General features: G+C 40.2%; 1 protein-coding gene across 1 annotated transcript; it reads left to right on the top strand.

Moving 5' to 3' along the window:
* Nucleotides 1-53,798: 53,798 nt before the first annotated feature.
* Nucleotides 53,799-70,218, top strand: PSMA1 (proteasome 20S subunit alpha 1). Its single transcript, XM_039470436.2, has 10 exons — nucleotides 53,799-53,959; nucleotides 55,244-55,288; nucleotides 57,025-57,126; nucleotides 57,238-57,341; nucleotides 60,325-60,413; nucleotides 61,235-61,305; nucleotides 61,420-61,549; nucleotides 64,607-64,686; nucleotides 67,330-67,440; nucleotides 69,848-70,218. The coding sequence occupies exons 1-10, from the start codon at nucleotides 53,957-53,959 to the stop codon at nucleotides 69,902-69,904; spliced, it is 792 nt and encodes a 263-aa protein (XP_039326370.1). The 5' UTR covers nucleotides 53,799-53,956; the 3' UTR covers nucleotides 69,905-70,218.
* The last annotated feature ends 1,871 nt before the right edge of the window (nucleotides 70,219-72,089 follow it).

The following is a 72,089-nucleotide window of genomic DNA, read 5'->3' as shown; positions in this document are numbered from 1 at the left end:
TGTCTGAAGGTGAACACTGAGAGAGAAGAAAATCCATGGTCTTTGGTAAAAATCAGGGTTCAGATCTTGACTCCTTCATCTACCGGATGGAAGACCTTGGCAAATGGTTTAATCTGGCCATTCCACAGTGTTCTTATTTGTAAAATTAATATAGTACCTAACATATAGGGTATATTAGTTTATATTAATATTGGCTGTGAAAAGCAGAAACACAATGTAAGCAGCTTAACAATATAGTTTATTTTTCTCTCACATAGAAGTCCTGAAGGTAGGAAGTCCAGAGCTTCTCTACCATGGACTCAGGGGTCCAGGCGTACCTCACTGCACTCCATTCCTTGTATGTGGCCCTCGCCCTCCAGGACCAAGATGGTGACTAAAGCAGCAGCCATCAGTCACATCTGTGTTCCAGGAAGCAGGATAGAGGAAGGGATGAAGAAGAGACAAAGGCCATATACCATCTAGCTTTGGGTGAAAGTTGCCAGAGCTTTCGTACAGTACTTCTGCTTATATCTCATTGTCAAAGACTTAATCATAGTTTCCTACAAGAGAGGATGGGAAATTCCAGGCAGCCTTGTGCATTGCTAAAAAGTAGGAAACCTATTAATATAGAGGAGTGGTAAACTGGACTTTGGGGACAGTTTGAAACTCTGTTAGATAAGTTATTTTTTGAAAGGATTAAAGTGCCCATTCAATAAATTGCTGGCTATTTTAAAACATTCTTCCTTGAGGTATTACTAAGGAGCAACTTGGGAAAGCAGGGATAAGAGTGGTCCCTCAAATGAATAGAAGATGTGGCTTTCATTTTACTCTTTGTTAAGATGGTGACTCACCCCGACATTGTACCCTATGAGGTGTCGACTTTAAATTTTCAAAGTTATCTCTCTCATATATGTAAATAAGTGATAATTTAATGGGACTTTGTTTGCTTAGAGGATGTCACATTGACTCACTATGAGCCAATCAGTAACATGGCAAGGCAGACTCTTAGAAGGGAGCACACTAATATCCTAACTAGATATAGTTTCTGGAAGGGATAATTCTCAAAATATCTGTATACCTCCTCATATCCCATTCATCACTGTAAGGGTTTCCTTTTCTGTTGCAACTTCCTCTGTCTAGGCCTTGATCAGCACCATCTCCAACATGAGTCTGACCTCTCCTCTGCTATGGCTAACATTCTCTCTGTGGTGCAAACAAGTGCCTGGAGAATATTGTTTCTTTTCTGTCTTAATAATTCCAGTGTCATCCACTAACTGATATGCATTATGTGATCTCTTTGTCTCTAGAGAGCACCATTCCTACCAGAACCCCTAATGTACATCCAGTGAATAATCAAGGCATTGGAAAAATTGATAATTAACTGGGGACAACTAGGACAGACTTTTCAGAATCACAGGACTATGGTGGTTCAGATTCCAATCTAATGGCCTTTAAAAGGCCATTTTTAGCAGAACCTTACCCCATCTTTTTTTCTATAGAAATATTATATTGCATCCCAATATGTAAAACCGAATAACAGTCGTGAATGTGACAGGGGCCTAAAGCCAGTCCACTAAGCTTGCCTCTTGCCAAACACTTTTCCTACAATGTGAGGAGTCCCTAGAGGTACCACTATAGAACTCTAGGGCTAGTTTCACTGGTCTAAGTTTGAACATCCTTGTTCTAGCCCATTCTCTTCCTTTAAAATTGGTCAGGTGAAGGTGAAAGAAAAAAGCTTTGAAATCAAACAAGCTAGATGTCCAGTGCTGAGCTCTATGTCCTATTAGACATATGACCTTGGGTCTCAACTGAAAAAAACTACTCTCCTGCAATGTCATGAGAGTTGAAGGTAGTTTATGAATATAATATTTATTGGACAGATTCTCAGTATTAGTTCCTTCCTTCTTTTCCTTCCCTTAAAATAAGATGACATCTTTAACAAATGTCTAAACTCTTTTTCCCACTACACTGACCACTATATGTGTATATGAGTGAATTAGTCAGTTCTCGCACTTCTATAAGGAAATCCCTAAGACTGGATAATTTATTTTAAAAAGAGGCTTAACTGACTCATAGTTCCACAGGCTGTACAGAAATCATGGCTGGGGTGGCCTCAGGAAACTTACAATAATGACAGAAAGTGAAGGGGAAGTAGGAGCATCTTACGTGGCCAGAGTAGGAGGAACAGAGAGAGAGGGAGGAGGTGCTACACACTTTTAAACAACCAAATCTATGATAACTCACCCACTATCATGAGAACAGCACAAAAGGGGAAATCTGCCCTCATGATCCAATTATCTCCCACCAGGTCCCACCTCAATTGGGGATTGGGGATTACAATTCAACATGAGATTTTGGCAGAGGCACAGACCCAAATCATATCATTCTCCCCTGACCTCTTCCAAATTTCATGTCCTTCTGATATTTTAAAATAAAATTATGCCTCCCCAGTAGTCCTCCAAAGTCTTAACTTATACCAGTATTAACTCAAAAGTCCAAAGTCAAAAGTCTTATCTTTGACAAGGTTAGTCTCTTCCACCTATGAGCCTATAAAATCAAAAACAAGTTAGTTTCTTCCAAAATATAGTGGAAGTATAGTCATTGGGTAAATTCTCCCATTCCAAAAGGGAGAAATCAAACCAAAGAAAGGGGCCCTGTACAAGCCCAAAATCCAACAGGGCATTTATTAAATCTAAAAGCTCCAAAATAATCCCCTTTGACTCCATGTCTCACATCCAGAGCATGCTGATGTAAGGGGTGGGCTCCCAAGGCCTTGGGCAGCTCCATCCCTGTGGCTCTGCAGGACTCAGCCCCAATGGCTTCTCTCAAGGGCTGGCATTGAGTGCCTGCACCTTTTCTATGTACATGGTGCAAGATTTTGGTGTATTTACCATTCTGGGGTCTGGAGGATAGTTGGCCTCTTCTCACAGCTCCATAGGAAGTGACCCAGTGAGGACTCTGTGAGGGGATGCCAAACCCACATTTCCCCTCCACACTGCCCTAGCGTCAGTTCTTTATGAGGGCTCTGCCTCTGTGGCAGGCTTCTGCTTGGACATCCAAGCTTTTTCATATATATTAGTCTGCTCTCATGCTGCCATAAAGAAATATCTGAGACTGAATAATTTATAAAGGAAAGAGGTTTAATTGACTCACAGTTCTGCATACCTGGGAAACTTATAATCATGGCAGAAGGAGAAGCAAACATGTCTTCCTTCACATGATGGCAGGAGAGAGAAGTGCCAACCAAAGGGGGAAACATCGTCAGCTCTCGTGATCACTCATTATCATGAGAACACCATGGGGATAACTACCACCATGATTCAATTACCTGTCACTGGGTCCCTACCTTAACATGCGGGGATTATGGGAACTACAATTGAAGATGAGATTTGGGTGGAAACACAGCCAAACCATATCATTCCGCCCCTGGCCTCTCCCAAATATTATATCCTCACATTTCAACACACAATCATGCCTTTCCAACAGTCCCCCAACATCTTAAGTCATTCCAGCATTAACCCAAAAGTCCAAGTTCAAAGTCTTGTCTCATATGAGACAAGGCAAGTTCCTTCTGCCTATGAGCCTGTAAAATCAAAAGCAAGTTAATTACTTTCTAGATACAATGGGGGTACAGGCATTGGGTAAATACACCCATTCCAAATGGGAGAAATTGGTCAAAACAAAGGGGCTACAGGCCCCATGCAAGTTCAAAATCCAATAAGGCAATCATTAGACCTTAACTTTCCAGAATGATCTGTTTTGACTTCGCGTCTCACATCCAGATCACACTGATGCAAAACGTGGGCTCCTATGGCCTTAAGAAGCTCCACTTCTATGACTTTGCAGGGTACACCCACCCTTCCAGCTGCTTACATAGTCTGGCATTGAGTGTTTGTGGCTTTTCCAGGCACACAATGCAAGCTGTTGGTGGATCTACTATTCTGGGGTCTGGAGGACAGTGGCCCTCTTCTCACAGCTCTACTGGTCAGTGCCCCGGTAGTGAGTCTGTATGGGGGGGGCTCCAACCCCACATTTCCTTTTCACACCTCCCTAGCAGAGGTTCTCTATGAGGGCTCCACCCCTACAGCAAATTTCTGCCTGGACATTTACATATGTCTTCTGAAATCTAGGTAGAGGTTCACAAACCTCAATTCTTGACTTCTGTGCACCTGCAGGCCCAACACCACATGAAAGCCCTAAGGCTTGGGGCTTGCACCCTCTGAAGCAATAGCCTGAGCTGTATATTGGATACTTTTAACCACAGCTGGAGCTGAAACAGCTAAGACACAGGGCACCACGTTGTGAGGCTGCACAGAGCAGGGGGTCCCTGGGCTTTGCCCACAAAAACCATTTTTCCCTCATGGATCTCCAGGCCTGTGATGAGAAGAACTGCCACCAAGGTCTCTAAGATGCCCTGGAGACATATTCCCCATTATTATTCCCCATTATCTTGGCAATTAACATTTGGCTTCTTGCGTTACTTGTGCAAATTTCTGCACCCAGCTTGAATTTCTCCACCAGAAAATTGGTTTTTCTTTTCTACCACATTGTAAGGCTACAAATTTTTCAAACTGTTAAGCTCTGCTTCCTCTTGAATGCTTTGCTGCTTAGAAATTTCTTCTGCCAGATATCCTAAATCATCTAGCTCAAGTTCAAAGTTCCACAGATCTCTAGGCATGGGCAAAATTCCACTGGTCTGTTTGCTAAAGCAAAGCAAAAGTCACCTTTGGTCTAGTTCCCAACAAGTTTGTCATCTCCATATAAGATCACCTCAGCCTGGTCTTCACTGCCCATATCACTGTTGGCATTTTGGTCAAAGTCATTCAACTAAAGTTTCTAGGAAGTTCTAAACTTTCCCACATTTTCCTGTCTTCTTCTGAGCCCTCCAAATTGTTCCAACCTCTGCCTGCTACCCAGTTCCAAAGTCACTTATGCATTTTTGAATATCCTTATAGCAGCACCCCACTCTACCAGTACCAATTTACTATATTAGTCCATTCTCACATTGCTGCAAAGATAATACCCAAGAATGGATAATTTATAAGGGAAAGAGGTTTAATTGACTCACAGTTCTTCGTGGCTGGAGAGGCCTCAGGAAACTTACAATAATGGTGGAAGGGGAAGCAAACATGTCCTTCTTCACATGGTTGCAGGAGAGAGAAGTGCCAACCAAAGGAAGAAAAGCCCCTTTTAAAACCATCGGGCCTCATGAGAACTCACAATCACAAAAACAGCTTGGGGGTAACTGCCCCCATGATTCAATTACCTCTCACTGAGTCTCTCCCACAACACATGGGGACTATGGGAACTACAATTCAAGATGAGATTTGGGTGAGGACACAGCCAAACCATATCACCATATGTCTTCTGAAATCTAGGCAGGGGCTTCCAACCCTCAACTCTTGCACTCTGTGTACTTGCAGGCTTAATACCATGTGAAAGCCACCAAGGCTTATGGCTTGCATCTTCTGAAGCAGCAGCCCAAGTACCTGGGCCACTTTGAACCACATCTGGAGCTGGAGTGGCTGGGATGTAGGGAACAGTGTGCCCTTGGTCTGACCCACAAAATCATTTTTCCCTCCTAGGCCTCTGGGATTGTGATAAGAGAGGCTGTCGTGAAGGTTTCTGAAATGTCTTCAGGGTCTTTCCCCCATTATCTTGGCTATTTGTACTTCTCTCTCTTTGAGATATGCAAACTTCTGCAGTCCTGCTTTAATTCCTTGAATACGGGGTTTTCTTTTCTACCATGTGGCCAGGCTGTGAATTTTCCAAACTTTTACACTCTGCTTCTCTTTTAAATGTAAGTTCCAGTTTCAGATTATTTATTTGTTCATGCATAGGAACACAGGCTTTTAGAAGCAGCCAGGGCACTTCTTGAATGTCTTGCTGCTTAGAAATTTCTTCTGCTGCTGGGTGCAGTGGCTCGTGCCTGTAATCCCAAAACTTTGGGAGGCTGAGGCGGGTGAATCACAATGTCAGCAGTTCAAGACCAGCCTGGCTAACATGGTGAAACCTCGTCTCTACTAAAAATACCAAAAATTAGACTGGCATGGTGGCAGGTGCCTGCAATCCCAGCTACTCAGGAGGCTGAGGCAGAAGAATCGTTTAAACCCTGGAGGCAGAGGTTGCAGTTTGCTGAGGTCACACCACAGCACTCCAGCCTGGGTGACCATGTGAGACTCCATCTCAAAAAAAAAAAAAAAAAAACGTATTCTGTCAGATACTCTAAATCATCTCTCTCAAATTCAAAGTGCCACAGATGTCTAGAGCAGAGGCACACTACCATCAGGTACTTTGCTAATGCATAACAGAAGTGACCTTTGCTCCAGTTCCCAATAAGTTCCTCATCTTCATGAGACCTCATCACCCTGGCCGTCTCTGTCCATATTACTATCAGCATTATCAGCATTTTGGTGAAAACCATTCATCAGGTCTAGAAAGTTCCAAACTTTTCCTCATTTTCCTGTCTTCTTCTGAGCCCTCCAAAGTCTTCCAACCTCTGCCTATTACCCAGTTCCAAAGCTGCTTTCACATTTTTAGGTACCTTTATAGCAATGCCCCACTCCTAGGTACCAATTTTCTGTATTAGTCATTTCTCACACTGCTATTTAATAAATACCTGAGACTGGATAACTTATAAAGAAAAGAGGTTTAACTTATAAAGAAAAGAGGATTCACAGGCTTTACAGCAAGCATGGCTGGGGAGGCTCAAGAAACTTAGAATCATGGTAGAAGACAAAGTGGAAGCAGGCATATCTTACATGGCTAGAGCAGGAGGAAGAGAGAGAGTGGGGAGGTGCTACACACTTTTAAACAATCAAATGTCATGACAATTCACTCACTATCACAAGAACAGCACCAAAGGGGAAATCTGCCCTTATAATCCAATCACCTCCCACCAGGCCCCATCTCCAACATTGGGTATTAAAATTTGACATGAAATTTAGGCAGGACACACAGCCAAACTATCGGGGAGTGTGCCTTTATAAATGCATCTTTAAAAAGTACAGGTCACTTCTGAGTATTCAGGAACTGATAGCTAATGATTACTGTAGTTTGTATAAACTGTCCCCAGGCATTAATTGAGTTAACAAAAGTGCTATCAGATAAGGCTGTTATAGTATGGACAGATAGGCTTTTTATATTTAAAAATTTCATTAAAGAAAAATTGGATCTATTAACCTAGATGTCACAAAAAAAATCTGAATATTGTGAAAGAAATAAAGAATAATTTCTTCTACTCACCTGTTTGGGAAGATCAATTAAAATACTCTCATACTCAGTGTAATGCACTATGAATCGCTTTATATAAAGGTCAGGTGAAGGAGAGAGAATATCAGGCCAAACAGAGAGCAGCTGCCTCTGGTGTGGAATTCATGGACACCATTACAGAGAGGATCAGTCAGGCCTACTATCTAAAGCAGTTTACTAGTTTCAGTCCTAATTCCAAAATTAAAGAGCAAGACATAGTGGCTAATGGTTATGGAAAGTGGAATAATGACCCCCCAAGACATCCATGTTCTAATCTCTAGAACCTATGAGTATGTTATGTTACATGACAAGGAGGAATTATGGCAAGAAGGAATTATGGCAAGGATTGCAAATGGCATGAAGGTTACTAATCTGGGGACCTTAAAATAAGAAGATTATTGTGGATTATTTGGGCAAGCCCAGTGTAATCACGGGGTCTTTAATTATGTAAGAGGCAAGCAGACGAATCAGAGGTATCTTAATCTGTTAGTGCTACTATAACAAAGTACCTGAGACTGGGTAATTTATAAAGAACAGAAATTTATTTCTTACAGTTCTGGAGGCTGGGAAGTTTAAGATCAAGGTGTCAGCAGGTTTGACGTCTGGGGAGAGCTCCATTTACTGCTTTTAAGATGGCACCCTGTTGCTGCCATCTTGGAATGAAATGCACCTTGGAGGAGCCAAACACTGTGTCCCCACATGGCAGAAGGCAGAAGGGAAAAAAGGGCCTAAGCAGCCAGACTTAGTGGCTTATGCCTGTAATCTCAGCACTTTGAGAGTCTGAGGCAAGAGGATCGCTTGAGCCCAGGAGTTTGAGACCAGTCTGGGCAACATAGTGAGACCTCATTTCTACTGAAAAAATAAAAATATAGCTAGTCATGGTGGCATGCACCTCTAGTCCCAGCTACTCAAGAGGCTGAAGTGGAAGGATGGCTTGAGTCTGCGAGTTCAAGTTGCAGTGAACTGTGACCACACCACTGCAATTCTAACCTAGCCTGAGCAACAGAATGAGGCCCTGTCTTAAAAAAAAAAAAGAAAGAAAAAAATGCCTAGCCTTGTTTCCTTCATCCCTTTTAAAAGATTCAGAGCCCACATGACATAGTCACTTCCCAAAAGGCTTTACCTCTTCACACCACCACAATGGGGATTAAGTTTCAACATGAATTTTGAGGGGACATATTCAAACAATCACAGAAGGAATTGTAAAATTGGAAACAGAGGTTGAAGTGATTCATTGTAAGGTCTCAACTCACCATTTCTGGCTTTGAAGATGGAAGGGAACCATGACCCAAGGTGGCCCTTACAAGTTGGAGAAAGCAAAGAAAGAGATTGTCCCCTCCAGAGACTCTTAGAATTACAGCCTGGCCAATGCCTTGATTTTTATTATCATTATTTATTTATTTATTTTGAGACAGAGTCTCACTCTGTTGCCCAGGCTGGAGTGTGGTGGCATGATCTCAGCTCATTGCAACCTCTGCCTCCAGGGTTGAAGCGATTCTTATGCCTCAGCCTCCTGAGTAGCTGGGACTACAGGCGTGAGCCATCATGCCCAGCTAATCTTTGTATTTTTTAGTAGAGATGGGGTTTCGCCATGTTGGCCAGGCTGGTTTTGAACTCCTAGCCTCAAGCAATCTGCCTGCCTTGGCCTCCCAAAGTGCTGCAATTACAGGCGTGAGCAACTGCACCTGGCATCTAACACCTTAATTTATATATATATATAAAATTGTGTTTTAGGTTTTGGGGTACATGTGAAGAACATACAAGATTGTTGCATAGGTACATACATGGCAATGTGGTTTGCTGCTTTCCTCCCCATCACCTATATCTGGCATTTCTCCCCATGTTATCCCTCCCCAACTCCCCACCCACTGCTCTCCCTCCCCTAGTTCACCCCCACAGACCCCAGGGTGTGATGTTCCCCTCCCTGTATCCATGTGTTCTCATTGTTCAACACCCACCTGTGAGTAAGAACGTGTGGTAACACCTTGATTTTTAGTTGAAGGCCACTCATTTGGTCTTCTGACCTCCAAAACTGTAAGATGATAAACTTGTGTTGTTTGAGGCACCAACTTTTTGATAATTTGTTATAGCAGCAATAGAAAACAAATACAATGAGTGATGGAAAAACACTGGGTCACGACATAGGACAGTGTGGGTATGGGTGGAGAGCTGTGTATCAATGTATGCAGCTGTGAGAAACTATCCAAGAAGCTGGGAACACAGAGCTAAGTATGTCAAGGCTTAAAATACCTTAATAACCATCTATCTGGCTTATTGGTTTGTTTCTTGGTTAAGGTGGAGATGGCCACTCCTTACCCTCCAGGCCTGCAGAGGTGGGAAGCAGGCAATGAAAGCAAACTTTCCCAAAGTAAAGTTTTTTCCTAGTCAGTCACCACATGTTTTTAGGAACTAACGGTCTCCCAAGCCTCCACTGTAGTCCCTGATGGGGAAGACGGCAGACTTCCTAACATTACCAGGATTGCTTCTTGGATGTAGAGTCACAGGTTTCTGTGAGTACCTGTCTTCCTCTTACAAGTTATTGGAAACTCAATTTATTTTGCTTTCTTTCGCAGAGCTAAGAAGAAAAGGAAAGCCCTCACCACTTACAAGCAAATACCATGAGATGATAGTATTACCACTAATAATAATAAATACCATTTGAGTTTTATAAACACACTTCACAAAAATCTTTATAAACCTCATTTCTTTTAATCATCATGATCCCATAAAGAACATGCTACAGATAAAAGAACTAAAATCCACAGTGATTAAGGAGTCTACCCCAAATCATAGAGCTAGCAAGTGGTAACCTAGCCCAATCTTACCACAAAGTCCTCTTATGTACTTTCACCACTACCTTCCACTGCCTTAAGTACTATACTACTACTTCAGAACTAGCTGCAGACTGAGAGTCTCCAGCTTCCTGTAGTTCTCCTAACACAAGAGCAGAGATTTGAACTGAAAAATAACCTCTAATGATAAAATAACAAACATGGTTCAGAAATCTAACAACATTCTTTCAATTCTGACATCTATGCCACATTGGCCTACTAAGTGACACTCTCTGCTTAGGCTCTCAGCCAAATGTATCCATCTCTTCCTGGTCTAGCTTCCCATCCCCTCTTCCTTTTTTCCTCTCAAACCTCCATTACTATGATTGGTGGAGAAAAGAAAGGAAAGGGAGATAGGGTGAAGTAAGAGGAATTGGGCTTGGTAGATAGAAGAGTAAGAGTCCAGAGCTATGTGAGACTGTGGAGTACTGGTGCTAAGCAGGTCTAGAAACTGAAACCCAGGGACCTTTAGTTCAGAGCCAAGACTAGATCCCAGCTTAAGCAGTGTACCTCATGCCTTCTCTTCCCTTTGTGCCTCCACCCCATTTTTGCCTAGGATTCCTAGGTTCATCTTAGCAGAGGTAAAGATGTAAGCCGTAGGAGAAAATGAAAGGAGCAGGAAGAGTCAATAGAATGCTTGTCTGGTTCAGTTTCATTCAGAATCTCTTCACTGCCTCCTCTAAAGAACTCTACCCCTAGCTGTGCTGGCCTCCTGTGTGCCCTTAAGAATTCCTTTCTGGGCCGGGCGCAGTGGCTCAAGCCTGTAATCCCAGCACTTTGGGAGGCCGAGGCGGGTGGATCATGAGGTCAAGAGATCGAGACCATCCTAGTCAACATGGTGAAACCCCGTCTCTGCTAAAACTACAAAAAATTAGCTGGGCATGGTGGCACGTGCCTGTAATTCCAGCTACTCAGGAGGCTGAGGCAGGAGAATTGCTTGAACCCAGGAGGCGGAGGTTGCGGTGAGCCAAGATCACGCCATTGCACTCCAGCCTGGGTAACAAGAGCAAAACTCCGTCTCAAAAAAAAAAAAGAATTCCTTTCTGGTTTTGGCCTACATGAGAGCTCTTTCTCCCTGGAGAAGACAGGTGTTGGTCTAGGTGCCTAGGCATTTATTCAGCAAACATCTTTGAGCACCAATTCTACGCCAATCAGGGTTCTAGGCACAGGTGAGATTCAGAGATGGACAAGAAAGATGTCCCCACTACAGTGAATCTTATAGGAGCAAAGTCTTATGCAAAGGACTCCATAAAGCCTTTCCAAAGTAAAATCAGCCAAGACACTAAGAGCTACTACTGGCCAGGGCATTAAGAGCTCCCCAAGAGGATATAGGCTTTGAAACAGACAAATAAATTTGCTTAAACTCTAAAGTTCCTTAAGCCTGGCAACTCAGATCTTCCAGGTGTATGCTTGATTTTGTAAGGAGACTTATGCAAGGAAAATAAAGATTTCATCTTAGATGCCAACTCTGCCTGAGAGGTAGTTGCAGTTTAGAATCCTGGGTTGAGGACTATGAAGTTCCATCTGAGTTCAGCAGGAAAAGAAGCTATGATAGATTAGCAAAATTGGCCACATACATTTAAGGGATAAATGAGGGCAAATGTGGCACACATTACTATCCCAGCCCTAATGTAGACTATCTAACATTTTTCACAATTGTTTCATACCTGCTCATTTTCCAACTAGGCAACAAGCTCTAGGGAAGACAGCATTATCCAGTGGAAGGTGTAGTGGAAGCTGAACAAAGGAGCTTTTCTTTCTCTTCTGAAAGGTAGCATGGTGGGGTGGAATGAGCACAGGGTGCCCAGAATCAGAAAGGCATGGCTTTGGAGCTGGACACTCCCACTCTTCCACAGATTGCCTGATCCTAGACATGTTACAGTCCATTCTCATTCTCTTTTATGGGAGTTACATTCTATCAAATCTCCTCAAGCACTGACTTAGCATTTGCTATGAGCTGTTACATGGGAAATACAAGGTTAGGTTCCTGCAAGCCTCTGGTCACATTTTCATCAACCAGTCAATACATAACCTAGTTTTATGTGTGTTTCTGTTTAAAGACACCTTATTTAATACATATTGTTGATTCATTAACACTGAACTCACAGCCTACAGGGCTATATTTCCTACCTGAATGAAGCTTATATAACATACCAACATTCTCTGTAAGGCACGTCACAGCCTTCTTGCTCTCAGGAACACCAGACAGCACTGCAACACTATTATTGGGAATAATTGTAAACAGCAAAATCACCAAAAAACACAAAAATGCGAAAAACATGGTACTAAATAGACTGCAAAAAGGTTCTTGTTTACAGTATAAGAGATGAAACAAGAAGGCAAGGCATGGCTTTGTTCAACCACAGTTGGGAATATTCATGTTAGACAACTCAAATTTGTCACAGATCTGTGCATATCCATAAATGACCACAGAAGTTCTGTGAGTACTGATTTGGGCCTACAAATAAATTTTTAGCAAGTAGGCAAATCCATTCATGAATAATGAGAATGAACTGTACTAAGTTTCTGTGAGCCTTAGTAATGATACCTCCCTCACGCTACAAATTAAATTAAAGAAGGTATGTAAAATGCCTTGCAAGGTTACAGTTAGTTCTTTATACTAGATATTTACACTTTCACTTCCTGTACGTTTGCCATGCTCAAATCTGAGAGATAAGTAGTTATCGAAAAACTTCCAGCCAAATGTCTCATCTTTATCCTGGGAGTATAGACTAAAAACTACTCGTACTAGCTCAAATAGAAAAGAAGGTGTTTTGAAGAGATACAAGAGGCAATTTCTTTAGGCACCGAAGTGCAGGGTTCAGCATAGCTAGGCCACCCTGCAATGGGACTGAAACAGGAAGAAGTCCCAACTCTCATGTGGCTGCATTCTCTACCATCTGTGCCTCTCTGAGCATCTGCTAGCTACACTTTTCTGCTTCTCTCAGCAGACAGGTTTCCTGTGCTGTCTCTGGCTTTCTTGCACCCTGATAATTTTGACTCTTATGTGGTTCTGGCTTCCATGGCACTGATTCCAGCCTGACTCTACATGTCTGGTGCACACCTATCATTTTTGCCTGTCTAGCACCATTCTCCCAGTACTGGTAACAGAGGAACTGAGTGTCTTCAGGATTGGTCTGTGAGCTAGACCTGGCCATTGACTCTCTCCTGAGGATTTGCTCTGTCTTGGTTATCTTCTATCATTTCTGTTGTTATTCTGTGTATCTTTTTGCTGCCTCATGGCCTTTGTTTGCTCAGTGCTCCTATTTATTCATGGTTCCTGCTTACTCATGAAGTCTGAGTACCAGCTTCACTCTGCATCTTTCAGCTTGCATTCACTGATGAATTTTTCCTCGTGTCTCTCCAGTTCTGATTACTGAAAGAAAATATCTTATTGACATAGTTAATTGCCATGCGTTTGGGCAGAACTTTCATGCCAAGATACCCTATAGGCCCATGTCCAGCCTATTGATCAGCTGCACCTAGGTAAGGGGCCTGCCATAGCCTAACAAGCAGTAAGCAGAGTTGTAGGGGTTAGAGGTGTGCATATGGTATTGCACATGGCCACTTACATTGAAGGATTTACATCAAGCTGATTATCCAGACCCTTCTCTTTTTCTAACACCTCATGTCCAACTATGAAGAAATCCTATTAGCTCTACCCTCAAAATATATTTAGAATATAGTCACTTCTCACTGCTCCCACTGCTACGCCTCTGCTCCAAGCCACACTGCCTTTCACTTGCATTACGCTAGTAGCTTAGGAGGTCGTCTACTTCTAACCATAGTCTAGTCCCAATATAGCAGCCAGAGTGATTATTTTAAAGCCTGAGTCATGTCATGTCATTCCTTTGCTTCACATATACTACTGGCTCCCCATTTCACTCAGGGTCAGAGCCAAAGCCCTAGCTCCATTACCTCTGACTCCATCTTTACTATTTTCCCCTTGCTCACCCCACTCCAGCCACACTGGCCTTGCTTTTCCTCAGATATCCAGGCACGTTGCACCATGGGGCCTTTGTTCCAGGTGCCCCATCTGTCTGGAAAAAAAAAAAAACTTACAGATAATGACTTGAGTAACTTCCCTAATTCCTTTAGATCCTTATTCAAATTTCACCTTCTCCACAAGGCTTGCCTGATGATTTATTTTATTCTACAACTCTGATGGATAAATGCCATACTGTAAATGCTGTGGTAATAAATACTATAGTTTCCCACAGATTCTTTCCTTCTTGCCCCTGCTTTACTTTTTGTCCATGCACTTATCATTTTCTAACATATTATATACCTTTTGCTTACTAATTATTACTTATTTCTCCCTGCTAGAATATAAGCTCCACAAAGACAAAGATCTTTGTCTACTTTGTTCCCTGATATACCAAGGATTTAGAACAGTACCTGGCACAAGCGATCCATAAATATTTGTTGAATTGAATTCCTTGGTAGGTAGCTATAAACATAGCAGGTACACTAAGGCTTTCTCTATGCAATATAAAATGTCTCTCAGGGAAATGTATAACACTAAAACACATATTAGAAAAGAAGAAAATTCTCAGATTAATAATCTAAGCTCACATTCAAGAACCTAGATAAAGCGAACCAAAATAAACAAAAAGCAAAGGAAGGAAATATTATAACAATGGGCAAAAATCAATGAAAATGAAAAACGAAAAATAGAGAAAATTAAGAAAACTAAGAGCTATTTCTTTGAAAAGATCAGTAAAACTGATAAACCTCTAGCAAGACAGATAAAGAAAAAAGATAAAAGACACAGCTTTCTAATATCAGGAATGATATAGGAGATATCACTATAGACTCTGCAGACATCTAAAGGATAGGATAATAAAGGAATACTAAAAACAACTCTATAAACATGAATTTGGCAATTGGTTTAAATAGACCAATTCTTTGAAAAATGCAACCAGATGTCACCCAATATGAAATAGATAATTAGAAGAGCACTTGTAATCCCAGCACTTTGGAAGGCTAAGGCAGGAGGATTACTGGAGCCCAGGAGTTCACAGCCAGCCTGGAGAAAAAGTCTCCATCTCTACAAAAAATTTTAAAATTAGCCAAGTGTGGTGATGTACACCTGAAGTCCCAGCTAGTTAAGAGGCTGAGGTGGGAGGATGGCTTGAGCCTGGGAGGTTGAACTGCAGTGAGCTGTGATTGCACCACTACACGTCAGCCTGGGCAACAGAGTGGGATCCTGTCTCTAAAAAGGAGAAGAAGAAGAAGAAGGAGAGGAGGAGGAGGAGGAGGAGGAGGAGGAGGAGAAGGAGGAGAAGAAGGAGGAGGGAGAGGAGGAGGAGGAGGGGGGGAGGAGGAGGAGGAGGGGGAGGAGGAGGAGGGGGAGGAGGAGGAGGAGGAGGAGGGAGAGGAGGAGGAGGAGGGGGAGGAGAAGGAGGAGGAGGGGGAGGAGGAGGAGGAGGAGGAGGAGGACGAGGAGGAGGAGGAGGAGGAGGAAGAAGTAGAAGAGTACTATAACAATTAAAGAAATTCACCACTTGCTAGTAAGAATGGCTGAAACAAAAAATAGCACCAAATGCTGCTAAGGATGCAGAAAAGCCAGATCACTCATACTTTGCTAGTAGAAAGTAAAATGGGACAGCCACTCTGACAGTTGGCAATTTTTTAAAAAACTAAACATGTGACTACCCTACAACCCAGCAATTGCACCCCTGGGCATTTATCTCAGAAAAATGAAGACACATTCACACAAAAATCTGTACATGAATATTTATAGCAGCTTTATTTGTAATACCAAAAACTGGAAGCAATCCAGATATACTTCAATGAGTGAATAGTTTAAAAATTGAGTACATCTATATTGTGGAATATTACTCAACAATAAAAAAGAACACATTATGAATACATGCAAAACCTGGATGAATCACCAGAGAATTATGCTGAATGCAAAAAGCCAAAAATTTACATGTTGTATGATTTCTTTTTTGAAACATTTTTTATATCACAAAATTATAGAAATAAAGAACATATGTGGCTACCAGGGTAACAGAGTAAGTGGGGTGGGGGTCTAGGAGGAAGGTGGGTATGATTATAAAAGGGCGGGATGGGATATCCTATGATGTTGGAAATATTCTGCATCAGTATCAATATGCTGGTTGTGGTTCTGTATTACGAGTTTGTAGGATGTTACCCTTAGGGGAAATTGGATAAAAGATATGTCTTTTTGTATTACTTCTTACAACTATGTATAAATTTACAATTATCTAAAAATTAAAAGTCTAATTAAAAATCTTTCTTCCAACACTTTATTTAATTATGGCTGTTTCATGGGAGAAGAGAAACACTTTATTACATTTAATCATTGATTATAAAATTGCATCTAAATTTCAGAAATATGAAAATATGGGAAAGTACAACTTAGAAACTGGGAAATACATTAAATATGCATATTTATTTGTATAACTATTTGCATCAGATATAGGAAACCATCTAGAAGAAGAAAAGATACCAAAGCCTTCCTAACAGTGATCATCTCTAGATGGTAGAATTATGGGCATTTTTTTAGCTTTCTGGATTTTCTTATTTTTCTACAGTGAACACATATTACTGACATAGTTTTAAAGAAACGTGATATTTAAAAGACATTATTTAGACCAACCCTTAATCCATTGCTTGAAAACCTGCAACCAATCCTCAAATAATTAGTCAACTTCAGTCTTTAATACCATAGAAACCAATAGCTCCCAAAGCAGCCCAAGCAGCTCTAATTATTTGAAATGAGAGCTGTTGAAAGCAAAGGTCTGCACTGCCTGTGCCATTAGGGGGTTTAAGGACAGGGGTTTGATCCCAGCACAGGTCAATTAACTCTGCTTATTCATAGAGGAAAATGGTAAAGGTACACTGCCTGCATGGGTCACAAGGGCCAGGCACTACTCAAACATTGTCCATAAGAGACACAAACATGTGAAAGTAAATAGGCAGCTCAAATCCATTTCTGCTAAGCACCTCTTCTCACACTGGACAATTTCTCATTTCCTCAAGTGGTCAACAGGAAATACAAACAGATTGTAAAATAGTTGTTAGAATCAATAGCCAGGAATAAACGTGTAAAAAGCAATCCCAACTCCAAATGAGGTGCTAAATCTCCGTAAAATACTTTACTGTCAACCTAACAAGAACTAAAAAGAAAACTCTGAAACCATGACACAATAAAGGTAATCAGACTGGATGGATTGCCATCTTTGCTCGTAATTGTCATTATATAAATGACATAATAACGCTTTCCATATTAATTCATAGATTTAATGCAATGATAATTAATGGAGCATTAAGAGTTTTATAAACCAGAACTTGACATAATAATTGTAAAATATTCATGAATACAGCCTGGCCCAGTGGCTCACACCTGTAATCCCAGCACTTTGGGAGGCCAGTATGTGAGCGGATCACTTGAGTCCAGGAGTTTGAGACCAGTCTCTACTAAAACTACAAAAATTAGCCAGGCTACTCGGGAGGCTGGGATGGGAGAATTGCTTGAACCTGGAAGGCAGAAGCTTCAATGAGCCCTTATCATGCCCCTGTGCTCTAGCCTGGGTGGCAGAGTAAGACCCTGTCTCAAAAAAAAAAAAAAAAAAAAATTCACAAATATAAGCATATTTATTAGTGTTCAGGAAGGAAAAAAGATAATGTAGAACTCTCTCATGGGGTTAAAAATATTGTGATGTTATAAAGCAGCAATAACCAAAACTTTTGGATAGTTCCATTGAAATTGAAGGAGCTGTTCTGAGCCAGTATGGTAAAGGAAAATGTTAGGAAAGAGGTCTAGGCTAAAGACCATTGAGGCAATGGGTGTCTTGGAAAGGTTTTTTTGGTTTGCAAGACATATAAACCTCCGTCAAAGTAGCTCAAATACAAGGGGATAAAATAAATAAATAAATAAATAAATAAATAAATAAATAAATAAATAACAAGCTATCTCAACTCATCTAATGACAGAAACAAAGAATAGTTGGACCTCACTACTCAGAAACTGAACCATCACAACTCTGTCCATATCTCAAGAACTCTTCATGGTGCCGTTCTCTGAGATCTAGCACTTGCTGGGGGACACCTCCTCCCACCTCCCGCAGTTTCAGCCCCTGTACCAGTGGCAACTCTGGAGGATGTTTACAGCATCTGTTCACTTTTGTTCTCCCAGTCTTAAAGGTAGTAGCAGCTTCCTGAAATCTAAATCTCTGGTTTTCCTGGCTTCCTCTGTTTGCTTTTCCAGCTTTCCAACACCTGTGTAAGAAATTCCACGAATTAAATCCCTCCTGTTTAAGGTATCTGGCAGGCGTCCCCAAACTTTTTACACAGGGGGTCAGTTCACTGTCCCTCAGACCGTTGGAGGGCCGCCACATACTGTGCTCCTCTCACTGACCACCAATGAAAAAGGTGCCCCTTCCTGAAGTGCAGCGGGGGGGGGGGGGGGGGGGCGGATAAATGGCCTCAGGGGGCCGCATGCGGCCCGCGGGCCATAGTTTGGGGACGCCTGGTATCTGGAGTGGTTTCTATTTTCCTGATTAGACTCTGATTGATACATTGTTAGCTTCGACACTGCCCTTTTCAGTTTAGTTTAGTTTAGGACCAGAGTGCACAGATCATAAGCTGTTGCCCTTTTGAGCAGGTATCCATCTCTGTGCCCCCCAAAACAGGCCCAAAAACATGGCTACATTGAGCAGATGGTCTGTCATCCCAAACTTTCTGATGTGGCTGAGACTAGGACAGTCCAGGTGGAGCTGGGAATGGGTGGATAGGTAATATGAGAACGAGGAGGGTTGGCAATTGAGGAAGGGCTACAAAGAGATTTGAAAAGAATTACACAAACACACAGAGGAAAATCTGTTACCAGAAATCCAGAAGAAAATCAGCAACACTAGTTACTGTGGCAATCAGCGGACTGCAAAAGCCAAAGGCAGATGCAGTTGCAATTACAGGAAATAGATGGCACAAACAGGACTGATACAGACTGGGATAGGAGAAGTAGGCACGTCAGAAACATTAGCAGGCAACTATGCGGACATGTATAAACAGTGGACTGGACAGTCTCAGGTAATATTATAAAGCAGCAATGATCAAAATTCAGGCAGTTCAATGGATATTGAAGGAGCTGTTTTGAGTCAGCATGGTGAAGGAAAATGCCACGTAAAGGGAGCAAATGCCATCTATCTGAGTTTGCCCATTAGCGTGACATGTTCCCAACCTTCCTCTTCTTTTTACTTTGAATAACTGTGCTTTATTTAACAGTTAATATTTTTATTTTATTTACTTTCTTCTTTTTTAAGCAACAAAGTGATATGTTTATTGTAGTATATATTAAGATATTCAGATGCATGAAAAGAAAAACAGTGTGTTCATCTCTAATCCAGTCATCCAAGGCTAACTGCTGTTACAATTTTCCTTCCATATCTTTTATGCTTGCATATCATGTGTATATACCTATTATTATATGCCTATATCTTAAAACCAAAATTATTCCACTGTTCTGTTTCATACCATACAGGTTCTGTATACAGAAGCTGTCAGCTTGACAGAGTAATGAAATCACCTTCTGAAGGTGCAACTGAGGTGCTACTTTGTAGATGATACCCTGCAAAGATAGAGTGGCATCTTCCAGGATGCAGCATACACTCTAAATCTATTGTCATCATATGGGCCTGTGTTCTCAATCAGTACAACACTTAAGTCTGGGAACCAAAAGTAAGAAGTAGGAGTGGCCCTGGGCCCTGCTTACCATTACTCACAATGACCCACTTGTGTTATTTGTGCTTCTTGTCCCTGCAACTCAAGGATTTGTGGGTTTGGAGGTCCTGGTAATTGGCTGGGATATCCCTTGGTATCACGTTGCCCAATTTTGATGGTAAATGGAGACAAGGGCAGCAGCCATAGCCCAAGAAAGACATAGTAACCAGAAACCCACCAGGTCAGCCACATGGATGTCAGAGCTGAGGGTGAGTGAAACTAAAATGGGTTGTAGAACAGCACCATGAGTATCAGTTGCAACTTTCAGACCAGAGGCCAGTAACAAGAGTTCTAGTTTACCCCACTAAGTTTCTGCTTGTGAGTTTACCCAGGAAAATAGTCTAACCAGGATACTGCAGGAACTGTTCCTAGAACTTACGCAAAATTAGTAGATCCAGCGCAAAGGACTGGCTGTAATGAATGCTGTGGTTTGCCACTCAGATCCCCCGATTGGATTGAGACAATCATTCCGCCAACTACTAGGAATATTGGCAGCTGATGACTCTCAGGCAATTTCTCTCCTGATAATTGTCTTCAGCTAAAGAGAGTCACCTTGCACAAGTTCTTAGGCAGTCCACATCTAATGACTAGTCCATGCCCGGGTATTAAGGCCCAGCCCTCTTTGCTTCAAAGGAGGACAACTCCAGAGCTCCTTGTAGGATTGGCCAAGAGACCTTTGTTGTGACCCTATTGCAGTTTAACTTCTAGCCAATCCTACTTCCTTCACTCTCTCTGATATTGAATCCCTAGGCACTCTCCAATAAACTCTCTGCATGCAAATATCCATCTCAGAGTCTATCTCTAGGGCACTCAACATGCAACAGTTATATTCATTTTTTGTGTTTATATTTTAACAGGAAACACTAAGACTTCAACAACGCTGCAAGCATTTGACTGTATATAGATATTAAGAACCCCTGGGTCATCTATGTCTGGAAAGCTCATTCACCTCACCAGCAGCACAGACACTTTGTTTTCTTGCAACCCTCCTTGCATGTGCTAAATACCAAAAGTAACCAGCCTTTCAGTTCTGCTTCTGTCTAGCAGTTATTTTCTATCCCCTTCAGCTGTCTAGTTGTGTTAGGCCCTGAGCTCTTCCATCTCATGCTTCCAGAAAGCCACTAGTCCCACTAGTTGTCACCTATCTGCCTACCCATTGTCAGCTAAGTTCCGGATGCTGAGAGTTGTGGGAATCTCTCCAGTGTTGCCAGGAGGAAGGGAACTAAAATTCCTCTGGCTAGCAGCCACCATCTTGTTTCTCTATTTCTTTCCTTTTCCCCATTCTCTCATGATTAGAAAGTTCCTTCCTTACTCCACTGCATCTTCAACTTCCTCTTCCCATTGGGATTTCGACACATTTTCACAGCAAATCCCTGTATTTGTGACTTATACTTTCCAATTTCTGAATGACAAAGCTGTAAATGGAAACTAAGATATTTCCCTCCTTTCTTTTTTGCTTCCTTCTCTCCTTTCTTTAGCAAATTCTGGCTTACTAACTCTGAGTCATCTCTTAAGTAGAAGGTAGGCTATACTATGCTTATTTAAGGTTATTAAATGTGATATTAAGGACACATCTATTCCCTTTCAAAACTTCCCCAGGGCCCAAGATTGGCAGCAAATTGCTGGTCTGGCTGAGTCTTACAGCACATCCCACTGGAACAACAACCCAGAGCTCATGGCCTTGGATGAAGAGTTTATTAACAGCATTCTCTTTGTATAGGAATGCCTCCAAATTTTGTAAAGGCCCACTATATTTAGTGTAGTAAAGTGGAATGTTCCTAACCAGTAGATTTCTATCAACCAGCCAGTCTTCAAAGGCCAACTGGACAGGGAGGCTGGAAACCACAACCTAGCCCCCTCCCAGTGGCTCCTTTAAGACACCAGGCCCTCCTGTGCACTTCTAAATAAAAAAGCCACATAAAATTGGACCTTCTCCATCCTCACATTGTTGTTGACCTTAGTCCTAAAGGCTGGACAACCATCTCAACTTTTCCCCAACCTCCAGGTTTCTGATCTTGCAATTCATTCTCCTTTTTATAATCTTGCTTCTCCCTCAGGGAATAGTTTGGGTCAACAGAGGGGACTACAGCTCCTCTTTAGCACATTATCTCAAAGCAGAGTCTTTACAAACAGGAAAATGTAGAGAGAAGGTAGGCAAAGATTGTGACTTTCTTTCTTTCGTGATCCTCCTGTATCAGCCTTTCTAGCATCTGAGAATACAGATGTGTGCCATCACACACAGCTTTTTTTATTTTTATTTTTATTTTTTATAGACATAGAATCTCAGTACCTTGCTCAGGCCAGTCTCGAGTTCCTGAAGCTGATATGGCCTTTTAAGAAAGAATATACATGGTAGCTTCTCAAAGCTGAAGGAAAAGTATTTTCAGATTTAAAAGGCCCATTGTGTTGAGATTCATTCCTCATAGAGAATGAAAAAGGACCCTATTCTAAGATGCATCAACATGAAACATCAAAAAAAGATTTTAAAACTTTCCAGAGAGGAGGAGAAAAAAAAACCGTTTATGTCCCATAGAAAATATTATTAATGTAAAACATATCAACAGCAACATGGAAAGTTAGAAGACAAAGAAGCAATGTCTTTAGAATTCTGAGAGAAAATTTTTCCAACCTAGAAGTCTATACTCAGACTTCCATTCAAGTGCAATGCTAACTTCAAAACATTTTCAGTCATTCTAGGTCTCAAAGAAATAAACATTCCGTGAACTTTTTCTCATAAAGCTATTGCAGGATGAGCTCCACCAAACCCAGTGAGTAAACCAGAAGAAAGATATGAGATCTAAGAAAACAGGTGATCCAACAAACGGGGGATATAGAAGGAATTCCCAAAATGACAAAAAGAGAGCATCTCAAACAGTTGGAGAGCTGCCCTGAACAGCAACATCCCAGACCAGAGCTGGACAAGGAAGGGCTCCAGGATGACATCTAGAAGAGAAGTCAGTGAGAAAACAAAACTGATAGAAGGAGAGATTTATAATTCTGTCAGACAACTTGGTAGAAATTAGTGATTAGTTCATGAACATTTATGTTTTAAAAAGATAATTATTAACTAAAGGGAAAACAAAATGATTGTATCAGATATGAAGTGAACAGCAAGCACTTCACCTGTGAACAATATTTTCTTGGGCCTAATAATGTAAAGTAAACACTGAAATTGTGATGTAATGGGAGAATGGGGATAGGTGAAGGGTTTATATTGTAGGGGGTAGTGGAAGAAAACTAAATCCTAACCACCAAAATAGGAAATCAAGAGATGATATCGAAAACTGAAAAGTCAAGAGAGAAGAAGTGTAAGCACCAGAAGAAGTGACTAAACATGTGACTACAGTTGGCTCTGTGGCGCAAAACTCAGAGATGGGGAGGAGTGAGCAAAGCACTGTTTCATTTTGTTCTTGTTAAAAGCCTTGGGGCCGGGTGCGGTGGTGCATGCCTGTAATCCTAGCAGTTTGGGAGGCCAAGGCGGGTGGATCACCTGAGGTCAGGAGTTCAAGACCAGCCTGGCCATCATGGTGAAACGTCATCTTTAAAAATAAATAAATAGGCCGGGAGTGGTGGCTCAAGCCTGTAATCCCAGCACTTTGGGAGCCCAAGGCGGGTGGATCACGAGGTCAAGAGATCAAGACCATCCTGGTCAACATGGTGAAACCCTGTTTCTACTAAAAATACAAAACATTAGCTGGGCATGGTGGCGCATGCCTGTAGTCCCAGCTACTCAGGAGGCTGAGGCAGGAGAATTGTCTGAACCCAGGAGGCGGAGGTTGTGGTGAGCCGAGATCGCGCCATTGCACTCCAGCCTGGGTAACAAGAGTGAAATTCCATCTCAGAAAAATAAATAAATAAATAAATAAAATAAAATAAAATAAAAAATAAAAAGCCTTGGATTTGACTTTTTATACTATGTGCATATGTGTTTTGTCTTTTATTTTTATTCCTCTAGATATGATGCCTTAAGAATGTTTGTATGTTTCTGTTCTTAAAAAAAACTAAAGCAAAAAAAAATATTTTAAGAGGAAATAAGAGAGAATTGAAAATTAGGGTAGAAAAAAATAAGATGAAGTCAGAAGTAATACACATCATCCAGTACACATAATTGCTAAAGATAGGCTGAAATTTTGGTTCTGAGCTTTTTAGCAGCCAGCATAAAGTGGGAAATGTAATTGTTTATATGATTTCACAATGTCCAAGAGATAAAAACAAACCACTTACTCAGGAGAAATATAGCTATTCCTGGTACTGCGATCTGAGAGACAGTTCTCCCATCTGTTCTCCTAAAGAGGACACATGTGACGTAGTGAACCACATCCTCCTTAACTTGCCAACTGTAAATGCAACAGTTTTCATAGAGCTGTTTCTTATCACGTCTCTCAACATAGGTGGATGGCAAAATGCCAATGCAGTGCCCAGTAAAAGCAACTCTATGAAGAAACAAAAATCTGTATAGAGAGGCAATAAAGCATAGTGGTTGGAGTGTTGGCCTGGGTTCTAAACCTATCTATCAAACAAGTTACTTAACTACCTTGTACTAAGTCTTCTCATCTATAAAATTGGTCTAATATTACCATCTCATAGAATTTTGTGAGTTTATGCATATGAAGCACTTAGAACAATGTCCGGCATATATAAGCATGAAAAAAAAATCCACTTAAAAGATCCACTTTTTTAAAAAGTGTATCTTACATGTTAAGGCTACCAAAAAGAAAACAGTGTGGTATTGATGAAGAGACAGACACATAGATCAATGAAATACAATAGAGAAATACACCACAGAAGTATAGCTGACCAATTTTCAACAATGGTGCAAAAAAAAAAAATCAGTGGAGGAAAGGTAGTCTTCCAACAAATAGTGCTAGAGCAACTGATGGCCATAAGCAACATAATGAACTTCTACCTAAACTTCACACCCTATCCAAAAGCTAACTCAAAATGGATAATAGATTTAAAAGTAAAATGTCAAAATATAAAATGTTTTCACAAAAACAAAGGAGGAAACCTTCAGAATTTAGGGCTATGTGAAGTGTTCCTCAACATAGTACCCAGAGAATGATCCTTAAGAGAAAAATTAATAAATGGCACTTCATCAAACTTACAACTTTTGCTCCATAAAAGATCATGTTAAGAGAGTGAAGACTGACATAGGCTGAAGGTGTCTGCAAACCACAAAGCATTGCAGAAAATATTGTAAACCAAACATCTGACAAAGGACCATAAAGAACACTCAAAAATCAGCATCAAGGAAACAAACAATCTAATTAGAAAATGGGTAAAAGACACGAAGAGACCTTTCTGCAAAAAGGATATACAAATAGCAAATAAGCAATATGTTCAATGTCATTAGCCATTAGAAAGGTGCAAATTAAAACCATGATGAGATATCATTATATACCTATTAGGATGGCTAAAATAATGACAATACCAAATGCCTGTGGAAAAAACTGACTCTCTCACATATTGCTGGTGGTAGCGTAAAATGGAATAGCCACTCTGCAAAATAGTTCGACAATTTCTTTAAAACCTAAACATATACTTAACGTGTGATCTAGCAATCATATTCCTAGGCATTTACTCAGAGAAATGAAAAATTTATCTTCACACAAAAAGCTGAACAAGAATACCCATTGTAACTTTATTTGTAAAAACCTAAGTTGGAAACAACCCATATATCCTTCAATGGGTGAATTGCTAAAAAAAACTGTGGTGCATCTATATCATGGAATACTACTCAGCAGTAAAAAGAAACAGTCTATTGGTACATGCAACAACTTACACGAGTCTCAAGAAAATTATGCTGAGTGAAAAAAAAAAAGCCAAACCCAAAAGGTTGGATATTGTACAATTTCATTTATCTAACATTCCCAAAATGATAAAATTACAGGGGGCAGAGAAGTAGAGGTGTGATCATAGAGAGGTAGCATGTGGGATATTTGTGGTAATAAAACAGTTCTGTATCTTGTCTTTTACTGTTGTTACATGAATTTACTACATATGATGAAATTGCATAGAACTACACACACACATACACACACACACACACAGACACACACACACACAAATATAGGTAAAACTGCTGAAATCTGAATAAATTCAATGGATTGTACCAAGATTAATTTCCTGAATTTGATATTGTACTATAGTTGTGTAAGATATTGCCATTGGGGGAAACTGGATAAGGGGTACACAGGACCTCCCTGTACTATGAATTTCCTATGAATCTATAATAATTTTTAATTAAAAGTTTTGAGGAGGGATCCAAGATGGCTGATTAGGAGGAGCTCAGGATTGCATCTCCCAGCGAAAGTGTGGAGGGTGAGTGGATGCCGCATTTCCAGACGGATTTTTATTGCCCACAGACCAGGAGATTCTGAGGTGGAGGAGCCCCACGGGTCACCGGCACAGCTGGTTTGGCTGGTGCAGCTGTTTTCGCTGGCACAGCAGTTTTGCTGGCACCCTGGCACTGCGGTTCTCCCTACAGAATACATGGGTCCGGGCGCTGTTTTACCTGGTGATTGGAGCTCCTGGGAGACAGAGTCACCCATTCATCTGATTAAAAAGGGGACTGAACAGAGAACCAGGCCAGGAGATTCCCAGGCAAAAAAAGTGCCATGAATCACAGTGCGGCTGTTTCAGCCACCGCAGTGGGTCACTGCATGGGAAATTGCACAGATCCCAGCGCCTTTTCAACAGGCAACTGGAACACCTGGGAGACAGAGTCGACTGTTCAACTGAAAAAAAAAGGGGGGGCTCTGAGGCAGGGAGCCAGGTGATCAGGCTTGGCTGGTCCCAACCCCACAAAAAAACAGCAATCAGAAATGCTCTGGATTGAGAGTTTCACAGCAAGCACAGCTGAACCCCAGATGGTCCAGCTCTGTGGGGAGGGGCGTCCACCATTACCAAGGGAGACCACCACTACAGAGGTAATTTGCCATTGCTGAGGCAGCCCACCATTGCCAAGGCAGCCTGCCATTACAGAGAGAGTCCACCATTATAGAGGTGGGCCGCCATTGCCAAGGCAGTTCTAACTACAACCGTATAAACAGGACTGCAGGGAACGTCACACAGCAGCTGGGCAGAGTCCACAGCAGCTCAGCAAAGCTTCTGCAGGCAGACAGTGACTAGGCTGCCTCCTTGCTGGGTAGGGCAGCCCTGAAAAAAGGCAGTAACACAACAGAAACTCATAAATAAATAAAGCACTAACTTCCTGGGACAGAGCACCTGGGAAAAAAGGGGGGGTTTATGAGTTCTGCTGCAGCAGACTTAAACATAGCTGCCCAGCAGCTCTGAATGAACAATGGAGCTCACAGCTTAGCACTTGAGCTCCTGTAAAGGACAGACTGTCTCCTCAAGCAGCTCCCTGACCCCTGTATATCCAAAGAGACACCTCATAAAGGAGAGCTCAGACAGACATCTGGCAGGTATCCTTCTAGGACAAAGATGGCAGAAGAAGAAACTGGCAGCAAACCTTACTGTTGTGCAGCTGCTGCAGATGATCCCCAGGCAAGCAGAGCCTGGAGTGGACCTCAGCAGTCCTACAGCAGAGGGGCCAGACTCTTAGAAGAAAAACTAAGAAACAGAAAGAAATAACTTCATCATCAACAAACTGGACATCCACTCAGAGACCCAATCCAAAAGTCAACAACTACAAAGACAACAGGTGGATAAATCCACAAAGATGGGAAGAAACCAGAGCAAAAAGGATGAAAACACCCAAAACCAGAACACCTCTCCTCCTACAAGGAATCACAACTCCTCACCAGCAAGGGAACAAGGCTGGATAGAGAATGACTGTGATGAATTGACAGAATCAGGCTTCAGAAGGTGGGTAATAAGAAACTTCTGTGAGCTAAAAGAACATGTTCTAACCCAATGCAAAATAACTAAGAACCTTGAAAAAAGATTTGACAAAATGCTAATGAGAATAAACGTAGAGAGGAATATAAGTGAATTGATGAAGCTGAAAAAAACAATACGAGAACTTCGCGAAGCATACACAATTTTCAACAGCTGAATTGACCAAGCAGAAGAAAGGATATCAGAGGTTGAAGATCAACTCAGTGAAATAAAATGAGAAGGCAGGACTAGAGAAAAAAAGAGTAAAAAGGAATGAACAAAATCTCCAAGAAATATGGGACTATGTGAAAAGACCTAATCTACCTTTGATAGGTGTACCTGAATGTGATGGAGAGATTGAATCCAAGCTGGAAAATACTATTCAGGATATTATCCAGGAAAACTTCCCCAACCTAGCAAGGCAGGCCAATATTCAAGTCCAGGAAATACGGAGAACATCACAAAGACTTTCCTCAAGAAGAGCAACCCCAAGGCACATAATCGTCAGATTCACCAGGGTTGAAATGAAGGAGAAAATGCTAAGGGCAGCCAGAGAGAAAAGTAGGGTTACCCACAAAGATGGTTTCTTCCCATATTTGTGGATTTATCCACCTGCCATCTTTGTAGTTGTTGACTTTCAGGGAAGCCCATCAGACTCACAGCAGATCTCTCAGCAGAAACTTCCTCTTCTTCATGATGAACATAATAATAATACCACTTACTGCAATAGTCCTGTCCAAGTTAAAAAAAAGAAAAATAGTACCACTTAGTAGGTTTGTTATAAATATTAAATTAATATATGTAAAGTGCTAACAACAGTAACACCTAAGAGCTATATAAATATCAGCTATTATTTTGGCTAGCATTATTATTATCTGTATATACAACTCTGTGTGTGTGGGGTGTGTGTGTGTGTGTGTGTGTGTGTGTGTGTGTGTGTGTTGTATATAGTGATCTCTCAGGATCTTGCCCACCAGAAGCAGCTGATGCTCTGTCTCCATCTCTTCCTCTACTCTGGGACCTCTGTTCCATCTCCCTCTTCCTCCCATTTGCAGGTTCAAGTTAGTCAAGTAGGGATTAAGTTCTGTTCTTCTGTTCCAATTAGAATCGCAGCAAATCTTTAGACCTGAGTCAGGAGCTGTTTTTAAGCAAGGATCGTGTCTGTTATCTTGCCTGTTTTGCCTCCCTCCATCAATCCCTGCAGAGCTCCAGATAAAGAGTATGGCCCTGTATATTTGGCTATTTATCTTGGTCCCCCACAGAGCCTCTGAGCTCATCTGGTTGTCTCTTGTCTGTTGGTTTCTGACTGATGATCCCTATTCAGAGTGTATGTCTGGATCTCTGGACCTTGACCCCATGACTTGGAATCCTGAATGATGGTCTTGCTCTGGACCCTCCCCAGTTCCTATCCATTTTGCTGCACTGCAAATTCCTTTTATCTATGATACTGTCCCTGAAATCTATAACTATAATGGTCATTTAACCTGGATTTTCCAGAGAGAGTCAACTTTAAATATTCCGTCTTTTTTACTCTAATGTTTTGACATGTAAAGTATTCTGCCCAGAAAATTATTGATGACAAAAAGAAATACAAAATTCCCTAAAATTTTAGTCACAAAATATGATCATTTTAAAAGGTTTCTCTAACCTTCTAGGTTCCAGTACTGAAGTGATGACCAATTCTAAACCAGTGCCCAGGTCTTACTACTGTAACAAACCGTATCATATTACATGGTAGTGGTGATTTGGAAAGAAGGCAAAGTTCAGAGGAGGACCCAGAAATCTCCTTGCCCCAATTTTCAAATTAATGGCAGATTTCTGCCACACATCCACACAGTCTATTCCTATTTTAAAATATTATTTTACTCTATTTGTGTATGCATGTTATAATCATCTGGTATTTGTTGTCATTTCATTATGATGGAAACAAGCAACTTGAGCCTCTGCTTTCCTTCATTCCATCTCTTAGTGACCATGTGTATATTAGCAGCTATCTATTTAAATCTTTACCATAAGGCATGTTCTAGTAAACTCCCCTCTAAGTCGAAGACTGACTAAATTTTTGCAAAATCCAAAATGAGTTGTTTGATCTAGTTTACCACTACCCTGTATCCAACTGACTCAATCGCTATTGGCAGATTTTCTGCCTCTTCAGGCATTCAAAGGCAAATTCTAGTAGTCCCTCTGAGAAAACTTGAAAATCCTCATTTCCTTGGCCAGACGCCATGACTCACACCTGTAACCCCAGCACTTTGGGAGGCCTAGGCAGGTGGATCACCTAAGTCAGGAGTTTAAGACCAGCCTGGCCAACATGGTGAAACCCTGTCTCTACCAAAAATACAAAAATTAGCTGGGCATGGTAGTACATGCACATAATCCTAGCTACTCAGGAGGTTGAGGCAGGAGAATTGCTTGAACCCGGGAAGCAGAGGTTGCAGTGAGCCGAGATTGTGCCACTGCACTCCAGCCTGGGCAACAGAGTGAGACTTTGTCTCAGAAAAAAAAAAAAAAAAAAAAAAAAAAATCCACCTTTCCATGAGAGCTCTAAACAACAATTATTTCCGTAAATTAATACCTTAATTTGAAAATTCCAGGTGAAAGGGAAAAACATTCTAACATCATTTGTTGCATATGGTTGTATGGGTGCTGGTGTTGTAGGGGGACAGGGTGAAGAAGAAAGGGGAGGGTCATAGTCAAAATCCTTTTTTCTTTGGAAACTCCCACACAAGCAATACTTTTGCCCCCCTCTTTTTAGAACCAACTCAGTCTAGCAGTTTAAATAAGCAATCAATTTCTTCCATCTAATTCCCTTTACTAAAAAAAAGAGAAAGAGAGAAAAAAAAGGTAGAATTATAGAGCAAGAGCACTGGACTGAATTTTAAACTAGTTTCACTAACTCTCTTTACAGAGGTTTTAAACTTGAGCTTCTGAACCCCCCAAAGGATTTTATAGACAGAATTGAGGGTATGCATGAACTTGGAAGGAAAGCAAATTACATTATTTTCACAGACCTCTAATTGAAATTTAGCATTTCCTTTAGGATGTCCCCCAGCCTCTGCCCTATCTTTTACCTCTTCCTATTTGTAGGGTTAGATTGGCATGTGCTTCTTCAATTATTAATGTAGACAAGAAACCATGAAGTATTAGTGGTCCTTATGACTTTCACCAATGGAAATCACAGCCTTTTTTTATTGCTTTCACATTTGTTGAAGATATCTGAAATATCATATGTACTAATTATACTTCAAAATTATGGTAGTTAATAGATCTACTGCTATATCTTATAATTTAATGTGTTAATATAAAAAGGAATGAGATCATGTCCTTTGCAGGGACATAGATGGAGCTGGAAGCCATTATTCTCAGAAAACGTACACAGGAAAAGAAAACCAAACACCACATGTTCTCACTTATAAGTGGGAGCTGAACAATGAGAATACATGGACACAGGGAGGGGAACAACACACACTGGGGTCTGTAGGGGGTGGGAGGAGGGAGAGCATCAGGATAAATAGCTAATGCTAGCAGGCTTAATACCTAGGTGATGGGTTGATAGGTGCAGCAAACCACCATGATACACATTTACCTATGTAACAAACCTGCACGTCCTGCACATGTAACCTGGCATTTAAATTAAATTAAAATTTTAAAATAATTAAATAATCACATGTATCATCATATCCCTAATTTGTTTTTAATATTCTGATAACTATATTTCAATAGAACTGGTTTGTTTTGGATTCTATGTATTTTATTTTTAAAAACATCTTTATTGAAATATGTCATAAAATCTACCCACTTAGAGTGTACAATCCACTGACTATAATATATTCACAGAATTATGCAGTCTTCACTATAAACTAAGTTTACAGCATTTTTTAATCACCATAAAAACACACCTGTACCCATTAGCTGTTACTCTCCACTTTACTCCTCTCCATGACTTTAGGACTTCAGTTCTTTTTAACACCAAATAATATTCTATTGTTTGGCTCTACCATATTTTGTTTATCAATGTTGATGGACATTTAGGTGTTTCCACTTCTTAGCTATTATGAATAATGCTGCTACAAACATCCATGTACAAGTTTTTATGTGGATGTATGTTTTCAATTCTCTTGGATTATTACCTAGAAGTAGAATTGCTGAGTCATATGTTAACTCTACATTTAAACTTTTGAAGAACTGCCAGACTGTTTTTCTAAGTGATTAAACCATTTTATGTTACTACTGCAGTGGTGGGCTTCAATTTTTCAATACCCTCTCCAACCTTTGTGATTATATGTCTTTTTTATTGCAGTCATCTTAGTAAGTATAAAGTGGTATTTCACTGTAGTTTTGGTTTATATTTCCCTAATGGTTAATGATGTTAAACATCTTCGGTAGGCTTATTGGCCATTTGTATATCTCCTTTCAGATAATTATCTATTTAAAACCTTTGCCCATTCTTTAATTGGGTTGTCTTTTTATTACTGAGCTGTAAGAGTTCTTAATATATTCTGAATATAATTCCTCATCAGATGTATGATTTGCAATTTTTTTTCCATTCTGTAGGCTGCCTTTCTACCTTCCTGATGATATTGTTTGCGACACAAAAGTTTTTAATTTCCTGGCTGGGCACGGTGGCTTGCGCCTATAATCTCAGTACTTTGAGAGGCCAAGGCTGGTGGATTGCTTGAGCTCAGGGGTTTGAAACCAGCCTGGGCAGCAAACATGGCAAAATCTTGTCTCTGCAAAAAATACGAAAATTAGCTGGGCTATGTCGTGCGTGCCTGTGGTCTCAGCTACTCAGGAGACTAAGGCGGGAGGATTGCTTGAGCCCAGGAGGTAGAGGCTACAATGAGCAGTGATTGTGCCACTGAACTCCAGCCTGGCTGACAGAACAAGACTGTGTCTCAAAAAAAGAAGAAGTTTTTAATTTGAGATAGTACAAGTTATTATCTTCTCTTTTGTTGCTTGAGCTTTTGATGTCCTATTTAAGAAGTTACTGCCTATGTGAGGGTTGTACAACTCTGTGAATATGCCAAAAACTATTGATATAAGAACACTTTAAATGAGTGAATTGTATAGTACAGTAAGTCCTCAATGTTATCAGTAGGTTCTTGGAAACTGTAACTTTAAGCCAAAGGACATATAGTGAAACCATTATTTTTCCCTCATCATTATAATGAAATGAAGCTTAACTAAACAGCCTTATTCAAGGACCTGCTGTACATTGTTTCACTTAAAGTTGCAATTTCCAAAAATCTGGTAAGGACTTTAAGTGAGGATTTACTGTATATAAATTAATTTCAATAAAGCTGTTTTTTATAAAAGCCAAAATGGCAGAACAGAGAAAAATGCAGATCTTGGTGTTATTATTTTACTTTCTCTGCACACAAGCCAATAAATCCTCCCTATTGTTTAAAAAAAAAAAAAAAACAAAACAAAATCGGGTTTTATAATTAGATCATGGTGATACTTGCACAACTCTATAAAAAAACTAAAACCACTGAATCATGTTTGCTTTAAATGAATGAATTTTTTGGTATGTAAGTTATATTTCAATAAAGCTATCTTTCAAAAGACAAAAGAAGCCACTGCGAAATCTAAAGTCAAAAGATGTATTCCTGTTTTCTTAAGAAACTGGATCTTGCTATGTATCCCAGACTGGATTTGAACTCCTGGGCTCAAAGGATCTTCTCACTTCAGCCTCCAGAGTAGCTGGGACTATAGGCACATGCCACTGCATCTGGCTCCAGTTTTAGTTAATTTTTGAAATATGGTATAAGGAAAGGTTCGGCTTCATGTACTTTATTTTATGCCCTTAAAAACATGGTTCTGAGAAGAAATCCATTAGCTTCACCTTCCTGCAAAGATGGTTTATGGCACAGAAAAAGTGAAGAACTCTTGCTCTAGAATTGGACCTATACTTACTTATCTGGACCTCAGGTTCCTGCCCTGTAAAATTTAATGGATAGGATTGAATTAGGAAGTCCCTTCCAGCCCTGTGGTGCCATTTATTGTGCAGACATTGTAGGTGGAAGGCAATGACTCTTAAGAAAGTACCTCAGGTTTATGACACCAGCTGCTTCAATTATTTTTCTTCCAAAGGGAGCCATTGTCTGCCAATCATGGGAGGGCTCAGCCAGAGCTTTGTAAAGTGTTTTAGGGGGTAGAGGTGACACAATAGGGGAAGGAAACATTTTCTATTGAAAAGCAGTCAATTGCCTGCAACAAGTTGCCAACAACCTGGAAAGCTGGTGTTTTTTTTTCCCCCTGCTTATAGCTAAATGCCAGCCTTTGAAAGGTAAATAGAGTGGGCCAAATGAATGGGTTACAGATGCCCCCAAATGAGGGAGAGGATTGTTTGTACAAAATTAGCAGGAGGAAGGATGCCAAGCATGTAACTGAGCCATCATCACTGACATCATGAAAGGGGAACAAAAATCAGGAAAATACTATCGAATATTTGCTTTTAAAATTGTAAGGCACTTTCAAAATTTTATGATTTTTATTCTGTAACATTTACTTTTTAAAAAGTTTTAACCATGATATGGAGAATTTTTAGTATAGAATTGCTACGTCTTTTTCAAAATTAATTAAATAATTATAATTTGCATTTTAAAAAGCTTTAGCTGTTAGCTATAATAGCTAAAGTTATATACAATAGCTATAGCTATAAACTATTTCATTACTCTATGCATTATAATTTTGCCTGGAATCTGATCTTACACAGTGGAAATACTGATCGTGATCACTATAAAAAAGTTGCAAAATATATTTGCAAAAGCTCCATTAAATATGGACTTTCAAAAAGACTATAGGATATCTGCAGAAGGGCTAGCATATTCTCCCGAGATTTATAAACTATCTACCCTGATGCATAGACCATGCTATATTCTCCATGTGTTTGCAAATTTTCCATTCCATGTGTTGGTATCCTTTGAAATTAACAGTCCTACTCCCTTATCAAGAAGGAGGGGAATTCCTAAGAGGCTCAGACTTGCACTTTTCTCTCCCTAGTGCCTCTTTCTCCTGCTTTTCTCCCTTCCAAAAGGTACCAACAATGTGGGGGAAAAGAGTGTGGGCAGTGAGGAAGCAGGGTCAGGGCTCTAGAGCCCTGCCAATTAGTTAAAGGTCAGCACGGAAGGGACTGTCTGTGAGAGGACAAGGAAGCTGAACTTCTCTTGAGCCAACTCAACTGGATGGCAGCCAGTCCCTATCTCTTCCTGGGCCAGAGCAGAGCTCCCCACAGTTCTGTTTGCCCCTGCACAAAGACAAATATGTTCTGTAGAAATAGGGTCTAGTTTTACCTTAGGTGAATAGACTGAGCCAGGTTTCAGCAGGGGGTCAAGGGACAGTGGAGAGAGTGGATCAAATTGGAGTTTGCTGCGTCAGAAGCTCACAGGCTTATTTGGAAAGACTGAAACTAAATAAAGACTTCTTATTAGCATAGGACTAGAGTTGTGAAATCTAGTCAAAGGGTTTATGCAAGGATGCCTTTTATAAATTCTCATGGTAATATGGAAAAGTAGAAAAATACAACATTTTAATTAGGGTAGAAAACTATTGTGATATATAACTTTAGAACATTTTTCATGCCAGCAACTTTTTTTTTCTTTTACACTAGAATATAGGAATGATACTCCCAAGTTTTTGTCCCCCATCCCAAAATGAAATGGGAAGTAAAATTCTTTTCACAAAAAGTGTACCTTTAAAAAAAAAAAAAAAAGAACAGTAAACCAGTATTAGATGATTTATTCTAAAACAATCTTCCCCTTTAATTTGGCTTTTCTGCAGATTTTCTAAGAGGAAAAGTTGAGATTAAACTCCACATATTCCTTTTTTGCTTTCACATTTTTTTTTCTCATTTCCTCTCTGATAGGAGCAGTATTTTATTGTTCTGTGAAAACCCAATTGTAATCCATCAGGTATCAACTTTTAGTAAGGTAGCATGTGTAAAACTGAAAAACAGACATTTACCTCCAGAAACGATGGGCTTTTCTGATCTTTCTGCATTTGGGTGATTGCAGTTTATTTTCTGGAAGTGGGCACTGAACCATAAGCAATATTGTATTTCTCCTGAGGACATAATCTTTCCTAAATCCCTGTTTAGTTCACTGTGTTTTTCGGAGGGAAAAATCCTGAGGACTGGGTCCAACTGGGAGGAATGTTACCCAGGGTGGCCTGAGACAAAGTAGCTGGATGGAGAGTTCCAATTTTCATCATCTTAGCTGCAAAAAGACAAGGTCACCCACAGAAGGCAACTTTGTGCATTTGTGCCAGGCAAAAGCAGAGAGCAAGTAGGGAAGCTGAAAACAAGGGAGTGAAGATCTGAACAGAGCTGGGCAGGTAGAGAGGGTCAAGGGAAGCATTTCAGTTCTGAAGCCACAAATGGAAAGCCTGTGCCAGAGTGCCCCTTTTATGTTAGCCGTTGAGAGAGGTTCCTGCTGCTGAAAGTAGTCACCCAGCACTGCAGGCTAAATGCTGCAAATCTGTAGCAATAGCAGATCTATTTTTATTCTCTCATTTATATATTTCCTTTTTATCTTAGCAATACAGGATTTTTTATCTTCTGTCTTCCTCCCATAGGTCCTGTTTTTAAGCTCCATTCTTTATAACTCTAGTTTCATTTGGTGTTTTTAATTTTTTTTCTTTCTTTTTTTCCTTTAAGAGCTTTCTAAAAGCTGGCACTTTTATATATTTCTTTTTTTTCTTTGTTCACGTAGTCTGATCTGGAAACCAGGACTTTACGTTGGCCTGGATTTCTCAGGTCTCTAATCAGCTCTGTGTAAAGTGGACTAGCTTGGCCACAGGCATAATAATAATAATTAAAAATAACAGTGAGTGCAGAACTAAGACAGGAGATTCAAAAATCAGAGGGGAAGTGACACAGAGTCATAGGCTTTCAACTGAAAATGTCTATTCTGGCCAACTGAGAAGCACCCTTGCAAATCAGTTAGAATATCTCTCTGTGGAGAAAAGCAAAGCCGTAGGGAAATGTTGCCTTCAAGTGTAGAGTTTGCCTGTGTATTACCTTCTGGTGAAATTCCCACAGACAAATAAACCTTTGAGAACCCAAATGAAAACAATGGCTGCCACTAGTAAGATTTCCAAAGGTACTTTTAAAACATAGAGTAGATTTGTTTTTCTGGCCCAACGACTTCAGAGAAGTTCCCACTTAAATCCGTGCATGGTCATTTTATATCTGCCATTACATATTCTTGTTTGCTAAATGTAAGTCTTGTCAATGAGTTATTTTAAAAAATATTTTTTGAAATTACCCACATCCCAAACAGCAGAACTGCTGTGTGTATACAAATGCTCTGGAAAGGCACAAGTCAGGTACTGGGTGTAGGCACAGGACAGACCGCATGGTCTGCCTTGGCAGCCCTGTCCTCACCTGCAAGCTGCCCACACACACTCCCTTCCAAACGGTGTTCCCTCTGATGCCAATTGGCTGACTGAGCTACTGTGAGAGGAAGCCTATGGGGGTAGGGGGTGAGGTAGCAGTGATGTGAATAAATATTTTATAAACTAAACTGAAGTATAAATTTTGATTTACCCTTTCAACCAAATTCACATTGGAATTCTCACCTCTTCTTAAAAATCTTGGACATTCAAGAGTTAAGGGGTATGGAAGCTAGTGTAGCCTGGGGCTGTCATCCAAGACCAGCTGAAAAGGCAGCAGGAAGGGTTTGGTTCTGGCTAGGCTACAGACATTCCATCTGGATACAGGGAAGGCCTAGAACGCCAGAAGCAGCTTTTCTTTTTGATTTTAGACTTCATTGAGTCCAGCCTGGGGAGAGTCTTTAGTTCAAGACCCAAACTGAGAGTTCTTGGAACAGGGATTCAATATTTGAATTTTATATAAAACAAACATCCACTACATTTATTCTTTTTGGCAAAGAAGGTCAGAGAGAGCAATCAATGTACACACAATTAAACATACTTAGAAAAAAATGTAGACCAGATTCACTAGACTTATAAATACATAGGAACTATGTGTAGTCTTTAAATAATTTTGCTAGGAATAAATATGGAAAGATTGTCTGAAAAAAATTTGTTTTTATATTATACCCTCTCAGTTACTTTTGTAAATAATTATTTCATTGTTTTTCCCCGTAGTTCACATTACAAAGCAATTTTAGGCTGGATGCGGTGTCTCACACTTATAATCCCAGCACCTTGGGAGGCTGAGGCAGGCAGATCACGAGGTCAGGAGTTCCAGACCAGCCTGGCCAACACAGTGAAACCCCATCTCTACCAGAAATAAAAAAATTAGCTGAGCGTGGTGGCAGGTCCCTGTAATACCAGCTATTGGGGAGGCTGAGGCAGGAGAATGGCTTGAACCTGGGAGGCAGAAGTTGCAGTGAGCCTAGATTGCGCCACTGCACTCCAGTCTGGGTAACAGAGCTAGACTCAATCTCAAAAAAGAAATAAATAAATAATTTTGTTTTAAAAAAGCAATTTTAGGCCGGGCATGATGACTCATAGCTGCAATCCCAGCACTTTGGGAGGCCAAGGCAGGCAGATCATTTGAGGCCACGAGTTCAAGACCAGCCTGGTCAACATGGTGAAAACCCATCTCTACTAAAAATACAAAAAGTAGCCAAGCTTGGTGGTGCACATCTGTAATTTCAGCTACTGGAAAGGCTGCAGAATGGGAATCGCTTGAACCCAGGAGGTGGACGTTGTAGTGAGCCAAGATTACAGCATTGCACTCCAGGACTGGGTGACAGAGTGAGACTCTGTCTCAAAAAAAAAGAAAAGGAAACAATTTTACCACATTAAAATTGCCTTTAGGTCTTTGAAATAATTTTCCTACTCTATTTTTATTTTATATTTAATAATGTTACATTTATAATTTATTACATTCTGCATAATGTTAGCATGGGCCAGGAAATTTTTCCTTAGTAAAATTGAAAAAAAAACAAACAAACAAACCCTTCAGGGAAATTATAGCAACTTCCTACTCTATATCACTCATGAACATACACTCAGTTTGGAAACCACCCTCTTTAAAACATATGATCTATTCTTCCTTAGCTATTGCAGTCTGTGTTTGATTTGTATGTGTTATTCTTAACAATTAAAGGAAAAGGTGAATGTACATTCACTTGGACAAAACAAAACAGGAATAAAAGAATATTAGCCTTAAGGGAAGTCTTACCTTAAGAAAGAGAAAATGCACGTACTTTTCTGGGCAAGGGTAGTGGGGTCAGGGAAGAATTATTTTTTTCTAAATAAGGCATTAATTGCCACCTAGCAGTAGATGAAGGAATTGCGCACTTAGCTTGCCACTGAAATTCTAGAAAACATTAGTTTTAAAGGACTTTTTTTTTTTTTTTTTTTTTTTGAGACGGAGTTTCGCTCTTGTTACCCAGGCTGGAGTGCAATGGCGCGATCTCAGCTCACCGCAACCTCCGCCTCCTGGGTTCAGGCAATTCTCCTGCCTCAGCCTCCTGAGTAGCTGGGATTACAGGCACACGCCACCATGCCCAGCTAATTTTTTGTATTTTTAGTAGAGACGGGGTTTCACCATGTTGACCGGGATGGTCTCGATCTCTTGACCTCGTGATCCACCCGCCTCGGCCTTCCAAAGTGCTGGGATTACAGGCTTGAGCCACCGCACCCGGCAAAGGACATATTACTTTAAATGTAAACAACATCTTAGGAATCACTGGTCTCTTGGCAGACTAATAACTGAATTTTTTCTCTCTTGTCTTGGGGAAAGATAAAGAAATAAAGCAAATGAAAATATTTGGCCTATTTGTAAGCATACTCCTTCCATCATAAAAAGTCTCTGTTCTTTTGTTGCCTTTACCACTCCAGCAGCAAGCTAAAGGAAAAGAAATTCTGAAGCCATCCGGACACTAAAAAATGTTGCAATTGGCCTATTAGAGGAAGAAATACCTGGGTTTTCTGTTTGTTGTTTGTTGTTTTTGTTTTGTTGTTTTGAGACAAGTCTTGCTCTGTCATCCAGACTGGAGTGCAGTGGTGTGATCTTTGCTCAATGCAACCTCCACCTCTTGGGTTCAAGCGATTCTCCTGCCTCAGCCTCCCTAGTAGCTGGGATTACAGCTGCCTGCCACCATACCAGGCTAATTTTGTATTTTTAGTAGAGATGGGATTCTGCCATGTTGGCCAGGCTGGTCTCAAACTCCTGACTTCAAATGATCCACCTGCCTCAGCCTCCCAAAGTGCTGGGATTACAGGTGTGAGCTACCAGGTCTGGCCAAAATACCTGTTTTTAATACAGAAAACAGTTTCCCAAATAATTTCAGAGTAAATTTCTATAAAAATTAGATTAGAATATATTTTATTGTGCCTGGCCAATACGGAGGTTTATTTTTTAAATGAGAAGACATTTTTATAAAAGATGAAATAATATCCAGATCATTATTCTCCAAACCAGTTAAAGAATGATGTCCTGGCCGGGCACGGAGGCTTATGCCTGTAATCCCTGCACTTTGAGAGGCCAAGGAGGGCAGATCACCTGAGGTCAGGAGTTCAAGACCAGCCTGGCCAACATGGCAAAGCCCCATCTCTACTAAAAATACAAAAATTAGCTGGGCATAGTAGCGTGTAACTGTGGTCCCAGCTACACGGGAGGCTGAGGCAGGAAAATCTCTTGAACCCGGGAGTCAGAGTTTGCACTGAGCTGATATCATGCCACTGCACTTCAGCCTGGGAGACAAAGCAAGATTCTGCCTCAAAAAAAAAAAAAAGAAAGAAAGAAAGAAAAAAGAAAAAAGAATGATGTCCTTGTTTCAAACTCCACCAACCATGTTTTTACTTTTGTAGCAGTTATCCTGAATGTCAAAGCTTTAAAGGAAAGTCTCTATTATTGTGCTTATTAGATCTTGGCAGCCAAATAAAATAACTAAAAATTGTCAAAAAGAGACTAAAGTAACATTAATTATTTAGGAAAACTTCAAAAGGTAGCAAGAGGAAGAAGAAGGTTTTTGGCTAAAAGTATAATTTACTTAGAAGATTAGAAATGGAGAGGTGTCATACATTTACAGTTTGCCACTCTTTCTCTAGATAAGTAGGCATTGCTACTATATTGATTATATGAATTTATTATCATGAAGGCAACAAGCAACACATTAGAAGACAAATGCTGGTTCTAACAGTAATAATAGTTAATATTTACTGAGTACCATTTGCTTGGCTGTGTACTAATCACTTTAAATGAGAAATTTACTTAATCATCACAACCATCATGGAAGATACTAACCAATATTATCTCCATTTTATAGATTTCGACAACAAAGCAAGGTTCTGAGAAGTGAAATAAGACATCAAAGTTCTCAGAGCTTATAAGCAGCTAAGCTCAGACACAAACCGAGTTGTCTTAATATTGGAGTGCTCCAGAATCCAATCGTTGGAACTCTTCTATTTTCCTCCACTCCCATGGCTCTGCATAACTTATCTACAATGATGACTCTTAATTTTGGCTCTCCCATCTAAACCTCTCCACTAAATTCCAACTCATAAGCCAACCAACTACTCCATATCTCCACTTGGATGTCTAATAGACTTCCCAAACTTGAAACATGTAATATATTCATTATTTTTTCCTGAAAACCTGATCTTCCTGTCTCTCCTTCCCCTCAGTCCATTGCCACTCTATGCTTCCATTTACCCAGGCCAAAAATATTGGAGTCATTTTGAATCTTCTTTGTCTCTTGCACACTGTATCCAATGTATTCTCTAAGTACTGTTAGGTCTGCCTTAAAAATATATCCAGAATCCAACAACTTCCCACTACCTCACCTTTACAACTCTGTTCCAAACCATCATTATCTCTTAGTCTTGATCTTGTTAGCATGTTTGGCCCCCTATCATTTGTTCTCAACACAAGGGCTAGGATGATATTTTAAAATGTCAAGCATGATATTGCTTTGTTCAAAACCCTCTAGTAACTTTCTATCTCAAAGTCCTTATTGTGGCCAAATGGCCTTATAGTATCTGTAACTCCCATCTCATTTTCTCTCTAATTTGATCCCATATCCCATTTCTACTCAGGAATTTTTATCTGTTTACTAAGGAATTATCAGCATCTTAGTAATAATTCTTAGCATATAGTAAGGTGATTAGCAAATATTTTTTGAATGAATGAAAAATGTCTGGCTCCAAAATCTGTTCTTTTCACGATTACCTTCTATGCATATATTGGTGGCTAAAAGTGCTTGGATGGACACTTCAGAGTGGCCCTTACATAAAAGCCCTACTTGTGGACCAAGAGATATTTGGTCACTTGGGGTTTTAACAGCTTTCAGCTCCTCTAAGCATGATTTGGGGATTTGGCTCAGGATACACACTGGTTCTTAACCAGTATTTGCAAAATTGATCCAATAGAGATATCTTACAATAAGAATAGAACAGAAAAACAACACCGATTCTCCAATTTAAAGATCATTAATAGTTATTTCAGGAATTTTTTAGAATTAAAAAAAAATCCTAATAAAAGCCAAGCTAAAATTTTCCCATGAACATTTAAGATTCATTGTTACTCAACTATCCAGATGACAGTCTGCGATAATTGCTTAATTTCTGGAAAAAATATTTCTAAACAACTCAAGTATGCCAATGACTTTTGTACAGGCCTCTTTTTTAGTCACACGCTGAGTGAAGAAAATTATATTATACAGTTTAGATATAACTCTAAATTGTTATTCTTCCCAGTTATGTCTGTTAATTCCAGCTTGCTCTATTCCAAGTGTCAGCTGTTGCCAGAAAAAATAAAACAACAACAAAAAACACCTTAGCTTCTGAATAACAATTAAAACAGCAACAACAACAACAAACTTCTAAAAAACCAGGTTTTTTTGGGTTTTGGGTTTTTTTCTGATGAAATTTTGCTCTGTAGCCCAGGCTGGAGTGCAGTGGCACAATCTCAGCTCACAGCAACCTCGGCCTCCCGTTTTCAAGCAATTCTCCTGCCTCAGGCTTCTGAATAGCTGGCATTACAGGCATACACTACCACTCCCAGCTAATTTTGTATTTTTAGTAGAGATACGTTTTCACTATGTTGGCCACGCTGGTCTAAAACTCCTGACCTCCTGACCCACCCACCTTGGCCTCTCAAAGTGCTGGGATTACAGGTGTGAGCCACCACGTTCGACCTCCTATAACAGATTTTTTTTTTTTTTTTTTTTTGAGCTCCCACGCTGTCATGGGAGGGGATCCAAGGGAGGAATCCTGATTTTTTTTTTAAAGGGTCAGCACAGTAGCTCATGCCTGTAGTCCCAGCTACTCCAGAGGCTAAAGCAGGAGAATTGCTTGAGCCCAGGAGTAGACTTTTATCACACCACTGCACTCCAGCCTGGGCAACAAAGCAAGAACCTGTCTTAAAAATAAATAAACTAAAATTACAATTTTTAAAACGTGGGAGTGGGTGCAGACAAGGCTAGTTTAAATTGAGCTACTTGAAGGGTATCAAATATTATCAAATAAGTTAGGAAACATTTACATAATACCTTATAGTTAAACAGACAAAAGCATGTGACATGAAGAAATGTTCATGGTTTAATGTTTACATAGAAAAGTAGGTTTAAAAAGAATCATATATAATTTGATAAATTTTTGTGGCAGTTTATTTTCAGATATTAATGCTTTTTTAATTTTTTTTTTAACTTTTTTTTTTTTTTTTTTTTTTTTTGAGACAGAGTTTCACTCTTGTTACCCAGGCTGGAGTGCAATGGCGCCATCTCGGCTCACCGCAACCTCTGCCTCCTGGGTTCAGGCAATTCTCCTGCCTCAGCCTCCTGAGTAGCTGGGATTATAGGCACACGCCACCATGCCCAGCTAATTTTTTGTATTTTTAGTAGAGACAGGGTTTCACCATGTTGACCAGGATGGTCTCGATCTCTTGACCTCGTGATCCACCTGCCTCGGCCTCCCAAAGTGCTGGGATTACAGGCTTGAGCCACCGCGCCCGGCCGCTTTTTTAATTTTTAAAATTTTTTTGAGGTAGAGTTTTACTCCTGTTGCCCAGGCTGGAGTTCAGTGGCACAATTTCAGCTCACTGCAACCTCCACTTTCTGGATTCAAGTGATTTTCTTGCCTCAGCCTCCCAAGTAGCTGGGATTACAGCCATGCACCACTGCACCTGGCTAATTTTTTTTTTTTTTTTTTTTTTTTTTTTTGAGACAGAGTTTCACTCTTGTTACCCAGGCTGGAGTGCAATGGCACGATCTCGGCTCACCGCAACCTCCGCCTCCTGGGTTCAGGCAATTCTCCTGCCTCAGCCTCCTGAGTAGCTGGGATTACAGGCACGTGCCACCATGCCCAGCTAATTTTTTTGTGTTTTTAGTAGAGACGGGGTTTCACCGTGTTGACCAGGATGGTCTCGATCTCTTGACCTCGTGATCCACCCGCCTCGGCCTCCCAAAGTGCTGGGATTACAGGCTTGAGCCACCGCGCCCGGCAATTTTTGTATTTTTTTTTTTTTTTTTTTTTTTTGAGACGGAGTTTCGCTCTTGTTACCCAGGCTGGAGTGCAATGGCGCGATCTCGGCTCACCGCAACCTCCGCCTCCTAGGCTCAGGCAATTCTCCTGCCTCAGCCTCCTGAGTAGCTGGGATTACAGGCACGTGCCACCATGCCCAGCTAATTTTTTTGTGTTTTTAGTAGAGACGGGGTTTCACCGTGTTGACCAGGATGGTCTCGATCTCTTGACCTCGTGATCCACCCGCCTCGGCCTCCCAAAGTGCTGGGATTACAGGCTTGAGCCACCGCGCCCGGCAATTTTTGTATTTTTAATAGAGATGGTCAGGCTGGCCTTGAACTCCTGACCTCAGGTGATGCACCTGCCTTGGCCTCCCAAAGTGTTGAATTATAGGTGTGAGCCACCATGCCTGGACTTGAGATATTAATTCTATGTGTTCTCCTATCCTACTACCCCTTTCTCCCATTCACAGAAGTATCTAGACTTCCGATTTTTGTAAGGCAAAAAGCTAACGCTGCTCAGAAATACCATAGGCTCTATCTTGTGAAATGAGAAGAAGGAGGTGGAAGAGGGATTCCTCAAAAGTTAGAAATCTGGGCCAGGCTCACTGACTCATGCCTGTAATCCCAGCACTTTGGGAGGCTGAGGCAGGTAAATGGCTTGAGCCCAGGAATTCAAGATCAGCATGGGCAACATAGTACGACCCCGTTTCCATAAAAAAAAAAAATGTAGAAGTCTGAAGCTTATAGTTTGAGTGAATAGCTAAGATTCTCATCTTGCTCTGTAACAAAGCCCAGTTAGTGGCAAAATCTCAAAGAGAACGGCCACATGGATACCTTGAGAGGCTGTACCTGGCTGCAGGGTCTACCACATTCACTCATTTGATTCCAGATTCTTGAGTACCAAGAGTGGTAAAGAAATATGTGAGTCGCCAGATCTGAAGTGAAGATGGCACAAAAGAGAATCCCAGCAGCAAATCAATGTGGACAGATGACCAAATAATTTGAGATAATTCCACATACTTCTGTAATAATTAAAGCCCTAGAAACTGTACAACCCAAGGAGAGGAAATGCTCAGTGATAACTAAGACAGAATTTTTCACCAGCATGGCAATATGGGAGCTCAGGGTTAGATTCAAATGGATATTTAAAAATGCAGTATTTCTTTCTATGAAATAAGAATCATATCCACAGGCCGGGCGCAGTGGCTCAAGCCTGTAATCCCAGCACTTTGGGAGGCTGAGGCGGGTGGATCACGAGGTCAAGAGATCGAGACCATCCCAGTCAACATAGTGAAACCCCGTCTCTACTAAAAATACAAAAAATTAGCTGGGCATGGTGGCACGTGCCTGTAATCCCAGCTACTCAGGAGGCTGAGGCAGGAGAATTGCCTGAACCCAGGAGGCGGAGGTTGCAGTGAGCCGAGATGGTGCCATTGCACTCCAGCCTGGGTAGCAAGAGTGAAACTCTGAATCAAAAAAAAAAAAAAAAAAAAAAAAAAAAATCATATCCACAATATGCATGTGCATATGCAATGTATATACATGTTACACATATTTTAAAATATATTCTCAGGATATGCTCCCTTCTCTAGATGGATAGTATTGAAGGGAAAAAAACACAGTAATTTTCTCTACCTATTACAATATAATAATTGATCATATTGTCTTTTTTTAGTAGCTATTTTTAGCTTTTTAAAAATTTTCTTTAATTTTAAAAAAAATTTTTTTTTTTTTTGAGAGAGTCTTGCTCTGTCACCCAGGCTGAAGTGCAGTGGCAGATGTCAGCTCACCTGCAATCTCTACCTCCTGGGTTCAAGTAATTCTCATGCCCCAGCCTCCCAAGAAGCTGGTATTACAGGCATGTGCCACCATGCCCAGCTAATTTTTGCATTTTTAGTAGAGATAGGGTTTCACCACGTTGGCCAGGCTGGTCTTAAACTCCTGACCTCAAGTGGTCTACCTGCCTTGCCCCACCCAGAGTACTGGGATTACAGGTATGAGCCACTGTGCCTGGCCTATCTTATTATCTTTATTTGGAAAAAAAAAATCTTAAATGTCTATCCCTTTTTATTTTTTTTGAGACAGAGTCTCACTCTGTCACCCAAGCTGGAATGCAGTGGCATGATCTCGGCTCACTGCAGCCTCTACTTCCTGGGCTCAAGCGATTCTCCTGCCTCAGCCTCCTAAGTAACTGGGATTACAAACGTGCACCACCATGCCCAGCTAATATTCATATTTTTAGTAGAGACAGGGTTTCACCATACTGGCCAGGCTGGTCTCAAATTCCTGACCTCGTGATCTTCCTGCCTCAGCCTACCAAAGTGCTGGGATTGCAGGCATGAGCCACCACACCCAGCCTCCTTTTTATAATTAGAAAAAATGTGTATTATAAAACTAGCTGTAAGCTGTTTTTCCAATATATTTGAACAGGTAGAATAGGGAAGTTTATAGATAATAAATTTAGGTTCTATTTTCCAGCTGTTTCACACCTACTGATATTAACATTTCTAGAAGTATAACATAAACTTAACCTCAAAAAAGATGAGGATTTTTTTTTTTTCACAGAAAAAAGTATTGTATATCTCCTATACACTGAAAAACATTAAAATGGTATTGTATTAGTCAGGGTCTCAGCAAGAATCAGATGCACTCTCAACAGGGTAACTGAAGAGAGAACAATTAGAATGTGGGCAGGGGAACAGCAAGCGATGCAGTACCACTGCCAACCTGTGGCCAACGTGGAGTGGGGGAAGGTAATAAATAATCTGATATCTCTTTCCTATTGCTTTCTTATCTACTAGTGTCTTTCATTAGCTGAGCCCAACCAGGAGCTAGAGAGGAAGCAATCTTGCTGATACAATCTATAAAAGATTAAAGTACCATGGAATATTATGCAGTCATAAAAAATACAGGAGGCTGGACCTGGTGGCTCATGCCTGTAATCCCAGCACTTTGGAATGCCAAGGCAGGCAGATCACTTGAGCTCAGTAATTGAAGATCACCTCAGGGAACGTGCAAAAAATACAAAAATTAGCTGGATGTGGTGGCACGGGCCTGTGGTCCCAGCTACTCAGACTGAGGTAGGGGGATCACTTGAACCCAGCCGGTCAAGGCTGCAGTAAGCCAAAATCATACCATTGCACTCTAGCCTGGGAGACAGAACGAGACCCAATCTCTAAAAACAAAACAAAAACATGAAATCATGTCCTTTGCAGTAACATGGATGGAGCTAGAGGCCATTATCCTAAGTGAACCAACACCGGAACAGTAAAGCAAATACCACATGTTCTCACTTATAAATGCAAGCTAAACAGTAAGTACATATGGACACAAAGATGGGAACAATAGATCCTGGGGCTGACTTGAGTGAAGAGAGTGAAAGGAGAGCCTATCAGGTACTATGCTCACTACATGCATGATGAAACCATTTGTATACCAAAGCCCAGCAACACACAATTTACCCATGATAAACACGTATGTGTACCCTCTGCATCTAAAATAAAAGTTGAAAAAAGGGTGAAGTATATCTATAGGGTCATCAGAGACTATCTCACACATCGACATTGAAGTATAAGCAATTCCACAATATTCCTATAAATAGTTCCAAATAAAACTACTAGAAGAGTACTAGAAACATGATTTTAGACTTCAATCTTTAGTACTATGTAAAGTATTTGAAATTATTGCTACTACTACTAAAGAACTTTTATTCATCCACTAACTCTTTTTTTTTTAGAGACGGAGTTTCGCTCTTGTTACCCAGGCTGGAGTGCAATGGCGCCATCTCGGCTCACCGCAAACTCCGCCTCCTGGGTTCAGGCAATTCTCCTGCCTCAGCCTCCTGAGTAGCTGGGATTACAGGCACGCGCCACCATGCCCAGCTAATTTTTTGTATTTTTAGTAGAGACGGGTTTCACCATGTTGACCGGGATGGTCTCGATCTCTTGACCTCGTGATCCACCCGCCTCGGCCTCCCAAAGTGCTGGGATTACAGGCTTGAGCCACCGCGCCCGGCCCCACTAACTCTTTTAACTAAACTTTGAGCGCCTAGTGTAACACATTAAATGTATGTACAAGGATAAATATGAAACATTCTCTATGCTCCAGCGGCCTCTGATTTAATGTGAGGCAACATGTGAACAAATAAGTGCAATTAAGCTTTATATGTGTAACTGCATTTTAAAATAGGACTCTTTCTGTCTCAGTTTGGCTGAGGTGCCAAGAAAGTTAAATGCCAACTATTTTCGTATTTTATAATAAAATGGAAAACCACAAAAAGTAGAAGTTGCCCAAAAATGGGGAATGGAGTGGAAAGGGGACTGTTTTTGCAACTCTTTTTTTTTTTTTTTTTTTTTTTTTGAGACGGAGTTTTGGTCTTGTTACCCAGGCTGGAGTGCAATCACTGCAACCTCCACCTCCTGGGTTCGGACAGTTCTCCTGCCTCAGCCTCCTGAGTAGCTGGGATTACAGGCACGCGCCACCATGCCCAGCTAATGTTTTGTATTTTTAGTAGAGACGGGGTTTCACCATGTTGACTAGGATGGTCTCAATCTCTTTGACCTCGTGATCCACCCGCCTCGGCCTCCCAAAGTGCTGGGATTACAGGCGTGAGCCACCGCGCCAGGCCCTGTTTTTGCAACTCTTAACTGTCCATCTACTTCTAACTCAGAGGTTGGAGTTTAGAAGATTTTGAGAGTGCTGTGAGTAGACTTTGCTTTTTCCCCACCTCACACCTAGGGAAAGAGGCTCTAATGAAATGTTGATATATGATCCCTACAGCTGAGTGACACGGGCAGGGGTTGAGGTCACTGTGGACTAGCATCTGACTCATCTGAGGAATTCATTCATTCATTCAATACTTATGTAGCACTTACTAAGTACAGGCACTGTATTCACCTATTCTAGGTACAGGCAAATTCAGTGGTGAACAAAATAGATTAAAATTCCCTGCTTCATGGAGCTAACATTCTAGTGGATATTGAGAGCAAGAAATTTTGGCTAATTGCAAAAATAAGTTTGGGATCTGGTCAAAGTCTGCACTCTCAGAGGGAAAGTCACTTTATAGATATTTCTTTGAATCAGACCAGGGCTACTAGAGAGGGTCACAAAGAAGGATGAGGAGACTTCCACAGAAGAAAGCTGGGGGTAAACCTATACATGCTAGCAATTAACATTGAGCTGACAGCCAGATGAAATACATTTATCCAAGTGTAAGCGCAAGAGTACCAGTATTTTCTCAGGTGGGCTAAGGTGAGAATTAAGGTGTTATTTATCCAAGTGTAAGTAGGCGCAAGAGTACCAGTATTTTCTCATGTGGTCTAATGTGAGAATTAAGGTGTTAGCAAAGAACCCATAAAGTAACAAGCGTCAACTGTAAACATCTGCCAAGCTCAAAGAGTACCAGCCCTTAATCACAGAACTGTAGTAGCCAAGTTAAGAACTTGCCTCTTCTATTTGAACTTGAAAGAAGGAAGGAAACCTAGAGTTGATGGTGGTGATGGGAGTTTTGGGGGGTGGCGAGTGTGATGGGGATTAGGAGAGAACTTTTAGACAGGGACATAGAAAGGAAGTCAAACATTTTTTACTTGAACAACCAGAAAAGTCATGACATTTGTACCGTATTTTATTCAATGACCATGGAAAAATTAACTCCACCAGTTGTGTTTTAACATGTGGAGTGAAAATAAGTTACTTACAAACTGCACCCTATACATCTCATTTGTTCAATGCACCAGTTACAGATGCTAAACATAATAACACATTATTCATAATAATAATGTTATTATCTATGAAAAAAATTTTCAACTTGGCTTTGATTTAGAATTCATTTTTATTTGATTCTTTTAAAAGCCTAACATAGCTTACCAATTACCTTTAATTTTTTTTTTTTTTCTTGAGATAGGGTCTTGCTCTGGTCGCCCAGGCTGACCATAGTTCACTGCAAACTTGAACTCCTGGGCTCATGTGATCCTGTCACTTCAGCCTCTCCAGCAGCTGGGACTACAGGTGCATACACTACACCTGGCTAATTTCCTTCCTGCCTGCCTTCCTGCCTTCCTTCCTTCCTTCCTTCCCTCCCTCCCTCCCTCCCTCCCTTCTTTCCTTCCTTCCCTTCCTCTCTCCCTCCTTCCCTCCTTTGTTTTTTAGAGACAGGGTCTTGCCGTGTTGCCCAGGCTGGTAATTCCTGTCCCTTAGCAACTCTCCTGCAGCAGGAGAAAAAAAGTGTTGAGATTACAGACATGAGCTACTTTGCCTGGCTTCCAATGACCTTTAAAGAAATAGTGTTATGTTCGCTGACCTAGTCTTCCTACAAAATATCTTAATTGGTCAGATTTTCAGCCTCTGATTAATAATTAAGATGTATCTTGGAGCCAGGCATGGTGGTGCATGCCTGTAATCCCAGCACTTTGGGAGGCCAAGGCGGGAGGATTGCTTGAGTTCAGGAGTTCAAGACTAGACTGGGCAACCTAGTAAGACCTTATCTCTACAAAAAAATCAACAAAATTAGCTGGGCATGGGGGCACTTGCCTATAGTCCCAGCTACTTGTGAGGTGAGGTGGAAGGATCACTTGGGCCCAAGAGGCCAAGGCTGCAGTAAGCCATAATTGTGCCACTGCACTCCACCCTGGGCAACAGAGAGAGACCCTGTTTCAAAAAAGAAAAGATGTATCTTGAGAGCTGAGTATGGTGGCTCACTCCTGTAATCCCAGCACTTTGGGAGGCCAAGGAGGGAGTATCACTTAAGGCCAGGCATTCATGACCAGCCTGGGCAACATAGCAAGACCCTGTCTCTACATAAAAATTTTAAATTATCCAGGTATGGTGGCGTACACCTGTAGCCCTAGCTACTTGGGAGGCTGAGGCAATAGGATCGCTTGAGCCCAGTTCAAGGTTACAGTAAGCTATGATCATGCCACTGTACTCTAGCCCAGCTACAGACCTAGACTCCATCTCTTTAAAAAAAAGTTGTTGTTGTTGTTTTTAAAGATGTATCTTGAGCCAAGTCCCCAAAACATACAAAGAGGAGCTGAAAGTCATATAAACCTTTAATAAGCCCTTGGGACTTTCAGTTTTAACAAAAACGGTCAACCAAATGTCCCTTCTGTTGGTCTACAAGTAGAGCTTTGACAGCCATTCTGAAAAGTCCAGATAATTGCTGTGAATAAAGGATGTATCTCAAAGCCCGAGATATTTGCTTAGGAAATAATAATCAGAAGGACAGGTTTTGGAGTGATAGAACTATCATTCATTCATTCAACAAATGTTTAGTGAGTGCCTACTATATGCCAAGCTTTGTTTCAGGTACTAGGAATATCTCGGTAAATTTTTAAAAATTCAAAAAATATTTGGATATTTATGTGATTTTCTGTGGCATATTTACAATGTCTGCTTGAACTTTTATTTAAACTAGATTCAGTGGGTTTCTTTTATTTGTATCCAAAAGACTCTTTCTAGAAAAGTGACACAGTAATAAAAGGTTATTATCCCTAATTGCAAGAAGCTCCTACAAGTCAGTAAGAAAATGGGTAACACAATAATATGAGGAAAGGAATGAAGTGGCAATTTACTAAAGTAACATAAACAGCCAAGAAATACAAGAAAAGATTTTTTTTTACTAGTAATCAAAACTACAAATAAAATTAAAAATTAAAGAAACAGGTTTTTATCTTTTTTGGCCTATCAACTTGACAAAAGTAAAACGTACTTATATCCAGTGTTGGTGAGAATATAGAGAAAATTGACTCTCAGGCACTGTAGAATATTAAATTGATATAACTTTTTTTGCAACTCAGCCATATTTATCATAACTGTAAATGTAAGTTCCCTTTGACCCCACAATTCTATGAATTCTTCATAAAGAGGTAATCAGGGAAGGTAAATATGCATACAATAGGAGTGCATGTACAAGAATATCATTATGGTATTTGTATGACAGCAATATTAAATATTAAGTATTAGTATTAAGTAGCAATATTAAGTATTGTACACCAATACTTAGGCAAATTATATTTCCCTACAATAAAATCCTAGGCAACTATTGAAAAATAGACCATTATATATGTACATAAGATAGCTATAACTCTTTAAGTGTATTAATAAAAATAGTTCAGAATCATCTTTTTTAAAATTGTATATTTGTTACACATCTGTGTGAGGCACGTGAGTAGAGAGGTATATATGGAAAGAACTGTCAAAATGTTTATGTAGTATATGACAATTTTAAAATGAGCATTTATTTAATCATTCAGCACTATTTACAAACACTTAACAAGTGCTACGCATTGTGCTAGGTGCTGGAGAAACAAAAGAGAACAATCTATTAATTTAGTCCACCAAATAAAGTGTTTTTTAGAAATATTACAATAACCAGTGTTGAGGAATTTGAGGACTGTTGAGAGTATATGTTGGTAAAACATTTCTGGAGAGCAATTTAGTACTAAAAAAAAAACAGCGTCTCACTCTGTCGCCCAGGCTAAAGTGTAGTGGCGCGACCATGGCTCATTACAACCTCGATCTACCAGGCCTCCCACTTCAGCCTCCCAAGTAGCTGAGACCACAGGAGCATGTCACCATGCCCAGCCTTTATTTTATTTTATTTTATTTTTAGAGACGAGGTCCACTATATTAAGATAATATAGTGGTCTCGAATTTCTGGGCTCCAGTGATCCTCTGCCCTCGGTCTGCAAAAGTACTGGGATTACCAGCATGAGCCACAGCACCTAACATCTTCTTTACAAAGAAAATAAATAGCGGTGGATGTTAGGTTGGCAGCTGTTGGCAGAGCTGTCGGACTATTTCATTACAGAAAGATGCTCTGAAAAGACAAAATAGGTAAATCGAAAGAAAGTGTCCATTTTTTCTCAGTGGCAAGTATCATGCTTGGTTTTGAGGGCATAAAAAGATATTAGCGCCATCATGGAGTTCAAAGTCTGGTGGAGGAAACCAGTAATAATAATAATGAGGCGTTAAGGACAACAGAGCCTTGAAAGATAAGATCTCCAGGGAATAAGGAAGAGGATTCCAAAATATTAGGTTGGTGCAAAAGTAATAGCAGTTTTTGCCGTTAAATTTCCTAAGCAAATTTACCAAGATATTCCTAGTACCTGAAACAAAGCCTGGCATATAGTAGGCACTCACTAAACATTTGTTGAATGAATGAATGATAGCTCTATCACTCCAACACCTGTCCTTTTGTTTATTATTTCCTAAGCAAACAGATGGGGCTCTGAGATACATCCTTTACTCACAGCAACTGTCTGGACTCTTCAGAAGTAATTAAAAGTAATGTCAAAAACCGCGATTACTTTTGCACCAATCTTAATACAAAGAAAAGCATGTACACAAGATACTCGAGGAAGAGTATGGCTGACAGACAAACAGATCGTTATTTGTGGCTTTCCTGCAGCCTCGTTCCTTTCTGTCACCCAACACCCCAAATCTCTGGACGGTGAATGAGAGAGTGAGTGGCAAGCTAGTGTCACTGTTGCCTCGAACGACTTTAGGTGCAGCCCGCCGGCGGGTGAGAAACTGGAGGGAATCCGCAATACACTGGAACCAAGAAGGGATACGTGACAAGGGCTGCCCCGCAGCTCTCAGCCGCCAGCGCTCCCAGCCGAGCGTTTCCCGCCAATCTCAGTTCCTCGGTCTTCCGAGGCCCCGCCCGCCGCCGAGCAGTCTGGGAGTTTTAAGGAAGGGGAAGTGTTGCGAGCCTATCGATAACTCTGGAATAGACTGCAATAACCTACGCCACTGCGGTCAAACTGCCGCAGACTTCTGAGTAGATCGCTGAGCGATAGTTTCGGCAGCACCTCCTGGATTCTCGGTTTTGCTGGAGGCAGCAACCGGGGCCTCGCCGCCACCATGGTACGTTGAATCCCGATCTCTGGAAGGTTTAGGGCAGAGGTCCGGTGACTGGGGGATGATGAGCCACCTCTCCTGTCGTCCTTAGCGCGGCGCGGGGCCACGAGGCGTGGGAGCCTCTGCAGAGGGCAAGGCTCCGGCAGTGATTCAGCATCTCCGGCCTGGCAGGGCTCGGGGCTGCCGGTAGTCCGTGCGGCCTTTCCGCCGCTTTCGCTTCCCGTGGGGCCTTCGACACTTCCTTCTCGGTCAGCTACATGAATTCGCCTTTCAGATTCCTGCAGTGGAGTAGATTCTGAGCGGTCCAGAATAGCTCCTAGTATGGGATAGGAGAAGACAGGGACTTGACTTGCGGGCCTACCTATACCACCAGTGCGAACTTGACCCCCAGGTGTTCCTGGACCGCGTCCGTTTTCCGGGCGGGTCCGTCTGATTTCTCTCTCCCCTAGACCTCGATTAGAAGAGGCCCTTTTCCATCTTTTTGTCCAATCACCCAGTTACAGATGAGTACGCCGAGGCTGAGAGAGGAAGTGATGGAATCAGGGTTACAACATGGTGTTCTGGGTTTTCAGTTCTGTGTCTGCCTTTCTAGCACTCAATCTCACTCCCATGATTATTCTTCCCCAGTACTGATAGACTTGTTATAGTAATCTTTATAGCCATAATGGTTCTATTGGTGCAGCTATTTGTATCCATCTCTAACTTTCTGAGGACGTTTTTGTTCATTCAATATGAATATACAGACAGAGCACTTGTACATTTATAACTACAGTGAACGTTCAAAAATAAGTCATACATGTTCCTAATCATAAAGACAGAAAGGAACGTTTAGATAAAGAACTGTGGGAGTATGTGTTAGTGGGATTTGGGAAGAAAAGAAGAAGACTTCAAGAGATGGACATTTAAGCCAACTTAAAGAAAAGGAAGGCTTTTAACCATTTATTAGGGCCCAATAAAAGGGAGTAGCATAAGCAAAAATAGGCAAAAAAGTTGATTGTGAACTTCAGTAATTGAGCCTAAAGGGAGTGCTGTGGAGGGTGTTAGAATAAGAAGTTGGAAAAATAGGACCCATTTAGATCTGCTTCTCCCTCTCCCACTAGTTTATGGTAAATGTAGAATTGGCTTGCATGTGAGTACAGTAGTAATCTTGCATGTGAGTACAGTAGTAAGATTGCATGAACAGAGTGCCTTAACATTGAAGGGAAATACAAGCATATTTCTTGATGAATGTTAAGAGTTGGGATTGGTAATGTTCTTCTATTAACAGGTCTTTTTTTCTTTTACTTTCAGTTTCGAAATCAGTATGACAATGATGTAACTGTTTGGAGCCCTCAGGTAAAATAATGTTTTAAAACCATTTCTGTGAAGTGACTTTTTGTGGCTGCAATGTATTTAGAAACCTGTAAGAGCGTAGGCTTGGGGAATATTGAATATAATTATTTTAGATGTTCCTAGAAGTGGCATTTATAATTAAAATAGGTTTCCTGATGGACCTAGAGGACATTATGTTAAGTGAAATAAGCCAAAAACAGAAAGAAAAATATTTCATACTCTTACGTGTGGGATCTTTTGTTACAAAGGGCAAATATATAGAGATAGAGAATAAAACAGTGGTTACCAGTGTATGGGGGTGGCAGTGGGGAGAAAAAAAGAGGAGATACAAAGGATACAAAGTTGAGCAAGTGGAAAGATCTAATATAAGTGAAGACTACAGTTGATAATGCAGGTAGTGCTTTGTATTCAGGATTTTTGCTAAATGAGTAAATTATAGCTCTTGCCACAGCAGAGGAAAATGAGTAACTATGTGAGAAAATTGATGTGTTTATTCTGGTATAGTGACCCTACTACACATGTGTATCTTATGTTGCATACATACCTTAAATATATACAATAAAATTTATTTTAAAAGAAGTGTTTGGCCAGGCACAGTGGCTCATGCCTGTAATCCCAGCACTTTGGGAGGCTAAGGCAGGTAGACTGCTTGAGTCTTGGAGTTCAAGACCAGCCTGAACATGAAAGCCTGTCCCTAGAAGAAATAAAAAATTTCGTGAATAACATGAAAGCCTGTCCCTAGAAGAAATACAAAAATTAGCTGGGCATGGTGTCATGTGCCCATAGTCCCAGCTGCTGGGGAGGGTCAGGTGAGAGGATTGCTTGAGCCCAGGAGGCAGAGGTCACAGTGAGCTGAAGACCACACTATTGCACTCCAGCCTGGATGACAGAGTGAGAACCTGTCTCAAAAAAAAAAAAAGTTTCTTGGTTTAAAAAATATCAGTTGAGATTTAACTGTGCTCACCTGACATTTGGAAACTCTAAATTAATTTTTTATTTATAAAAGGTCTTCTTGGCTTAGTTTGGCCAATAAAAAATAAATAAATAAATAAATAAATAAAAGGTCTTTTTTTTGAGACGGAGTTTCACTCATTACCCAGGCTGGAGTGCAATGGCGTGATCTCGGCTCACTGCTACCTCCGCCTCCTGGGTTCAGGCAATTCTCCTGCCTCAGCCTCCTTAGTAGCTGGGATTTCAGGCACGCGCTAACATGCCCAGCTAATTTTTTGTATTTTTTTTGTTTTTGTTTTGTTTTTTTGTTTTTTTGTTTTTTTGGTTTTTTTTGAGACGGAGTTTCGCTCTTGTTACCCAGGCTGGAGTGCAATGGCGCCATTTCGGCTCACAGCAACCTCCGCCTCCTAGGTTCAGGCAATTCTCCTGCCTCAGCCTCCTGAGTAGCTGGGATTACAGGCATGTGCCACCATGCCCAGCTAATTTTTTATATTTTTAGTAGAGACGGGGTTTCACCATGTTGACTGGGATGGTCTCGATCTCTTGACCTCGTGATCCACCCGCCTCGGCCTCCCAAAGTGCTGGGCTTACAAGCTTGAGCCACCGCGCCCTTTTGTATTTTTAGTAGAGACGGGGTTTCACCATGTTGACCAGGATGGTCTCGATCTCTTGACCTCATGATCCACCCGCCTCGGCCTCCTAAAGTGCTGGGATTACTGGCTTGAGCCACCGCGACCGGCCAATAAAAGGTCTTCTAAGATGTGGTGTTTGTATTTTTTTTTCTTTAGGGCAGGATTCATCAAATTGAATATGCAATGGAAGCTGTTAAACAAGGTTCAGCCACAGTTGGTCTGAAATCAAAAACTCATGCAGTGTTGGTTGCATTGAAAGTAAGTAAAGTAATAAATATGTCTTCCTCTATAGAAAACTGTTTATGTAAATTTCCCCATAGACAGTAAGGTTGTAAACTTATTTTTGCATCTTACGATGTCTCCATTTAGAGGGCACAATCAGAGCTTGCAGCTCATCAGAAAAAAATTCTCCATGTTGACAACCATATCGGTATCTCAATCGCGGGACTTACAGCTGATGCTAGACTCTTATGGTAAGTATAATCATGAAAAATAATTGATTCATAATTGATTACTCTTTTCTCAAAGAGATTCAGATAAGATATTTTAAGAAGTTGTCTGCCAGATGCTTGTAAATTAAGATTGTGAATACTTTGGTAGGTTTGAGTTTGTTATTAAATTTTCTATTTTTTGATCTCTGTAGGAGTAACTAATATTAGCACTTTTTATAAGTCACTCAGTGGCTGGTCGCAGTGGCTCAAGCCTGTAATCCCAGCACTTTGGGAGGCTGAGGCGGGTGGATCACGAGGTCAAGAGATCGAGACCATCCTGGTCAACATGGTGAAACCCCGTCTCTACTAAAAATACAAAAAATTAGCTGGGCATGGTGGCGCATGCCTGTAATCCCAGCTACTCAGGAGGCTGAGGCAGGAGATTTGCCTGAACCCAGGAGGCGGAGGTTGCAGTGAGCTGAGATCACGCCATCGCACTCCAGCCTGGGTAACAAAAGTGAAACTCCGTCTCAAAAAAAAAAAAAAGAAAAGAAATTAGAAGTCACTCAGTAATATGATATTTGTTAATGCAATGTATATTGTTTGATACCATGTTATGTCTAAGAAGAGCTTGATACTTTTATCTGGTTTCTAAGGACAAGCTGAACCCTACTTCTTTTCTTTGTGCTTGTTTTCTTTAATACATTAGTATTTAGTAGACATTATTTTTGCAATGCTCAATACTGGATACAGCAGGGTGTACATAAGTGACTCAGACATGAATCTTGTCTTAAAGGAACTTAAAGGCAAGTTTATCTTAAATTCAAATCTAGTTTATAACAGATAAATTTCTGTGAGAGTCTGAGGAGATAGAATATGAGGAGACAGATTATGGTTGAAAGTCAATCCATAAATGAAGAGATAGGGCTTTGAAATCACACAGATTGAGTTCTTGCTTTCACTACTTAGTATCAGATTGGGCTAAATACCTAAACATTGAATTTTTTCGAGTGTTTTCTTTATCAAGGATATTTTAAAATACTTTTTTATTTTTTATTTTTTTGAGACAGAATCTTACTCTGTAGCCCACGTGGGAGTGCAGTGGCACAGTCTTGGCTCACTGCGACTTCTGCTTCCCAGGTTCAAGTGATTCTCCTGCCTAGCCTCTCAAGTAACTGGGATTACAGGTGCCCATCACCACACCTGGCTAATTTTTGTATTTTTAGTAGAGACACGGTTTCACCATGTTGGCTGGGCTAGTCTTGAACTCCTGACCTCAGGTGATCCACCCACCTTGGCTTCCCAAAGTGCTGAGATTATAGGGGTGAGCCACCGTGCCCAGACTATTTTTAAGTATTTTAAATAACCTACCGTAAAGCATTAACACAGTGCCTTTCAGGTATTATGTGAGTGTGTTGTGGGTGGCAGGCAGTTAGCCAAAACTAATCTCTTAAATTTGTGATTTGATTAGGAAAGAAATAATACAAATTATAAGAGTGGACCCAGCACAGTGGCTCATACCTGTAATCCCAGCTCTTTGAGAAGCTTAGGGCCAGGAATTTGAGACCAGGGTAACATAGTGAATCTCCATCTCTACAAAAAATTTTAAAACTTTTAAAAAATTGAAAAAATTTTTAAAACTGGGTGTGGGGCCACATACCTGTTGTCCTAACTATATCAAAAGGCTAAGGTGAGAGGATTGAGTGAATCCAGAATTTTGAGGTTGTAGTGAGCTATGATAGTGCTACTGTACTTAAGCCTAGGCAATAGAGTGAGACTTTAGTCTAAAACAACAGCAGCAGCAAAAACAGTGTAAATAGAGATGCCATTGTTTAAGAATTTAAAGTTACTCAGCCAGTCCTTTGCTCTAAGTCAGCAATATAATGACACCCTAAAGGGTTTCCACCTACTCTTCAAAGTGAAAAATGTATTATATTATCAAACACTTTATTTAACCCAGTTTATAAAGTATTGCCATGCCAACACATAATCAACATGAAAACTTCATTAATGAGCTATTGCACGTTTTTAGGTACTAAGTCTTTAAAATTTGACATGTTATTTTGTACTTGAGTACATCTCAATTCAGTCTAGCTACTTTTCAAGGGCTCCACAGCCACATGTGATTATTGTCTGCCATATTGGGCAGTATACTTTTAGACAGTGTAGGGAAATGGACTTAAATATAAATACTGAACAAATAGCTTGGTTCCTGTAGTCAACATGTGATGATCAGATGTAACATACACAAATGCTGGACAAAGCAACATTGAAAGAAAGGGGCATATCCATTTCTTGTTGATCTTCTTTATAGGCATGAATTCTCTTTTCCCCAATGGTAACCTTGCTTGAATTTCATCAGATTTAATGATGAGACTCAACGGCTAGTGTCCAGTATCTCCTCTAGAGTGCTTCTTATGAATATAAGTAACAGTGGCAGGAACATGTAAAGATGCCCTCTGCTGTGATTTCTGTTTCTTACAGTTGCTCTATTGGGGAAATGTTAGCTTTCAAGAAAAAAGGACAGAGTAGATACTCTACTGGTTTAAGACCTAGAGTTAAGACAAACTTGTTGACAGTGGGAAGGATAAGAGAAGAGAGATTGCTCTTTTTCTCTTGTTCAGCCATCTCTTCTCTGTCCTATAAGTGCTTTAAGACAAAGATTTCCTAGAGCTAAAAAATATTTCAGTGTTTTTAAAAAACCTTGCCAGGCGTGGTGGCTCACGCCTGTAATCCCAGCACTTTGGGCAGTAGAGGTGGGCAGATCATGAGGTCAGGAGATCAAGACCATCCTGGCCAACATGGTGAAACCCCATCTCAAAAACAAACAAACAAAAAACCTTCCGTGGCTCCAGAGTTTGACACAAAAATGCGCCCTCGCAGGCATGTCTTTCTTACCTTCTGTCTTCATTATGTGGATGTGATCCATGTAAACGCTTAGAAGAATGCAAAGTGAAATCAAACAATTTAGATTAGAATAGTTGTTTGTAATTTGAGATTACTAAACTTTTTTTGTTCCTTTTAGTAATTTTATGCGTCAGGAGTGTTTGGATTCCAGATTTGTATTCGATAGACCACTTCCTGTGTCTCGTCTTGTATCTCTAATTGGAAGCAGTATCCTTTTTAATGTGAACATTTATGGATATGAACTTTGAAGGGTTTTGATATTTGTGTTAATTATTAGGAATATGATAATATGACATAGGTAAGATTGTGAAAACTTTAAAACAACAAATTGGGTAGCTCTTTCATTAGCCTGTATAAGCAATTTATATTTGCTAGACATAAATAAACCCAACTTCAGGAAAATTATCCAAGCATCTTTTTAGAGGGGATTTAAGTTTCTTAATGGTTCTAGATGTCCCAAGAAATCCTAGACCCCTCGTATCAAAAACAAATCAGGTTTTACCTGGGAATAAATTATTTTGCTGGCACTGTTAGGTTTGGTAGAAAGTCAAACATTTTATATCAGGCCAAAGAAATAGAGTCCCATTTTATTCTTTCTCTGGTGGATTATGCAACAATTAAGGAAGAAGCCAGAGACCTTTGTTAATAATGTATATTTTGAAAATAAAGATAGTATAGGTCGGGCACAGTAGCTCAAGCCTGTAATCCTGGCACTTTGGGAGGCTGAGGCGGACAGATCACTTGAGGTCAGGAGTTTGAGACCACCCTGACCAACATGGAGAAATCTCGTCGCTACTAAAAATTCAAAGAGGCATGGTGGCGCATGCCTGTAATTCCAGCTACTCAGGAGGCTGAGGCAAGAGAATCGCTTGAACCCAGGAGGTGGAGGTTGCAGTGAGCCAAGATGGTGCCATTGCACTCCAGCCTGGGCAACAAGAGTGAAACTCCACCCTCCCCCCCCCCAAAAAAAAAAAAAAAAGTAAAGAGTACTTCATTCCTTGTTAAAACAAGCTCTTAACTAGTCTAAGAGACCCAGATACCAACACAACGATATGGCCGGAGACCTTATGGTGTTGGGCTGCTTATTGCTGGTTATGATGTAAGTTCATGGATTATTATTATATTTTAATGATTTTTTATTAAATAGAAATTTTTATAATTTTTAGCTCAACCAAAGTAAATAATTATGTGGTTTACTTATTTCTGGTTGTAGGATATGGGCCCTCACATTTTCCAAACCTGTCCATCTGCTAACTATTTTGACTGCAGAGCTATGTCCATTGGAGCCCGTTCCCAGTCAGCTCGTACTTACTTGGAGAGACATATGTCTGAATTTATGGAGTGTAAGTGATAGCCTTGCCGTTTTTTTTTTTTTTCCCTCTTCCAGTCTATATAGTAAATAAACATAGTATCCTAAATGCATAAAACTATCAGTCTTACAGAATTTTTTTAAAATTAGGCCCATGAAGAGTTTATTGCTTCTGTCACATATACACATATACTAGTTTTAACTTCTGGTTATCACAGTAATTTCAATCACGAGTAGAACTTTTTCAAAATATAAATATGTCCCCAGCCTTGAAAATTCTTGATTCAGTTGGTCAGAAGTGTGTCCTGTAGAGTGGAGAGTGGAAAACCATTGCACCACCTGCCAGTTTTAAGTTCTGTTCACTTTTAGTTTTTTTGAGTCTTTTCTTATTTTAAGCCACAGACATTTCTGCATTAGTAGTCTATAAACAAGAAATAAAAAGGCAGTGTAGCTGTGGAAAAAGAAGGTAAAAGAGCTAAGATGTTATGACAGGGCAGGTTTTCAAGTGCTTTGCTTTGCATTGGAAGGAGCTTTTTGGGTTTTTATTTGTCTCATCTGTTTTCTGGTGACATAGTATTCTTTGGAGGAAATATCTGGGGCTTAGTGAATGCAGAGAAAAGTAGTTTAATTAACATTACTCAGCTGAGCTGGGATTAGTGCTCACGCCTATAATCCCAGCACTTTGGGAGGCTGAGGCGGGTGGATCACCTAAGGTCAGGAGTTCAAGACCAGCCTGGCCAACATGGTGAAACCCCGTCTCTATAAAAAAAAAAAAAGAAAGAAAGAAAAAGAAAAACATTACTCAGAGCAAACTGTTGTAGGATGACAATAGATTTAATTTTGGGAAAAGAGGATTCCTTGGACAAATAAGCTTGGTACATTCTGGCTTAAAGTTTAACATTTTAAATTATAATAGATTGGGGGTCCCCAGGGTTACCCCTAAATTTGGAGATTTACTAGGACTTAAAGCACTCAGCATATAGTTGTACTCCCAGGTAAGACTTAGAACAATAAAATAACAATACATAGGTGGATCGTTAAGGAAAGATATAGTTGAGAGGAATCTATGTCCAGGCTTCCTATGCTTTTTCCTTCCCTCAAGAAGTCACAGAGTACACTTGCAGCAATAAGTATGTGATGTTTCTGCCCAGGGAAGCTCATTAGAAACTCAGCGTCCAAAGTTTGATTGAGAACTGGTCATATCAGCACCCTCTGCCTAGCACATTTCAATCTGGATAGAAAATTACTAAAGATTGCAATAAATCTATAGATAATTTTGGGGAGTACTGCTACTTTAATGATACAAGGCATCTGATCCATGAACATGGAATATCTTCATTTATTTAAGTATGTAATTCTTTGTTTTGTTTTGTTTTGTTTTTGTTTTTGTTTTTGAGACAGAGTTTCATTCTTGTTGCCCAGGCTGGTTCAATGGCACAATTTCAGCTCACTGCAACCTCCGCCTCCTGGGTTCAAGTGATTCTCCTGCCTCAGCCTCCTGAGTAGCTGGGATTACAGGCATGCATCACCACGCCTAGCTAATTTTGTATTTTTAGTAGCGACGGGATTTCTCCATGTTGGTCAGGCTGATCTCGAACTCCTGACCTTAATCTGTCCTCCTCGGCCTCCCAAGGTGCTGGGATTACTGGTGTGAGCCACCATGCCTGACCCGGTATTTCATTATTTCACTGATGTTTTGTAGTTTTCAGTGTACGAGTCATATTGGTCTTACGAGTACTTTATTGTTTTTGGTGGTTGTGAACAGAATTGTTTTCTTAATTTCATTTGCATATTATTCATTTCAACTCTGTAGAAAAACAATTGATTTTTGTATATAAGTCTTGATCCTGCAATCTTGCTGAACTCATTTGTTAATTCCAGTAATTTTTGTTTTTTTATAGAGTCCTTAGATCATGTCATCTGGGAATAGAGATAGTTTTACTTTCTCCTTTCTAATTGCCCTGGCTGGAACCTCTGGTACACTGATAAAAAGAAGTTGCATGAACAGACATTCTTTTTTTGTTCCTCAACTTAAGGGAAAAGCCGTTAGTCATTCACTATTAAGAATGATGTTAGCTAGGCCGGGCGCGGTGGCTCAAGCCTGTAATCCCAGCACTTTGGGAGGCCGAGGCGGGTGGATCACGAGGTCAAGAGATCGAGACCATCCTGGTCAACATGGTGAAACCCCGTCTCTACTAAAAATACAAAAAATTAGCCGGGCATGGTGGCACGTGCCTGTAATCCCAGCTACTCAGGAGGCTGAGGCAGGAGAATTGCCTGAACCCAGGAGGCGGAGGTTGTGGTGAGCTGAGATCGCGCCATTGCACTCCAGCCTGGGTAACAAGAGCGAAACTCCGTCTCAAAAAAAAAAAGAATGATGTTAGCTGTCAGCTTTTTGTAGATGCCCTGTATGAGACTGAAGAGGTCCTTTCAATTACTAGTTTGTGTTTTTATTATGCAAGGATTTTAGGTTTTATCATGTGTTTTTAGGCATCTCTTGAGGTGGTTATGCAGGTTTTCCCCCTTCCTTCTATTAATGTGCATTACACTGACTTTCTGTTGTTAAACTGACTTTTCATTCTTGGGATAAATCTTGCTTGTATATGGTAGAGAGTTTTTTTAATATAGTGCCAGGTTCAGTTTGTAGTTTTCGGTTTTTTGGGTTTTTTTGAATCTATATTCTGGTCTGTAGTTTTCTTGTGATGTCTTTTTTCTTGGTATCAATACTGTCCACATTGAATAAGTTGGAGACTCCTTTTTACAGTGAGCAAATATAGGGACTAGGATTCTACAGTACACATTCCACAAAACTTTGAGTTCTATAATTTGTAATCGGGATTTTGATTTGACCTAGCAAAAGAGAATATCAGAATTGTGACAAAAATCATGAGTCCTTTCATTAAATAAAATAATAGGCAGCAATGTCATAGAATGCTATTAAAAGATTATATGTCTAGCATTAAACTTGGCTGTTTTTATTGTGATAAGTTTAGTGTGTAACTAAAAACCACAGTTTTAGGCTGTAGATCTGATAAATAAAAGAAGTTTAGCATAACAATGAAATTAAGAAATAATTGTTAATTACATACAGGCAATTTAAATGAACTAGTTAAACATGGTCTGCGTGCCTTAAGGGAGACACTTCCTGCAGAACAGGACCTAACTACAAAGGTAAATATTATCTCTTCCAATTGTAGATATTAACATTACAATTTAAACCTTTACTGCATAAATGTAATAGAGTATATATACCACATTCTTTAATTTGGGATATGATTGTCTTGCCTTTTTTTTTTTTAACAAATATATATATATGTTGTGTATGTACCATGTGCAGGCACTTTCTAGTCATTGAAAATATAGTAAACACAACAAATACCTTGTTCTTCATGGAACATATATCCTAGTAGGGAAAGATAGACAGTATATACATAAGTACATTATATAGTATATTAGAAGGGGCTAAATGCTATGTAAAAAATTTTAAAAGGGGTTAAAAAGAGAATGGCCAATTGGGTAAAGGTAGATGTAATTTAAAATAGGTGAACAAGGATATCCTCACCAAGAAAGTGCAATTTGAGGATAAGATATAAAGGTGGTAAGTGAATGTGAGCTATGCAGATGTCTAGAGCACAATTATTCTAGGAAATACAAATGCAAATTCAAGGCAAGGAGGCCAATAGTAACAGGGTCAGTGATCAAGAGGAAGAGGAAAAGGAAAGAAATCAGAGAGGTAATGGAGGTCTTATAAGCCATTGTGGGTACTCTGCATTTTACTGAGTTGGCTATTAAAAGTTTGAGCAGAGGAATACCATGATTTGGTTTAGGTTCTAAGACAGTCACTCTGGTTGCCATTTTAACAACAGATTGTGGGGATATAGGTAGATAGATAGTGGAGCTATAAGTAGAAATAGTTTTAAGTCTATTTAGTTAATTCATGTGAGAGATGATAGTGATTGGAGCAGAGTAAGTTAAAGATGAAGAGTAGTGGTTTAATTTTGGATATCTTTTGAAATTACAGCCAAAAAAGTTTGCTAATAGATTTGTTGTAAGATGTGAGGGGGAATGTCTCCAAGGTTTTGGGCCTGATTAATTGAAAAGAAAAATTTATGATTTGCTGAGATGAAGAAGACAGTGGGGGGAACAGGTTTTAGAGTAGGCATTGGGGAAGAAGATCAGGTAGTCAGTTGTAGTCGTAAAATTTGAAATGCCTTACTGTCCAGTTGACGGTACGGAGTAGGCAGTTAGAAGCAACCCCTGGAGTTCCATGGAGAGTGTTCCAACCTACACTTCAAATGTTTGAAATCTTTATATAGAAATGGCATTTAGAGTCTGGACTGGAAGAGATCCCTAAAGGAATTGGTTAGACAAGCATTGTGAGAACTGAACCAAGAATGCTCTAACCTTTAGCAACTGGGAGATGAGTAGATACTGGCAAATAAGACTGAGAAAAGTGGTCAAAGAAGAAGGAAAATTAGGCATCTTTGGAGGCAAATGAATAAACTTTCAAGGAGGAAGGGCCATGAAGTTGTCACTGAGGACTTGTCAAAACAGCCTTAATGGAATGATAAGGCAAAAACTTGATAGGAGTGGAATCAGGAGAGAATGGTTGAAGAGGAATTGGAGATAGCTCTTTGGAGGATATTTTCTGTTGACAGTCCATAGGAATGGAGTGGTGACTGGAAAAGAAGAGAGTCACCACTCCATTCCTATGTTTCGTTTTGTTTTGTTTTTTAAGATGGAAGAAATTATATCACATTTGCTGCATGATTTTCAGAGTAATCCAAGTAAATTTAGGGAAGCATTTACGTAGGAAAAATAATGAGAAAGTTGTTAGAGCAATGTTACTTAATAGTACATAGGTGGAAGGGTTGGCCCTAGAGAGGAAATTGTAATGGGAAAGGAGAGAATCTAAGGATATAGGTACAGGAAAGAGTGGATACAGTGGGAGCTTGTGAAAGTTCTCTTCCAGTTGCTTATGTTTTCTCAGTAATACAAGAACAAGGTTTTCAACTGCAAACAGCTTGGAGAATGTTAGAAAGAAGTGTCCAAAAGTAGGGGAGAATGAATAATGTAGGAATTGGTACAGTGGGATCCAGGAACCACTAAGGTCTACTTAAGGTTAATGATCATTAGTTAAAGTGAGATTAGTCAGTCTTATAAAGCCATTTTGTTATAGTGATTGAATAAATTATTGTTTAATATCAATGTGTAGACTTTATAGCCTGCATAATCTTTTTTTTTTTTTTTTTTTTTTTTTTGAGACAGAATCTTGTTTTGTCGCCAGGCGCCAGGCTGGAGAGCAGTGGTGCCATCTCAGCTCACTGCAACCTCCGCCTCCTGGGTTCAAGCAATTCTCCTGCCTCAGCCTCCCAAGTAGCTGGGACTACAGGCACGTGCCACCATGCCCAGCTAATTTTTTTATTTAAGTAGAGATGGAGTTTCACCATGTTGGCCAGGGTGGTCTCGATCTATTGACCTTGTGATCTGTCCGCTTTGGCCTCTCAAAGTGCTGGGATTACAGGCATGAGCCACAGCGCCTGGCCGCCTGCATAATCTTTTTAAAAAAATGTTTCTTGATAACATAGATCTTTGGAGTTACTCATGATAATCAGCAGTGAGTGTTAATATTAAATCTGCAAATGACAAGGGTCTGCGAGTTTCTTTTTTCCCCTACACATAAGTAGTTTTTAAAGTTTTATTCAAGTACTATATAAATTCTTACTCTGCTTTCTTCACTTAATATTTTATCATATATTTTTTTCATCCAAATTCTCTTAATTATTTTACTTTTATGATTTTTTTACCCCTCAGAATGTTTCCATTGGAATTGTTGGTAAAGACTTGGAATTTACAATCTATGATGATGATGATGTGTCTCCATTCCTGGAAGGTCTTGAAGAAAGGCCACAGAGAAAGGCACAGGTATATAATCATAACACAAGAGGCTTTAGTTCTATTGTAAGATACTGTTATTACCACAACTGTGTTTGTAAATTTTCCATTTTGTCTTAAATATTGAAATGGGCCCAAAATTCAAATAGCAATAGGGAAATTAAGAACTGAGTAAAGTTAAATATTGAGGGGACAGTGATATCCATAAACACAAAAAGGGAGAAGCATTGATTATTTGGTTATCTATTGCTAGTTAATAAGCTACCCCAAAACTTAGGGGCTTAGAACAACAAACACTACTTCTCATAATTTTGTGGCTGACGGGGACTCAGCTACATGGCTCTTTGCTGGTCTCACCTGGGATCTCTCAAACATTGCAGTCATTTGTGGGGTGCAACTGGAACACCCAAGATAACTTTAGTCCCATGTCGTCTTTACTCACACCTTCTAGGTGTCTTAGAGGAGCATCTAGAAGGCAGAGACCTCTACTAGGATGACTGAGCCTCTGTCCATGTAGTCTCAGGGCCGCTTCTTCAGCGGGGTCTCTCTAGCATGTTGGCAACTCAGGGCTTGCAAAAGTCAGAAGTGAAAGTTGCCAGACATTCTTAAGGCTGAGACACAGGACTGGCACAACATCACCTGTACACATTCTGTTTGTTAAAGTGAGCCACTGGCTGGACCCAGATTCTGTGTGAGTGGAGACTGGGAGAAATATTCATTGGGGTCCAGCTTTGGACACTAAGATGGCTCTTCATAAAGAGAAACGCATCAAGAAGTGAATCTCAGGTTAAATATGGGTCTTTTTGCTGGATGTTTAGAATACACATTTGCTATTTATAGATGCTTATTTGATAGCTGTGTAATTGAAAGTAAAAAAGAATCTAGTATGGAAATTTCTATAGCATGTATTTTTTCAACTTGAAAAGGATATTGTTGGTACTATTTGGGGGAGTAAGATTTGTAGTATTTAAACTGTTTTTGGTAAAAAAGTAGCACTGTTGGGAAGCATGCTGTGAAATACCACACAGAGTTTAGTAAAGGGATAAAGAATGTCTAAAAAGTGCTGATTGTATTTTAAGCATAGTAGTGATAATATAAGGAAAGCTTTTACTCCTGAGCAATACAAAGTACAATAAAATGGTAGAATTGTTCAATGATGTTTAGATTTTCAGAACTGTGAAATTATATATACAGTTAACCTTTGAACAGTGTGGGGGTTAGTAGTACCAAACCCCAGCACTGTAGAAAATCCGCATATAACTTTTGACTCCCAAAATCTTCTGATAGCCTGCTGTTGACTGGAAGCCTTACCAATAACATAAACAGCCAATTAACACATATAGATTAGTTTCTTTTTTGTTGTTTTTTAAGACAAGGTCTTGCCCTCTTGTCCAGGCTGAAGTGCAGTGGTACCATCATAGCTCACTGCAAGGTCAAACTCCTGGGCTCAAGTTATTCTCCCATCTCACCTCCCTTCACCCCCACCGCCACCAAGTAGCTGAGACTACAGGTTCGTGCCACCATGCCCAGCTGATTTTTTTTTTTGTTTTTAGTAGAGACGGTATCCCACTGTGTTGCCCAGGCTGATTTCAAACTCCTGAGCTCAAGTAATCCTCCTGCCTGAGCATCCCAACTGTGTTGGGATTGCAGATGTGAACCGCTGCATCCTACTTAATAGACTAGTTTCTACATATATTTTATGCATTCGTGGCATATCTTTTTCTTATTTATTTATTTTTTTTTATATTTCTAGGCTACACAGTTGGTCTGCTAGTTTATATTTATTGGAAAAAAAAAAACTTCACCCTAAACAATGTTAGAGTAAAAGCAAACAAAAAAGAAAAAAAATCTACATGCAAGTGGACCCTTACTGTTTAAACCTGTGTTGTTCAAGGGCTAACTGTATTTTTTTTTTTTTTTTTTTTTGAGACGGAGTTTCGCCCTTGTTACCCAGGCTGGAGTGCAATGGCGCGATCTCGGCTCACCGCAACCTCTGCCTCCTGGGCTCAGGCAATTCTCCTGCCTCAGCCTCCTGAGTAGCTGGGATTACAGGCACGTGCCACCATGCCCAGCTAATTTTTTGCACTTTTAGTAGAGACGGGGTTTCACCATGTTGACCAGGATGGTCTCGATCTCTAGACCTCATGATCCACCCGCCTCGGCCTCCCAAAGTGCTGGGATTACAGGCTTGAGCCACCGCACCCGGCGCTGTATTTTTTTTTTAATAAAAAAATCTTTATGCACCTCAAATCATGAGCACTCAAGGAGAAAAAAAAAAAAAAACTTTGCTCAGAAATGTTAACAGGACAGTGAACTAAAACTGAGTATTCAGAATTTCTCTTTACCTCTTTCTCCATTTTTTATAATATTTGTGATTAGATGTATATATTGATCAGGTGTTCATTTTACATATTTTCTTTTTTCTTTCCCTGTTAAGCCTGTTCAACCTGCTGATGAACCTGCAGAAAAGGCTGATGAACCAATGGAACATTAAGTGATAAGCCAGTCAATATATGTATTATCAAATATGTAAGAATACAGGCACCACATACTGATGACAGTAATTATACTGTGAACCAAAAGTTGCAGAGTAATGGAATGCTGTGTTTTAGGTATCAGTCCAGATGTGAGTTTTTCCAAGCAACCTCACTGAAACCCTATAATAGAATACATTTTTCTTTGAAAGTGTCTGTATAATCGTTTTCCAGAAAGTATGGGTATCTGTACTAATGTTTTTATATGAAGAAAATAGGTGTCTTTGTGGTTTTAAATACAACTGTGAAATAAAATTGTTTCACCACCCTGGTATATTGGGTTGTTTTTTTTACAAGTAGCTTCAACTATATATAGTATTATGGGATTACAACTGATCATTTCCCAAATTAAATTGCCTTAATTTTAGTGATGGAGAAAAATAATACCTCTTATCTATCATAGCCTTATAACAATTCTCCTGTGTATGGACTGGCTGCCTAAGTATCCGTGGATATTTGGTTTAGAATACAAGTTTCAGGGTTCAACCTTGGTGATTCTGATTAAAACTTGAGAAACCACCACTTCCTGACATAAACATCAGTTAACATATGAATGGTTTTCTTTCCAACCAGCAGATGGCAGTAGTTGTAGCTCTGGTCTTTGTGGGGAACTTCTGCAAAAATAACACTTGGGAAATTTTAATCCCAAACTTTTTATCCTCTCCAGTCCCACTCCAGCATGATCTTTAATTTGCCTTCTTTTATTCCCATGAGTGGTATACTCAGGTGTTGCAGAACCATTTTTATCTTAGACCATGCAAAACGAAATTAAAAGAAATCTGATTTTTAAAAAATCATAATCCAAAATTTGGCTGCTGACGTCTAGAGGAGTTATTTTATCTTCTAAGATAATACATCTTTCTGAAGAGAAGTTCATTTATAGATGGTAACCTATTTTAGACCTGTTTCTAATTAGCTACTATTGGCTTTGGGTAAGTTACTTAGCCCTATTTTAAGGAAACCCTTTGGAGAATCATAGGGTTAAAAGGGAACATTTATGTGATAACACCTTTTAAGCGCTAAAATTCATAGAATGTTATTTTTCCTCCCAACTTTTCTCAAAATCTTAAAAAGCCTTAGTAGGTTTAAATCCCTTTGATTTCTTAAAGAGAGAGTGGTAAAAGTAGCCCTGGGAGTCTTATTAAGGAAAAGATTCTTAAGTAGTCTTATTAAAGGAAAGATGTCTTAAATACTAGAATGTGTGAGATGTCCGTTTCACCAGCAGTGGCCTCAAGAATCTACCATGTCAGCTTGGGAGTTAGACCCAAGTACCATGTGGCTGTTTGACCTACAGTGGGTTGCATCAAGCACATGTAACTTTACACAAACCACACACACACACACACACACACACAATAAAACAGTGAACTCAGGAACTCCCACCTGCCTCCATACTCAATGGGTATGTAGTCTGGGGAGGGAGCATAGTGGGAAATTTAATAATCTGCCCTTTACTTAGGCAGGTCTCTTCCATTGTGTCTTCCACTGGGTAAGCCTCTGTCTTCACTGAATGATTCTGTTGTTTAAAGACATTGTGGCCGGGTGCAGTGGCTCATGCCTGTAATCCTAGCACTTTGGGAGCCAAGGCAGGCGGATCACCTCAGGTCAGCAGTTTGAGATCAGCCAGGCCAACGTGGCAAAACTCCGTCTCTACTAAAAAATACAAAAATTAGCTGGGCATAGTAGTGTGCACCTGCAGTCTCAGCTACTTGGGAGACTGAGGCAGGAGAATTGCTTGAACATGGTTGGTGAATGTTGCAGTGAGCCAAGATGGTGCCACTACTCCAGCTTAGCCAGGCGACAGTGAGAATCCATCTCAAAAAATAAAGATATTGTATGTTTATCGTTGTGGAACATGCACCTGTTCCACAAATGCAAACCATTAGTTGGCTTGTATTCAGCTGAAAAAAAAATTATTGTACTTCGGGAGCAATCCAATTTTTTCAATGTGACTTTTAGTCATATACTGACTTTAGAACTTAAAATTCTCCCCACTCCAGTAATACTCAACCCCACTGTATATAGAGTTCATTGTGATGCCCTTTCATGTTTTAGTTTGTTGTACTCACATATTCCATTTACTCTTTTGAATAATTACAAACAGTAAAATTCATAATGATGTTTTATAAAGCCTGTCACTTTGAT

Source organism: Saimiri boliviensis, chromosome 6 (assembly GCF_048565385.1).
Source record: "Saimiri boliviensis isolate mSaiBol1 chromosome 6, mSaiBol1.pri, whole genome shotgun sequence".
NCBI lineage: Eukaryota > Metazoa > Chordata > Mammalia > Primates > Cebidae > Saimiri > Saimiri boliviensis.
The sequence above is the reverse complement of the archived record's forward strand: the minus strand, read 5'-3'. Positions and strand labels throughout refer to the sequence as shown.

Coding starts and splice junctions, on each gene's coding strand:
- PSMA1 (XM_039470436.2), top strand. Junction 55,289..57,024: donor TAACTGTTTGGAGCCCTCAG/GTAAAATAATGT, acceptor TTTTTTCTTTAG/GGCAGGATTCATCAAATTGA. Junction 60,414..61,234: donor TGTATCTCTAATTGGAAGCA/GTATCCTTTTTA, acceptor AACTAGTCTAAG/AGACCCAGATACCAACACAA.